Source organism: Amblyomma mixtum, chromosome 3, assembly GCF_055824585.1.
Source record: "Amblyomma mixtum isolate Tamu chromosome 3, ASM5582458v1, whole genome shotgun sequence".
Lineage (NCBI taxonomy): Eukaryota > Metazoa > Arthropoda > Arachnida > Ixodida > Ixodidae > Amblyomma > Amblyomma mixtum.
In genome coordinates this window covers 162,797,051-162,869,139 of record NC_143014.1, presented here as the reverse complement: position 1 = coordinate 162,869,139, position 72,089 = coordinate 162,797,051, and the positions used below count along the sequence as shown (strand labels likewise).

The following is a 72,089-nucleotide window of genomic DNA, read 5'->3' as shown; positions in this document are numbered from 1 at the left end:
TAATTTCACTAAAACTGAAACCTAGAGCGTCGCTTTCATCTCCATAACAATTACCCAGAGTTTGCAAATCTTCTGGCTGTCTGCTGACACTACAATATCGTCCGCGTACATTAAACCTGGGAGCCATTGCTCAGCAACTTTACTGCCTAATCTGTAGGACATATTATAACCTAGATTGCTTTCTTGCAGCCTTCTTTCCATATTTATCACATAAAGCATGAGCAGCAGCGGTAATAGAGGACAACCTTGCCTTAATCTTTTGTGTACCTTTACAGTTGTCGTACTTTTTATCCGTTCCCATGTAATTTCCACTTTATTAGCTGGGTAAATTTCCTGTAGGAAATCAGTTACCTCTGACCGATACTATCATCTTTTAGTATGTTCCATGGGAGTTCCCTGTTCACATTGTAATATGCATTGCTTATGTCCAGGAAGGGTAAATACAGAGGTCTGTTTTCCGCCTTAGCTATTTCTATGCGTTGGGTAAGCACGAACAGCCTATCATCTAAGCGCCTACCCCTTTTGAACTCATTCCGAAGTTCTCCGAGTGTCCTATTACTTTCCACCAATGGCTGCAGTTTTCATTTCGCCGCTTTCATTGCCAGCCTGTATATCACAGACCTTACCGTAATCGGTCTGAAGGATTTTATGTGCATCTTATCTCCTTTCCTTTTACTAATCAAGTTCATTTTACTCCGTGCGGAATTTGCTTATTTGTTATGATTGTCTCCCATGCTTTTAACAACGTTTCCTTGTTTCCTGGACCACGTTCATTAAGCAGCTTGATTGTAATTTCTCTTATCCCTGATGATGTCCATTTAGGCAAATTTGCTTGTGCCTTTTTCCAGCTAAGACTGGTCAGTTCTAAGCTGCTTTCTATTATGCTGTCTTGTGTTGGTCCCTCTTTTGGGGAAATCACCCTAATGTCGCTCCTAAATAACTCACCTATAACTGTTGTAATGTAGTTCAAGGCGTCGTCTGCCTCTAAACATTTTCCCTCTGCATCTTCAATTTGCTCCTGCTTTCTTTGATTCCTTTTACCCGGCCAGCTTATTTGGTGCCAAAATTTTCTTGGCCTCCCTTTAGTTGCATCGCGAACTTCAGCCAGCCAGTGATCAGTGCACGGTTTTATTTTAGCCTGGACGAGGACTTGCACTTGCTGTTTCTTTTGACGTAAGATTCCCATTTTGTGCCTATTTCCTCTTGACATAACTGCGCCCTCTTTGCTTCTCTGTGTTCTCTTGAAGCCACCTGTCGTTGTTCGATAGCCTCCTTAATGTCCTTATTCCACCAGCTTCGTGGCTTCCTCTTTCCTCTCCTGCTGTTCACCCTTTTTGATTGCTTCATTTTTGTACTGATGAGTAGTTCTAACTTATTATGACAAAACTTTTCCATGGGTAGTTCCTCTGTTGCTTCCTCCATGTCGACTGCTATTAGCGCTATTGGTGCATATTTTAATTTTGCGTTTTCTTTCTTATTTATCTGCATTTCTCTTTTGATCAGTGCTCCTAAATGAAGGCTACTACGCTTATGATCAATTCCCAGACTGTACTCCCCCTCTGCCTCTATTTTCATTTTTTTCGTGCTTGCTATAGATTCCCTGCGACATTAGGCAGTACTCAACGGTCGTCTGTCTGTTCGTCTGGTCGCCTGCTCCTGCGTCCGCCAGCGCCTCCTATGTGTGTAATCACAGTGTTAGTCGTCTGCTGCTGCGCTCGGTTCGTTTATTGTGCTGTTGTTTAGAACTGTCTTTAATGTAAACCTATCTAGGGTGTCTAATCTGAACGGCAGTACTTGCAACGAAACGTAGCCCACGAGGCAGCATGTCGGACTACACGAGAAGCTTGCGCGATTCATGAAAACACCCAGCGTATTGAGCGCTTTTTGGGGTATGTCCGGCTTCACAAAGCACATTTATCGTGGCGTTTTACAAAGATTGCTACAAAATGACATACCATGCTTTGTCACACTCTTCTTAATAAAAGCACTCGCCAACTGTTAAGAAACAGCCGCCTTCATGAGTACTCTGTCAAACGAGAAAAATGTTTCTGCAAGTTTTGTTCTCCCGTTCCGTACCCCCAGCCGGAAGTCACTCTCATGCCGAGGTGTTTCAAATATACATCGCCTTCGAAATGACGCTACATACTTTCATAACCTGTTCTAGGATGAGTTTGGATGTTCTTCACGAAAGGATGACATCACAGGTGCACTGTGAAATCTGAAAACTGCTTTGGAATCTTTTCCTTACATTTATTCCTATGGGCGCTAAGGCTACTTTTCACCCCTAGCCGGAACCGCCAGCCGCGAACTCCTCGCTTTGTTTGTAAACACGGTGTTCGCCTATACTCTCTGTGGAACGCCATAGACTGTCGAGCCACGACGAAAACGGCGACGGCCGCACGCCCAAGTTTCCCCACGATGAAGTTAACGCATCTGCCACTATGCCATCAAAGTACGAACTGGTGGCGTCCGTACTATCTGTAGGAGCCGTGGCTATGTCGCTAGCAATGAGTCTGAAGAAAGAGTCTGGATGACGAGAGCGCAAAACGCCCACTGGCCTTACACCACTGAGCAACGAGCCGTGCTAACGTCCGCTTTATTTAGCAGCTATTCGAGCGCAAGGCAGCGCTCACTGCAACGACCTATTCTAAACAGCGTTTTGCAAACCTTGCGAAAATTCGATCACTCATGTGGTGTGCCCGGTAGCATAGCTCCAAACATATGCTCGCATTTGTGAGCAAACAACTTTCCGAAGTACACATTAAGCATGAAATGCATTTAGTTCCCATTCTAACTAAATTTAAGTGCACGCTGTAGTCTGAAAAATGCGGCGAGATTAAGGCCGAACATAAAGCGTAATCTGATGCCGAACCTCAGGTCGAACATGAAGCGGAACTTATCCGATTACGTCCGGACTTTTCTGTCAGAATGACAGCCAGCAAGTAAAGCTTCAGCCCAAAACATGATTCGAACCAGAGCCAGCGCCAACACAGCAGCTTGGTTTTCTGATGCCACCGAAGCGGTGGCTTTGTGGTTAAGCATCCGCCTCGCATTCGGGAGGTGCTGGGTTCGATCCGCTGTGCCACCGGGTATCTCACCGTTTTATAATGGGCACAAGATTCCCCCTGGCCTGTTGCTCAACTCTTCTGGGGCGAAATGCCTAAAAAATGGTACATGGTCAACCTAACCCCTTCTTCGATGGGAAATCTATCCGCGAGAGACCAAAATCTATCTTCTGCGGTAAAACCGATTTTGGTCCTTATTACACAAGAAGGAGTCAGAAATCCATTTTTCAAGAAGGTTGCTGATACCTTTGATTTCGTGACTGTTCGCATCTTGTTGCAATATTTATTTGACCTGTCAATGAGGCAGATTACAAAAATACTAATAGTATCTCTATTCCCTGTGCCCTTGTATCGGCAGCCTTACCTTGGTTTTATGAATTTTAGTGTATTGAAGCGAGTTCAGTGAATGTATGCTACAAAACTGCACACTTCGACTCTATCCGTCAAGACTGGCTTCGCACCAAGGAAACTTCAAGTCAAATTAAATCAAATCACATTTATTTTTCAACAAGTGGATGGTCGCCTGGGCTAAAAGCTGTACAAACAGCTTGACAAAGGCCCAGGAAACCAGTACACAACATAGCAGGAGCAAACAGTGTTATAAAAAAGTGTTATTATAATGCATACGTCACTGTAGCACGAGATGAAAACAAAACAAAAAGTTGATCAATAATAAAATCAATGGAAAAAGCTCCACAAGGCAGAATGTTTGTAAATTCGAGAATAAAATTTAAAGTAAGAACACCTGTATGGATAAATTATATTTGCACGAAGTAGGTTCTCAATTGCTTAGGACTAAACCTAACACTGTCTTTATATTTGTTGAGAAAAACGGGAAGATTATGAGCCAAGGATTGTAATTTTTAGTCTGTTCTAAAATGTGGTAGGGACCATGTGTCAGTAGTGCATCTAGTGTTTACTATTGCAGTGCGGTGTTCAAGAGATGCAAGTTTTACCAAGAAATTGTCCATACCTGCCGAACCGAAATAAGTTAATTGTAACAAGCGATATTCATAAATATTATTCACACGGATCATATTAAGTGATGTTATTATGGGTTGAATATTTGGCCTCGGTTCTAAGTTTAGGGTGAGACGAACATTTTTTCTTTGCACGACAAGAAGGTTGTTCATATTTGTTTTAGTTGTTGTTGCCCATACTAGAGTACAGTAGTTAACGTGAGAAAGGAACAGAGCATAGTAAATTTGCAGTTTAGCACTTATGGGGAGCAATGTGCGACAGCGTGAGATTACACCAGTAACAGTGGATATCTTTTTAGAAATATGGTTTATATGAGCGTCCCATTTAAGATGTGAAGAGAAGTATACACCTAGAACCTTATGCTCGTGAACTATCTCTATGTGCTGGTCCTGGAAAATGAGTGGATCTAGGGAAGAAACTTCTTTATTATAAGCTCGAAATATAATGGCGTTTGATTTAATTGGGTTTACCTTGATTTTATTTGCTTTCGTCCAGGCTGAGAGTTTAGTAAGGGCATCATTGGATCTTAACACTAGTTGGCTGATATTATTCGCAGAAATAAGTAGGGTACTATCATCGGCACAGATTACAAATCGAACTGAGGTGTCAATGTTGACAATATCATTTATATATGCCTTAAATAAAAGGGGGCCCGAAACACTTCCTTGTGGTACGCCAAATACTATTGGTAACAGAGATGACCTTTTGTTACTGATGCATACACTCTGGTGCCTATTTTCCAGCTAAGATTGCAGTAGAGCCAAAGCTGTTCCACGAATTCCATCAGATGAAAGTTTATTAATGAGAATACTGTGATCGATGGAGCCAAACGCTTTGCTGAAATCAATAAATATTCCGGCTGTCAGTAATTATTATCCATATTTTCCAAAATTATTTCCTTCAGGCTTAGCAAAGCAGCCTCAGTCGAGCGACCCTTCCTGAAACCATACTGTGAGTCTTAAAATTTTTTTCTTATGAAAAAACTTTGTAATACGAGAAAAATAAGCTTTTCTAATCCCTTTGAAAACACTGGGAGTACTGAAATTGGCCTGTTATTGGATACCAGATTGTGATCACCTCCTTTATATAACACCGACACCCTTGCACATTTCATAGCAGTAACTTTTGTGCCATGGTCGGCGAACTGTCGCCTCTGCGGCCAACCAGAGAAGATCGTTCATTGTTTTGTGTGGTGTCATGATGCAGTTTTTCTGGGACATACTTCAGCGAACAATAAAGAAACGCTTGAGATCACTGCGGCACCCGCGTTGGAGAAATGCATGAGCATGACGTCACACTTTATGACGTCACATCTTATGAAGTCGCACCAAAACGTCGACGTAACACTTCTACACTTTTTACGCCAACTGAGACTCGTGACCGGAAGTGAGACCCTCATACCGGAAGTCGATCACTTATTGATCAGCCGCCGCGGTGGCTCAGTGGTTATGGTGCTCGGCTGCTGACCCGAAAGACGCGGGTTCGATCCTGGCCGCGGCGGGTGAATTTCTTTGGAGGAGAAATTCTGGAGGCCCGTGTACTTTGCGATGTCAGTGCACGTTAAAGAACCCGAGGTGGTCGAAAATTCCGGAGCCCTCCACTACGGCGTCTCTCATAGCCTTAGTCGCTTTGGGACGTTAAACCCCATAAACCAACCAACCAACTTATTGATCAGGTACTGATCACTTATCGATACCTTATCGATACCACAATTATTTGTCTTACTTAATCAAGTTCCATCAATTGCCCACCTGAGTTTTCAAACTTCGCTCCACGCTTCGCTTTCAAATTTGGCGCCACGCGTTGGTTCCGCCCACACTTTTGGTCACGTGGTGCCACACTTCCGGCGATTTCAAATTTGGCGCCATTTTTGCTCCTGCCCCGTTCACTTTTTGGACATTTTTGGCTGTAATTAATTAACTAATGAACCCACCTCAACCCCCGATTTCCTGTACGAGATTTTTTGATCCCGATGGTACCATTCTTTTTCGCATAAACCCATTCGTTCCGACGTAATCGTGCGGACAAGCTCGTGATGACACGAAACCGCCCACTTTTTAGACATTTTGGGCTCTAATTAATTAACTAATTAGCCCACCTCAACCCCCCCATTTCCCGTACGAGATGTTTTGATGATCTATCTGATGGTAACATTCTTTTTCATATAGACCCATTTTTTCGGACGTAATCATGCGGAAAAGCTCGTGCAAACATAGCCATACAATGCTTATGCATAAAAAGGACACTGAAATCTCTCCTTGCAGTACAAGGTTCTGGCCTGCCCTGAAAGACTCCAAAATTCCTTGCGATCTGTTAATGCTGATTGGGCTTTCTGGCCTGTGGATGAGCCGCGTGATGGATCAACACGCAGAGTCACCTCGTTCATCGAAGTCTCTGTTGAGTGAACAGTGCACCTTGGTGCGGGGGGTTATGCTGCGCAGGGCCGGCCGTCTGAATGGTTGCCGATTCTTGACGCATGTGTATGTCTCCCGCAATTTTGATGTGCAGGTGGAGCGCAGTGCACCAAGACATGAGAATGTGCGTCTGCCTCGCGGAATATTATGGGTGTACGTAAAGTATGTGGTGGCTCAGCGGATGTGATTTCCATGCAATAAAGAAAAAAACTTGGCCTATAGGCTGTTGGTCTCACGCAGCATCCTGTGAAGCTGATCTGTTCGCGCCGTCGCGGGTTCGACTCGCAGTCGAGGGTGTGGTTTCTTTTCAGCGTCTTTATTCCATCTAGACACATTTTGACCTTGGCTAGACTGAAGGTCAAGTTCATACAAGCGACAGGTCACGTGGTGTTGAGTGGGGTTGGGGCTTCGAGTAGAGCAATCGCTATAAAATATAGGCGGCTGAACGCGGCGGCCTATAAAACACCAAAAGTGACGTCCCGTCCAGCAGCCAAAACTGACCAGCACCAGAGTGCGGTCACCGCCATCTATGAGGCGTTCTAGAATGTGCAACGCCTTTCATGCGTTGCATTCCGTGCTCACACCTACTCTCAACTACGAGGCAGAGTAAGAATTTTTACGGATTAAGAAACCTCCAGTCCCTTCGCCCTTCCTCGCAGCCAAGAAGTGGCGTCCACGTAGGCGTTCTTCAGCTACTCCGCATATATTGATCGCGTGACAACAGATGCTACACTCACTTGTCGTCGGACTAAACGATAACGCTTTGTTCGCATCAGTCTGGAGGTTATCAGGAGGCGACGGGTTGCTGCGGGCTGCTACTATACTGTGACCCGTAAACACCGCGCAAAACTCCCTTGTTATAGCCAGCGCTGTAAATTGGCGAGAGTGGAGGGTATGTACTCGTCGTGCTGAAGAATTGCAATTCTTCCAGGCAAGTACTGGACCTTCACCAAGCAGAGATCTGGATCCTTCCATGGTGCATGGTTACGTGCTTCCCAGCTCATCAAAGAGAGAATTACAGCCTCCATACTGGATGTTTCGCTTACGGCTGTCAGCAATTTTTTAAATTTAGGAGTGATATCTGTTGTGCTGATGCGAAGAAAATCATTCTTTCATTTACCAATATACTCCAATATTGATTCTATTACAATTCTGAGTCCATTGTTTTTCACTGCCTAATCTCACATCCAACAATTCTGGACGAAAGCATTTTGAACGGGAAATAGTTTACGAACGCAATTTTTTCATAAATTGCAAGATTTCATACAAAAATTCATATATCCGGAGATCTCCCGTCGGCGGGCTTGAATTTTTTTCTCTATTAACGTTGTTTTACTATCGTCAGAACAGTTCTCCTTTGGTTTGCTATGAAAGTCTTAACTTATGAATGCGAGCGATGGAAGCCCTTGAAAAGCAACATTTTGAGACACATCGGAAGAATGAACCATTTCCTTTAATATTTCCATAGCAGTACCTTACAGTTTTCCAATACTCAAAATTTTTGTCCAAGAATGTTGGACATGATTCCGGTTCCGGCTACGCAAAGCGCGTCACGTTGTTAAATCCCGACGAGTTATCATACCATTACCGCCGCAGTGGCGCAGCGGTTAAGCGATGTACCACACTGAAGCCATACTGACAGGTGGCTGTATCAAACACAGTCACCGATGGGGCTTGTTAGACCCAGGTTTGCCCTTCCCGGGCAATGCGAGAAAAAATAGTTCCCGCAAGCCTGATTTCCGCACAGGTGGCTTTAAGGAACTGCTTGTAGCTGGGCGTGTTGGTGCATATTCAGGAAAGACAGAGGAGAGTAAAAATACGGACGTGGACGTAGTGAGGGACAACGCTCGTGCCCTTCCCTCACTTCGTCCATGTCCGTATTTTTGCGCTCCTATAGGAGCCTCCCGTAGAGCTATAGCTCCACGGGAGGCTGTCTATTTTGCACGTGGGCCTGCTGTTGTCCGGATCATTTTCTTCTTAGTCATCTTCATTTTCGATTAGTAATTCTTCCTCTGGCATCTCCCTCCTCTCCTCTACAAGTGGAGAGGGTTAAGGAGAGCGGGGTCGGTTGACAGGTGGCAGGCGGAAAGAGGCAAATTCTCCTAAACACCACCTGGCAGATGGAGGTTTCACACAGACGCTGACGGCGCCGGACATTTTTCGCAATCATGGCCCTCCTGATGCTACCACATTAAAATGACCTTTTAAAATTAGAAGACGGCTTTTTTCGGCACAGCATTGCTGGGCCCTTTAGTTATTCAGAGGCTTGCAGCCCACCGTAAGTAATATCCACATCAGGTTTTAGAGTTTCGAAAATGCCATTCCCGTCGCCGCTGCAGCGCAATGAACTCTGGGGCCGCACACGGGCGAAAGCGAAACTGCGCAGCAAGAAAGAGCGCTGGCCGCGCTTACCAGTGAGCGTCACACATCGGAGCGTCTGCCACGGGCTCATTTCGCAGCGCCCAACTGGGAGCGGCGAGGGGTCAGACAGCCCGTGACAGGCACTCTGATGTGCCACACGGAATTTTAGAAATTCTAAAAGCTGATATAGATATTACTTACGGTGGGCTATAAGCCTCTCAATAAATGAAGAGATTAAAAGTAATGGTTATAAAGTTAAATATTCAATATTAGTTAACCAGCCTGCTAGTTAGCACGTCTAATCTGTACGTATTCTGGTGCACCACATCGCTGACAATGACATGCCGAAAAAAGCGCTTGTCTAATTCAAAAAGACTATTTTTAAAAATTGCTGGCTGTGTTTTGTGAGATACCCTCTTTAGAAGGTCAAATAAATATAGGAAATACAAATAAATAAAAAGTAAAATAAGTTCTAAATTTGTTCTTCCTTCTTTGTTGATCATGAACAGGCAATGAAGGCATCATATGCACACTACAGCGCATACCTGTTCCCATGATCCGATAATACTGTATGTCACTTTACTACTAGATGTATGATGACGAGTGATTCATTTTAATGCTTATACGTGCATAATTTTCAAGTGTAATATCTTTCATGCAGAACAAATGGTACAGTTCTTTGTTCCCTCATAATTTGCATTTATAAGCGCATCTTTGTTCTCGTCAGCAACACATATTTGCTTTTGCGTTTTGTTTTCTCTTTTTTGCAATCAAAAACTGCGTGCACGTTTATGCAAATTTATACTATTCACTGCAACTGCCGCTGGCTGCTTGCTTCTGCTGCTGCCGGCAAAAATGCAGCTGGCAGCGTGGTCTTTGTCAACAGCCTCGTCGGCTTTTTGATCGCGCTCCCAGCTACACTTTCTTTGACGCAGATTGGTTGATTGATTGGTTGACTGACTGACTGACTGACTGACTGACTGACTGACTGACTGACCGACTGACCGACTGACCGACTGACCGACTGACTGACTGACTGACTGACTGACTGACTGACTGACTGACTGACTGACTGACTGACTGACTGACTGACTGACTGACTGACTGACTGACTGACCGACTGACCGACTGACCGACTGACCGACTGACCGACTGACCGACTGACTGACTGACACTGACTGACACTGACTGATAAAGTAACGCAACTTCTAATAGAAGAAAATATGCTTCTCAAGCAAACTTGCGGAGTAATTGCCTGGGCGCTAATAAAATATTTCTCCTTACGTTGTTCCGACACGATATAAACTAAAAATGTGAATATGGGAAGTACCAATGCTCACTGCAACCTAACAGAGTTTCATTGTTGATCTTTACCATTCAGTGATCTCCACCCTAACGAACGTCCTGTATAAGGCGCACGCTTGAGAAAAATATTTCAACCTGTTCCATAACCACTGTCAATGGCACAAGTCCAAGCATCGTTTTAAAGGGGCGCCGAAGGAAAACATCAAACTAAGCAAGACGGAGAGATTATTCTTCTAGAACACTACTGACTTTTTCCTTTTTTTTTACGAGGAAAGGTGGCTGCATTGCTCAGAAAACAGCAGATGAAAGTCCCTAAGGAGGAGGAGGAGGTAGAAGAGGAAAGGCAGGGTGGTTAACCGGAAGAATAACCGGTTTGCTACCCTACACGGGAGGAAAGGAGTGAGGGGATAAAAAAAAAGAAAGAGAAAGGAGAGTAACAGAAAATTGAAGGCACTCTAAAAAGTCAGTGTTCGTTGAAGTCACAGCCTATCGTGCATGCCAGAAGTTCTCAAGAAGCGGAGCAGTGCCTTGGAGGCCTTCTCCGCCGACGACCGCCGCGGCCAGTGGCCGAGAATCTTCATTTCCGTCAGTGGGCGTGGATCTAGGCGCTCCAGTTCCTGAATCATTCCACATTAGAAGTGCCTGCGAAAAATCAACTGCCACGACGTCATCTCTATGACGTGTTTCTAATCCGACCAATCAGAGGCGCAGCTTCCAAAGAGCGGAAAAGCGACCGGAAACTTAGTCAACAGATCAGTGGTCACGGCGGCAGTGATCAGTGGTCACGGACTCTCAGCTGCAACGCGCGCGTGCGGTCGAAATAGGCTTCTCGGGTGCGGAAGAAACTACGGGAAGTTATCGAGGGCAGCCTCAGACTGTAGAACAAACTGCTAATTGCGCTCACGCATGTATACATCAGCGATGATAACGTGAGCGTGTGGCATTGGGTGCGTTGGGTGCTCTCGTTAAGTCTACTCGTAAGCTTCGAGGGATCCTCAAAAGCATGTGAGCAGCAGTCATGCTCTAACGTATTCATCACGCCTGAGTGAAAAAGTGCACGCACATTCCTCTTCAAACGGCGCACTGCGCTGTCTATTATTGCGTGTTTACTAACTATGCAGTAGGTATGATAGCAGACAACCCTTGCGACTGACTGCGCTGTGGTCGTTGCGATTTCTACGCTCGTGAATTGCTTCCTGTGGGCTGTAAGCGGAAACGAATCACTGTGCGTTTCGCCCAACTGCCACCTGCCAGCTATAGCTGTCGACAGGGGATGCACGCATAATCTTGACGAACACGCATCAGCTGTTTGGTCGTTTTTCTCGCGGAAAACCCTGCCTTATATGCCCGTGGCTCAACGTGGATGACCCCGGATTGGAAACCTTTTTTCTTTAATCATCTAAATGAGTGCTGTGGCTGCATGCTTAGGTACTTCAGATGTTTTAGAGTGCTGTTCTTAAGCCCCCGTTCGTGGTTTGAGCCGCGTCGCCTCCGTCACTGTAACTGAGCCAAACCATAAATAAATATAAATAAGCTTTGCCTCGACTGGGATTCGAAACCGCGGCGCCGCGAACAGATTAGCTTCGCCGGCCACTGTACGAGAGCACAAGGCTACCACAGAACAGCAGCTTGGATGTTGGTTTTCTATCCTGATGTTAACAGCAGAGTACCTAGACAGGACACGAGAAGAGAAACACATACAACGAGCACACAGTGTTCGCTGCGCGTGCTTTTCTTCTCGTGTCCCGTCTACGTACTGCGCTGTGTACGTTCTGGCTTATAAAAGCGATGTTCGCCGTAAAAATGACGTATTTGCTATCATGATAGCCTGACTTAGTATTCTCCTTTCAAGCCTGTCTACGCCCATTGCAGGGTTAAGGACTCTTCCATGTCTCTCATATTAACCCTTTTGCTCCACAGCCGCTGGGCACGTGAGGGCTTAGCCTTGATTGGTGTATTAAATATGGGAGGTTGTGGCCAAGTACTACACCAGGGTGGCCAAATCCTCTAGTGATCGGAGTCCATTGTCGGTTCTGCTCACCGAAATCAGGTCGCACCCCAGGCCTGGTTACGCAATTCCATCGACACGCAATTTCTTTTTTTTTTTTTAATCCGGTGTAGAATTGCGCGGCACCGGGATCTGTATTCGAGCCCCGGTTCTCTTGTATGCGAGGTGGTGGCTCTACCTCTACGCCATCCTACCTTCTCGGTATTCCTCTTTAGTGTCCTTCTAATATCCAAATTCCATTTGTCCGCGAATCCAGTCATTATTGGTGGCCACCCATACGCCAACAGGGAGACAGTCAAGTTCCAGCCATTCTTCACAGACACTTCCGCAAAACTTTATGACAAAGGCATCAATGTGCGCATGTTAGATTCGTAACTGGGCAATACTTTGCGAGCTTGTCGTCGGTCTTGTTGACATTCAGCGCCTGTACGCTGGCCGCATCAAGGAGTTAGTTTAGATAAGAAAAAAATTGGCTGTGGTTTGACCAATGGCCATCCAGAGTAGAATTGCGGAAGCAACAGCGCGGCAATCGCAGCGGCGGCGGCATCTCAGGGGGCACTTTGACTGTCTAAAGTGCGTAGAGGCGAAAGCGTTTTCCGCACCACTTTGACTGCCTCTGTGGCACTGTTGACGTCTCCACTGGATGACGTCACACATAATCAAGTGCTAATTGCTAAGCAATGACAAATTACTAATTAAGGGCTAATTACGGATTAACGACAGACTACTAATTAACTGCTAATTAATGACGCTTAAGCTTCGCCTTTAGGAGTGGAACGCGACAGTGTGTTGTAGCGCTGCCAGGAAGTCCACGGAACGCCACCACCCGTTCAGCGCGATGACTTGCCCTTTGAACGGAACGCTTTTTGAGGAAAGGAAATGGCGCAGTAATTCTCTGTCCTCTCGGTGGACACCTGAACCGCACCGTACAGGAAGGGAGGAAGTTGGAGTGAAAGAAGAAGGAGGAAGAAGGGCCGTAATGAAGAAAACGAAAATTATATTTGAGGAAAGGAAATTACGCAGTAACTGTCTTACACTCGCTCCTCGCGCATGCGCAGTTGGGGCTCTCCATGGCTCCGCGAAATCGCTCACACCTAGCGTAGTGTTGCTTCCGCAACAAAAGTGGGGCTCAAGGCTGTATGCATTCGCAGAACCTCTTTCGCCTAGGAATGCTGAGCGATTGGTCAGCCTTCGCGGGCAGTGCCAATCCCTATTACCGAATAATGCGACAGCAACCTCACGATAGCCAACAAGAGAGGCTTTGGCCCCAGGTTCCTGATAATTAAAAGCGCCACAGTAGATTTCAGAGTTTCAATGTCAGAGAATGCGTTTAACGGCTACATTTTCACTTCTCTTTGTCCGCAAATTTTTTCTATCCGTGCGTCCACACCACGGGAAAATGATAATTTTCAACTGCGACACTAGCAGTGCCACGTGCAGACAGAAGGGAGTTGGTAGAAGTAGCTATAAAATAGAAAAAGATTTCAAAATCATCGCGTCATAGCAACCACATCCGCCTAAACGATTGCTGCAGCAACAGGGACCTCCAATTCCTCCCTGTCATGTAGATGCCATGGAAGCTTGTGCACGGGGACACTTGCTCATGTACTAGTAAGCTTGCAATAAGCGCGACAATAACGACAGCGTTGATAAAAACCTCCCTGTACAGGACTCTGCTCGTACGTAGCAAAGCAAAAGGAGGAAAGCTTAGAGTTATATAAAAGAGTGCACCGTAGGAGGGACAAATTTTATAGGCTTATGATTGAATAATATCTTCGCGAGATGACCAAATACAGGCGACTTTATTTTGTCCTTCTCGAACACGTACAGTGTCTTTATTTGTGTTGCCTCTGTTGCGTTCGAGCACGCGTTCGTAACCTCTCTCGCATACGCTCCTGTGCGCTTTCGCACTTGTTTATAATATTCACGTTTCCCTTTTCGAGTGTGATGAAATTGTGTGTCTGGCTGGCTCGTCGTGTAAATGCCTATAAATAAGCTTGCGGCAACGCGATTCTTCGTTCCTTGCAAATTCTTGCGCTGCTACGCCGATAACTGGCGATCATTCTAAGGAGACGCCTCGTACAAGCTGCTTCATGGCTGGGTGCTTACAAGTGACGTAACGAAACTAGTGCGTGAAGTTTTCTTTGCAGACAACCATTCTTGTGTTGCGCCTGGTGTGTCCGCGAGGTAAACATACTGAACAGCACGCATGCGTTCGTGCAGTGGGGTAGCCTGGACGTAGCACGGATTAAACCGCCACTTTTTTATTGGAGTTGATATGAGTTCGTTAAATGCCGGTGCCTTGTACGGCATGTGGTTTTCGACAGAAATACTTCATGTATCTCAGCCGTGTTTCTTTCCCTAGGAAAGTAACTTGCAGAACCAAGTTTGTCTACGCTACGTCAGGCAGCTAAAATCCAGTGCCAGCAGCGCACCCTTGCCATACACAAGAACTGGCAGCCTCAGTGTTCCAGAGAGTCTCTCCTCTGGCGTCACGGAAGCGCGAAAAATTGTTCATGGACAAAGGGACGATAGAGACGGACGAGGGCTACTTCCAACTCCGTCTGTGTCTGTCGTTTCTGTGTCCGGGTCATACTTTACGCTCCCGTAATATTAACCGAGTACAAACTAGTCCGACCAACCACCCCTGGGAAGTCCCTCCTCGGGTTCCGGAAGTCTCAGCTCCTTAGCAAAATCACATTCCCGCACTAATCAATGCCGCGTAAGCTCAGATTGCATGAATGGGGTCCCAAAAGGTATAATAAAATATTCCACGAAGCAAGTTTCTGCAAAGCCGAAGATCTAACATGTTGGAGCAGAGCTTCTGCTTTACTCGTGTTCTCGGCCTTTTTCAAGGCATTCGATAAATGACAGATGATAACCTATGACCAGCTGTCATGCCGGAACTTGCGCCGTAGACTTTTGTCTTTCCTGTGCGCGTCCAAGTTAATAACTCCTTCGCTATGTTTGCCAACGACAGCGTCAAGCATAGCGTGCTGCTTGACGCTGGCTGCGCATGCTGCGTATCCACAGTGGGAAGAGAACGAAGTTTACGCAGCATTCGGTGCGGGGTGACTTTTGAAACCGCATTTTTTCTTCTAACTTGACAGCGCTAGAAAATTGGCGCGTCATGTGGCTTATTTCAGACGACAAATGAGGCAGTTTTTTTTTTATAAAAAAGGTTATTTATTTACATATCTTATACACAAGCAGTCTTCTGTAAATTTTGACACTGCTGAATATCCATGCATGGCCGCGGTCGGAGCGTTTAAGTGAAGCGCGCCGAATATCCGCTTCCGTGCTGGAAATAAAGAGCAGAAATTGTGATTATTATTTCTTTTTCCAAAGAAACTAACGTGTATTTACTGATTAAGCGCAGTAATGCGCTGTATTGCTTTTGGTGATAATTGTGTTGGAAGAAAGTCCACTCTACTAACGTTTGCAGCTAACGAGACTGCAAAGGTGTATTCAAAGAGCGCTTTCTCTCTTCTACCTGAACATGTATTCTAATATTGAGATTGGTTCCCGCAGCCTCCAAAACAACTTGAAATTTCTTGTTTTTCGAACGGCTAATAGCGTATATTTACCACTTGGACTGGCGGAAATGTAGAAGTGAACTTGCGAATTTGGCGGAAAGCTGACAGATGACTATTGATTCAAAAAAGTTCACAAGCGTCCTATTTGGAGCAGTTGTAATACAGTGTTTCCTCGTAAACATTGTGATGTTCGTTGCTCTCTGTACCTGCCATTGAACAAGCAGTGCACAAATTCTGCTGCCTGGCAGCTTGCAGAGAGAAAGAACGCAGGCTGCAATCTTGTACCAGTAGAAACATCTTGGGCGTAAGCGAATGCGCTGTGACATTCGCTTGCGCCTTTGCTACATTGCGATATTCCAGCCTCTTCCTACCCGCCTGTTCCAATACGTGTCGTGAATTGGCGGTTGAAAGCGTGTGAGGAAATATAGAACAATTCTGTACCTCATATCTGCCTGGAGCTTATCCCTTGAGGGCGTATTTCACCCCGACTCCGTATCCTCCGAGGCCACCTCCGTAGCCCAGACCACCGCCGTATCCAAGGCCGCCACCGTATCCGAGGCCTCCGCCGTAGCCGAGGCCTCCGTAGCCGAGTCCTCCGCCGACTCCTCCGAGGCCGGAGTGGGCCACGATGGCGCCGCCGCCGTGGACCTTGTTCACATGGTGCACGGTGCGCACGAGGAAGGCGGGCCCGGCAACCGCCTTGGAGAAGCCGGGACCTCCGCTGAGGAGAGCAACGCTGCTGCCGACGCCTACACCGCCGACGCCCACGCCACCGTAGCCGAGACCACCGAGCCCTCCACCGTAGCCGAGTCCTCCGTAGCCGAGGCCGCCGCCGTAGCCAAGGCCTCCGCCGTAGCCGAGACCTCCGCCATAGCCAAGGCCTCCGCCAGCAATTACGCCAGCCATGGCGCCCACCGCCAGAGCGGAGCCGACAAGGAGGATAGCCTGAGCAATACGGAAGCAGCGAAGCGAGCTCGTGGTCACCTTACAGATGTTATTTCTTTAGCAGCTTTTGCTCCTTTCGAGATATATGGTATTTAATGCCTTGTTTTAGGATAGATAAATAATTTTCGTCAACACTGAATAGAGAAGTCTCACGAAGAGATGATTTCAAAACCTTTTTGCTTGCGTTCTGAGACCTTAGCTTAGCTGATTTTATTTCCCTTCTGTCACATGGTACTTCTCTGAACATATACGCTAAATATTTAGCCCTGCTTTTCCGCTTCTTTACACACTTGTAAAAAAGCGCAACAGAGGGGCAGAGTAGGGAGAATGTTGTAGCGGGCGGTGTAAAAAGTAAGGGGCGCTATTTGGTATTCACTCTCAGCATAAGCAAGAATTCGCAGTGATTTGAACTGAAAGACGGGAGGAAATAACGTTCTGCCAATCTCGCGAACCAATTCATATTCCGAGTTTTTTTTTTCCCTGCGAGGTAAGAACTTTTTAAGTTTCACTTCTGTGAGCACGAGAGAAACGCTGTAACGAAAGAAGCGACGCGATCATATGTGTTTACATTCCTCTAAGCGCTCTGAGAGAACGGACTGATACTAAAGGTCACTTTGTGTGCGCGTCGTGACTAGCGCACCCTACAGATACTGGCTTTCGTTCTGGCGGAGACAGAATATCGGAAAGAGATGAAACAAGCCATACCAGGGAGTTCATTGTGCGGCTGTTCGGGGCTGCAGTCCGAAGAAGCTGTGTTGTCGGTGCGTCCGCCGCCCGCTTTTATACTGGCCACCACTCCCGGGTTTCTAGCTCTTGTTACGCGCACAGTGACGTGTCCGCTAACAAGGTCAGGACTCTCTTTCCCCTCGCGCTTGTTTAATTTCTTGCTGAAAGCGAAACCAGAGCCCGCCCTTTCTCTCACGTAACGCGGGGCAACCACGTGCGCGTCCGTCCTGCTGGGAGGGTGGACGATTGTGGGAAGATAGCGTAACTGGAGCTGCCAAGCGTGTAACCTCTCGCGCTCGAAATGACGAGCTTTACCGGCGCCGCTTCTGCCCGTGGTGCTTTGCATCCGGGTTTGATTGTACGCAGTCAGAATTCTTCTCGCACCGCACTGAGATGCTATCGAGAAAGCGGAACTGCTTCCTCGGAGGGCGCGCAGTGGGAGTTCGGCCGGGAAGCTTTCGACGCATGCTTTGTCGCTCCCTGTGACGTCGTTGTCTTTTCCCCGTTTTTATTCTTCGCGTGGGGGCGAACCCCTCCTGTTGCGTTTTCGACGGTGAACAATTCCTGCTCTCTGCGCGCGTCTTTCTTTCTTCGAGGGGCGAGTCGGGGAGGAAGACGAAGCGGAGGAGCCTGGTTTGCAATACGGGCACGAGCCGAACGGAAAGGGGAGTTCGTCCGGAACTAAGCCGTCGCGTCTCTGCTGTGATCCTTGTCGCAACATTATATGGCCGCGGAAATTAATGGCTGTGTGCACAGTGGGGTAAGAAGCCACTTGCCCAGACATGATTCGACAGTGCAAATCTCCGGAGAATGCAGTAATCGCGCAAAAGTTTTCCCCAAACGTTTTCTACCCACAGCGAAGTACAGAAACAGTAGATTCTTATCTGTGTAACTCGTGTCGCCGGCAAACAGGCAAGGGGCGTTTTTATTTTTCCGACGCTGTCGAAATTTACAGTCCTACCAACAAGTATAACCGCCCAGAATAGAGTGCGGTAACCTGGACTTGCTTTACCGAATATGCCGTTCCAAGCGTAACGGCCGATTCACTTAACCTATACCATTTCTCTTATAAGCAGCGCGCAGAAGCCCACAATACTGACAAAATTATGGCGTTACAAGAGAAAAAGCATGCGCTTAAAAATTATACTTTTATCTTGATATACCGCGGCGCAAGTAAAAATGTTTTTTTTTTAGTTGTAGCCACCATTAAACGGCGCCAGATGATGGTTGTGGGAAGATTTTCGTAAATAATATAAAAAGAAGTGTACACCGCCACCTACAGCCTTCTATAAAATGCACCCTGGGATAGCTTACTTCGTCGCAGAACCCTTTCACACAAACCCCGTTCTTTAGGTAAGCTCGCGCAGAGGTAACATAAAAAAATAGCGCGAAACGCAGGACGAAAAGGATAGAAATGACAGACACAGCGCCTCAATTACAACTGCTTGCATTTCATGTGATGTCACAATAGATACGTATGCTTACAGGAAAAAAAGAGAAGAAAAGAAACGAAAATGAAGGCACCATCACTCCAACTTCTCCATAACAACAAAGGCTATTTCCTTCTTGGATAAGCGAACAAGGTACGTGTCGCCGCTTTGCTCCTTTTGTGTGAGTAACGAATATGCTTTGTTAAATTCTCGTTGTCGCTGATCGCTGTACGTCCAAAGCCCTTTGCATTTTTCAAACTTTGCAGTGCAGTCGCAACCTTTCACATGAGTGGCAACCGTGCTCCCTGTGCCCCCTTCGACAGCATTAACGTGCTCCCTTATTCTGTCATTCAAGTAGCGGCCTGTGTGGCTGACATATGTCGAACCACTTGACAGCGAAATTTCGCGCACCATCTTGCTTCTGCAATCAACATAACGTGTCTCATGTTTTTCGTTACACTCGTCTCGTTTTCGTTTTGGCACTTCTCCGTTCACTTTACCGCACATCTTGTGCAATCTTTTGGAAGCAGGAAAGACCAGACGCATGCCGCAGCTTTCCGCTACCTCCTACAATGGGCGACTAACACTGCCGCTGTCTTGGCAGAACTTCCTTCAGGACATTTGGACGCGGCTTCCCGACGGAACTCTCTCAAAAACTCATGGCCTATATCGCTGCTGGTGAGGGTGTCCGGATATCCAGCTGCGCTTAGCCTTTTTTTTTTTACGTCTCGACAGTTGCGAAGGTGTGGCGGTGGCGCGACCGGTTGAGGACGCTTCTTAAAACATTTACCGCTGCTTCAAGTTTAACTAATTTAGAGTGCACATAAGAATAGAACAAGAAGCTCTGATGCTACCGTGAGACGTATTTCCAACAGAGGTGCTCTTCTTGCAAGAATAGCTAAGTATCAAGAAACTGGAGTTGTTTCCCGTCAGGTGCTTCCTTGGTAGCGATAAAATCCCTGACGATGGCAGTGAATAAAGCGCGAACGCCCTGAACATCCATTGAGAAGCCACTGCTCTAAATCCTTAAGATTCTGAAGTAATCATCGATTAATCGGAAAACGCGCTCGGCACTGCTGTCCTGCCTCATTCATTCTTCCCTCGGAGCGCTGCTGATCCAGCAAAAGGTCACTACGGTCAAAAGGTGACTACGGCAGGGTCAAAACGAGAACCTACGCAAACTTCTTTTCGCTAGGCGTACGAAAATTCGAAAGAGGTAGAGTGCAAGTGTAAGGACAAGCGAACGGCACCGTTTTCTTCAGTGCGTTCTGTTAGCACTTCTCACTAGGAATTGCGTGTCAATGAGTGATAGAGGTCCTTTAGGTGAATCTGAGAAACTCTCACTCTTGAAAGGGACATTGCTTTGAAAAAAAAAAAAAATGCGACATATTGTGCTCTCAAACAAGAAGTGTGTCATCCACCGCCAGTACGGATAGCGACCGTTGTAAGAACGGGTCCACGGAATGCTGCCATTTAGTGCGCTCAATTACTATCCCTCTGAAAAGCCAAGCGGTTCTGCGGTGTCTGGCGGAAAAGGAAACACTTAGGACGGGGCCCTTGATTCTCTTAAGTGATGCAGCCAGCTTTCACAATCTGAATGTGTTGTACCACTTCTCAGCGTCTTTCTTGACCTTTTCGGCTTTAGAGAAACCACCTTCTATGCCTCAAAAGAGAGGCCGGAGCCGCGCTTTTTTAAGAGAAGCGATCGTTTTACCAGTTCGAACTTCAGGTTTCTTCAGGGATGCTGCTCGCAGGATATCAAGGGCTTCGCTGACGTCGTGGCCAAGCTTCTCTGCATCCAACTTTGCAGCGCTAACCTTCCCTATAGCGAGAGAAACTGAGGGTGTAAGCTTAACTTTGGTCCAAGACAGTTACTTGAGGGCTTCCACAAGTATGCATGCGAAGTTTAAGTCATGAATCTACCGGCGCAGTAGTCTCCCTCATCCCTCAGAGCTCACATATCGCAGCCTTCGTGATAGTGACCACCACAGCTCTCAAAGAAACTTCGGCAGCGCTGCTTTTATGTTCATATACACCCATCTACAAAACAAAATTGGATGATTTTTTTTATAAATTAGTGATTTGCTTCACTTATTACTGCGTATCACGGTGCAACACAAATGACGCAGTACTAGTGAACTTAAGCCGGGTTTGATTTCTTATGGTTAGCCAGGGTGAAAATGTGCTGGAGGTACAGGACTCCATTGAAGAGATGGCAGAAAGAGGTGGTGCCACATAGGTGTGAGTCACGAAGAAACGATCATGGGAGTGAGTTCTCGTCTATTCAGAAAGCACTCACACCTTTTTCCTCGTTCGAGTGTTTCAAATACCGAAACTATTAAGACCATATGTGCATGAGCACAGCTGTATAATTTACAAATTGAACGTCGGTACCAAACCGCAGGCTTTCTCGGCTCAGTCGCTAATAAAAAGGAGGGAGCATTGAGGTGTCTAGAAGGTATTTTGGGCGCTGCGCACGTCTTCGCTCATCTCCAGTACAGCATCGTCTCTTTGCCAGTTGTGGCACAGCAGGTTGATTCTAGATTCAATTCCTCAAGCATGTTAAAGAAAACCTTTTCCCGCTTTACTGTTTCGATTGCTCTCGAAAGTTTCGAACAATACAGTATACACTGTATACATAACATAATGATTTTCAGTCCACCCGAGACATATGCTATGTGTTTCATGAGGTAACAAGTTTCGTTTATCTTTTCTCCTTAGCTGTAAAGAATGCACACAGATGCACTGGCTCAGCTTTACTGAAAATACTTCGAACCACTTATCACAGCCTAATATTGTCATAACTGATTCGAAGTATTTTGAAATAATCAGTCCTAAAACTGGCTTTTGTTAATCGCTCAAATTAAGCTCAAGCGAGTGAAGTCCGCAAGAATGGAGTTGGTCCTGATTGAGGTGGCGGTCTTAAATATATTAGTACCTTAGGAGCACCTGGGGGAATGCTATCGGGCGCACTAAGCGCACACTACTCAAATGGCGCACCGTTAACAAATGCTTTCTTGTCTGGAATCGGAGCATAACTGCCGCTGGCCCTTCCTCTGATGAACAGGAAGCAGCCCCAGAAATAACGCTCTCTATTTTTGACCCGGTAGTTGCAGCTTTTCATGCATCCCCAAACATTATCGTGTGTCAAAATTATTTCGTCGCGTTCGTAAGTCCAGTGATGACCGCAAATACTTCAGCAGTGAAAGATGAGGAGTAACCAGATGCATGAGACAGGCTGTATAGTCACCACATAGGAAAGACAATGACTGCAATACAAACAAACCTCTTGGTCCGAGCGCGTGGGAAACAAAGAAGCTGCGGCCGCTGACGCCATGAAACGTGACGTGAAGTACTTCCCATGCATGCGCTCCGCTGCTCCCACGGACACTTCCCCACCAAGAACGTTCAGTTGTAACAGAGCGCTGCGCTAGCTCGGTTATCGCAACGGCACTGCGCCACATTTGTTCGCAACCTCAAAAACTGCCGTTTAACTTTTTCAGCACGTCATAGCCTCCGCCCCATACCCGTTTTCACTACCTTAGCGGAACTGGACACATTTCTTTAATTACGTTTTTTGCAGAGGATACCCTGCTCTTTGGTAGGCAGGCTGTACTGGACTACCGCAAACAACAGCGTTGGGCTGTATTTACAGTAGAGTTTTTGCCCTCATAACTTCGCTAAAAAGTAGCTCGTTAATTGGCATTCATTGTGTCACCCGCGAGTAATGTATTTTTTGCGGCTGTAGTGCAAACGAAGCCCTATACGTTTCGACGCCTGTCTAAATCCCTGACCATCCCTGTGTCTATTACACAACTATACGGGATACGGGGCTCATCTGAGAAGCAGCGAAGTATCCCGCGCTCGACACTGAAGAAAACTCGTCGGGAGAATGTCAGAGGAAGCGAAGAATTAGGCTGCGTTTCCAAACGGCGCCTCACCTAGTTTGCCATTACTGAGCCAAAGCTCTTGGGATTGGAAGCGTCATCACTTTGACCACCGACGGTTGTGGAAACTTAATTAACGAAAGCGAGCAATTAATTGAGGCTAAGAAGGAGAAGAAAAATGGGAGAGAGAGATAGAGCCGGCAGTAGTATAAGGCTTCTGTTTTCGGCAACTAATGCAGCATGGCCACCACCACAGAAGTAAAGTCCAGTAAAGCCATACTCCTTTACTCCCATACTCCTAACGGTGAGGCTATCCTGACCGCAAGCCTCACCGTTACGTTTCTTCATCGATCTTGTTTTGGCAATGCGCGCTCAAACCACTTCCTTAGCTACTTCAAACGAACGTTGTTCGCGAGGTGTTATAGCAACTGACATGCATGTCTTCTATGTGCCTCTAAAGTGCCTCGAACACACTTTACAGATGTAGGGTCTTGAATAAAAGGCGTGTTCAGTCGCGCCAGACCTTGTTGCCAACATAGTTGTTAGAACTGCGCCACCGCATATCGAAAGCCGCGCGCATGTCCAAGTACTTTCCCCAGAAAAAAATAAACTTGTTCGGTCTGTAGCACTAGAGTGCCGCGTACCAAAGATATAGTTTACTTTTCTTGAACGTTTTGGTGACACTATGCTTCGGAGAAAAACAATTGGCTTCGGCGTGATTTTGTCATTTCCGACAAAGAACGCACTGCGTTTATTTTATTGTAGTTAAATACATTGCCACTTTGTTCCACGTGAAGCCACGTTTGAGAAGCTATAGTTTATCAACACAATTCTTTCACTTATCTGTGGAGTGATGGGCTCGTTCTAACCAGTTTAGTGTTTCGTTAATCAGTGTGCGTTTCATTATACTATAAGTATGCGTGCGCACATATATGCACATGCAATTAATTTTATTTTAGCATTGCTTCTGTTGATCTGTTCTAAATTTTATTCGTGTTTATTGTCAAAATTCTTTGATCGCAATTTCTTTCTTAATTTTATGATCACAAGCACAAAGAAAGTCTGGTATGTGTTTCTATTTTAGTAATGGAACGAGCTTATTTCAAATGCTGCGTCGCTGGTATTGCATGAGGAAATTGTACACTAATTGATTTCCAGGCAGCTGAGAATATTTACGTGCAGTTTTTTTTTCGTCCACTTTCTTTCCTCAAAGCAACTGCAAAAATTTGTATTGCATTTGTATATTTAATGAGTTCGTCTGAGTAGCTTTTGGCATCGGCATTAAAGGCGCACTGAGGACAAGTAGCAGTTGGCCTATATCGGTTGCGTACCGCGCTTTCAAATCGAAACCGCCACTCTCACCGAAAAGGAAGCTTTTATCAACTACAAAATGCCAGGAAACGAAATACACGAGTCGTCGTTATCGGACGATTTCTCAAGTAAAATGCGTGCCGACACTAATTTTTGGGAGCGGATCCCAGATGCCACGCTACACAGTTACTCACTCTAAAACGGTGGCAACCCGTCCTTTTCGGTAAGGACGTCGCGAGTTTGAATCGATTGGCGGGAAGATTTAGAAGCCCAAATTCCTTGGCGATAAACGCGTATTTTGCTGCCGGGCAAACGTCAACGCACCCAGAAATAGACAAAAAATAAATTTTCACTTAGAATAATAACTGAATGGTGTTGTCATCGATGTCCTTTAAAGCGGAGCTGATGCCTACTTCACCCTTTCAGGCAGCGCTGGCCATTTCGCTTCCTAATTTTATTCTTCCATCTAAATAGTCTATGCAGGCATGAAACAAGTCAAGTTTGCAAAATTCTCTTGTTTTACAGGTATGTACAAAATTTAATATATAGTCTCACAATGGGTGGAAATTGTCGCATCGTAGCTCGACAGTATGTCAGAGGAGTACGCCAGGGATCAGAGAATCACATTTTGTTTTTCGAAGGTGCGCATGATGATACACGTCACGGAATGATATTATTATGTGACAAAAATCTGTCTGCACCAGTACGTCAAAGGGCGTGCTGCCAAACTCACGGTTTCGAGTTTTGTTGTGTTGTGTTTATGGCACATAAGCAACTAAGGCTAAGATACGCTAAATGAAAGGTTTTCTGAAAAACTGCACTGGGAAACAGTTCTGGCAAACAGTTTTGAGAAACATTATTTATTGTGTTCTCTAGCGGAAGTAGAAAAGCATCCCGGTTGCGATATGAAGAGTGCTAAAGGTGCGAATTCCCAATGTACACTGTTGAGCACATAGCGCCTGATATTATTGCTATGAAAAGAGTGCTGTCTTGCGATTCCTACAAAGGTTTCTAAGAAATCAGCAGCATGACATTATTTTTGCATCACAGCGACTTTTTACACATTCAGAGTTGTTTCCTCCGAGAAAGCCCGTGGCGTGAAAAACTGAGAGACGCGATATTTATCGTTGCAGTAAAATCTTTACATCTGCATACGAGTCTTTGAAATGCTCATTCGAAGTAGGGATCAGCGCGTAAGTTATAAGCTAAATATGGCTATTCTTTTGTTTCGTTTAATGTTTATTTTTTATCCCACCTTTTTCTATGGTGCTAGTGGTCATGTAAAGCTCCACAAAAATGTGCATATGCAAATCTACCGCTCATATGCATATCCTCAAGCGAAGGGATTATGATACGAATCCCGCCTTCGACATTGTGCACATGGGGCGTGCCGCTTTTATTCTGTATAGTGTTCCATCTAGTCAGCTTTCAAATACACAGCCGTCATAAAAACAGCCGCAAGTTTTGCTCTGAGCGCATTACCCTTTCAACCGTGTTTTTTGCGTGTTCCTTCTACGTGTGTTTGTGCTTCTTCGCTGCAATATGAATCAAGAATGTTACCAACTTGCCCAAAAACGTGTTTTACTCAAGCGACAAAATATGGCATTCCGCCAAATTGACAGCCCGCAGCTTCTTATTCACACTATAGCGTCCAAAAACCCCTGAATAAACAACTGATTCGTTTTAGTTATTTAAAACCGGACTCTAAACTTTGGAACCCACTTCCAATGGCGCATCTCGAATAAAGTGCACTATAATGTACGCATGCCGAGCCCTAAGATTAGAGCAGGTTAGGTTTTCTTATTCGTCCGTCATCCTGTTTTCGCGCGGTATTCATTTTCTATAAGGTATATGTACCAACACGTGCGATTCGCCCCATTAGCTATTTAATGTTTCCGAAATTTCGAAAATATTTCGAAAATATTTCGAAATTTCGAAATACCTGAGGGTGCAGGTAGAAAGGAATTCAATTATTTTCGCGTCAGAACGCAGTTAGAACGTTGTAGGTTATGCTGCAATGCATTATTTTGAACATTTGCGAATAAACCTACGGACAAAAACCATAAATAACGTTGTAAACAGCCTTCTTTACCTCGCTTAGTTCCGGGAAACAAAAATGCGTCATTTATCGAGCGTTACACTAGTATAACAACGCAACTTTGCCGAATAGCTACAACGTTTGAAAAAGTAAAGAACAAAACTTCACATGCAGTGTTGTCCGCCTTGTGAGATACTGCAGTATAAAATAGGCAACAGCCGGCACCTCCTATCTTCTGTTTCTTAAAATGACGCATTGCTTCTTTGCGCATTAGTGTCACACACAAAGTAACAGCCGAATTGATGCCAAGCATAGTATTGCTTGCAGCTGTAGGTCCCTTGCTCATACCATCTCGAAGGTGGTTGTGAAGTTTCTGTACTAGAGAAAGGTGACTGCATGGCGGCTGACCTCAAAGGTGTACCAAAGCATTATAGATAAATTTGTGTCGTCGCAACTGTCACCTGTTCTGGAAAGGGAAGCTCACCGCTGTGGCCTCAATTCTCTTGGTTATGCTTTTCCGAACAATGCAATGCTTGTAACTGATCTATTTAAATGGCATTGCAGTCAGAGCAGTAGCTGACACTGTTTCCCAATGCCAACTCTCACAATATGCTTATATGAGCTCTTCTCATAAAAAGCGGGCTGCTAAGAGACTGTGAGGAATCAGAGCGGACAAAGGGCATTTTCTGTGGAATCTTGGCCAAGTTATGCATCGCTGCATAATCTGTTTTGTTTTTTTTTCGCACTGCACGTTCGTTCCTTTTTTATTAACTAGTGTGCCTTCTTTCCCTGTTGTTACTGTTAACTTTACGTGAAAATGCCATTTTCTCCTGTTGTCGTGTAAGCGAAATAATTTTTATCCATAGGGTATTATACTAAATATGGCTAAGTTTTATACATGGGCGCAGGCATTTCGTCAAGCTATTCAACAGGCTTTCTGGCTGCGCTCCTGGCATCTTTGTGCTGTTAAGTAAGGATGACTTGACTATATCTGTGTAAGCACGAACTCGAACAAGGGGGTTGAGTGAAGCCTCACACTACTGACCAACGCGTCGAAAAGCGGACTTGTCTTCGTCTAAGTTCCCCTTACACCTAATGCCCGCTCGGTTCAATAATGGCACTTTCAATAAAGAATTCCGGCATCCTTCACAAATTTTAAAGCGCTAGCTATAAAGAGATTTCCGGCCTCTGTATTGCAGCAGCGATCATCGTCGTCAGCATCTGACGTCCACGACCACGTGACCACAACCGATAGAGACAGCTAGGGGCATGTTAATAGTACTTTTCGCAATCGATTCCAATGCGAATAGTGTGGCGTCGGCACCGAATTGTTTACAAACAGTTCAGCCACAGGCCGAATGGAATATGAATCGAGTAATGCCCTGAGGCAATCAACATTGCATCAAAAAAAATTACAGGACCGAATGAAATACGAATCGAATATTCGTACAAAACGAATATTCATGCGAAATGGCGAACCTCTAGCGGTAGCACTGTAACTCACAGAGTTAAAGTTGTGGCTGTAGAAAGACGCAACAGTCATCTCTATTGCGAGACACGCAGCACGAAGTCAGTGCATTAACTCCGTGAATGTCGTATCATAAGCTTCGGAAAATTGCTGTTTGCTTTTATGAAATTATGAGAGGGGCGAGAGTTATGAGCCATGGCCTCCGGTGTCAGGCATGAAGGCAGGGTATGCTCGACGTGGCTAAACCCTGCCGCGTCGCCCAGTCTTGAAGGCCGTACGCTGGAGCATCATGAAGGCCACCCCACGAATGGACCGCGTTGCTGCGCACGCTGCGCGACGTCGGAGTGGGCCCTGTTTTTGAAACAGCCGTCGAAGTACAGAGTGCGGGATTCGAACTGTATGTCTGTTATTCGAAAGCTATTTGAACACTTGGATCACATTCGATTCGTTTCAAATATTTTTGAACATGCACTATTTTGTTTCTTCAGCGAATTTAATAAAAGCATATTCGATTCGAAATTCAAGAATTTCGAATATTCTCGCATCCCTGCGTATACCCGTTGCCGCGCGCCACATGTTAACTTCGTCAAGAGGTGGGGTGCGCGGTCCCAACTAGACGTCGCCAAACGCCTTGAAATGCACCTCATGAAAACATCCCGAAATTACTGCATGGCGCGGCATCATGCATGCCTGCGCAGTAGCAGCCGCAGCAGTTGTGATAAAGCCTCCAGTGGGAACGTGGCACATAAGTAACGTTGTGGGAGGGCCATATATGCAGCCGAGGCGGACAGTCGTGCTCTCAACGCTTGACATATGCGGGAGGCCAGAGCCGCAAACTTGCGGCGGGTCGAAAATATTACGAACGCCCTCGAGACGCTGCACGCTAGATGCTCAAGTCAGCCAAAGCATTTCTCACACCATACATCATAGTTGCTACCGTGCAAAAACCAGACGACAGTCGTTACCCACTCATGCATGACAGCAGCATTCAAAGCAAATGCAACCACTTCTAGAGCACAAGGTGGGCAAGCTAGAGCTCTTGTTGTCGTCTCTCTTTTCGTCCCTCTTTGTGTGCTAAATTCTTGGCAAGCTAGCGCTGATCACCCACATTACCGCGGGTGTGATGAACACTTTCCTGGGTTTATGGTGTCGTCCGTTATCAATATCACCCGTGGTTATAGTATGTCGTAACTGAAAACTTCAGCTTTAGGGTCGTGTGACCCTGGTGTGTCTGGAACAGATACATGGGGTCGTACTTCAGTGTTCGCGCAGTCCAGGGAAGGGGGGGGGGGGGGGGGGGGGGGGGGGGGGGGGGGGGGCTCGGGAGAAGGGTGTTAGTGCACAACTATCACCGTCACATTTTTGTCCCAAGAAGAGCGAATAGTAATGTCATTGATTTATTGTTCGCTAGACAGTTTCAAGATACCACGTGCAACTTGCCTTTTGTCTCATCCTGCTCCTTTCGTTTTGCCAGTTGATCCTGCAGCAAGGTTATCACATATTTGGGATAGTAGTAGCTGGCTTCAATGGGAGAAGCCGCGTTTTTTTAGCGCGAAAGCAATCATACTCTCAACAACACCGCTAAACACACGCTTTCGCACGTCTACTCGGTTTAACTACGTTGCAACTCCGCCAATTTTTCGAAAAGCTAATCGTATAGATAACGGACTGGATTCTCCTGCATTAATTAGGCTCTAGGTGATCTGCCGCACACATCAGAGGCAGCGGCACCTCGATGCATCACTTAACCTTCCTTCCAAAACCAATGAAATTTTAAACGATTTTATCAACCATTTCGGGAGACAAAAAGCCGGTTTTTAAAGGCTGTACACCTCCAATTGCCTTTTTTTTTTCTAGCGGTTTCAAAGGAAGCAGGGACTGGGCTTTTCTTTGTTAATGCCATGGTCGTCGAAACAAGCAGGAAAATTGTCAGAGCTACATATTCAGAACATGGTTACTGCATCTCACGCTGTAGAGCCGTATGCCAATGCGTCCGCAGTGCTTACGCGTCGCGCTGTGGCCGCGTATTCTTACACTGATCGAACCTCAGAAAAAAAAATACAGCCATTAGTTTCTCGTCATGCGCCACATAGTGTGAAAACAAGAGAACTAGACCGTTCTCCAGAATTCCTGCTAACGAAGCATCCTGCTATCTGGGTCATACGCGGTGAATGTGGGACAATCTTGGTTGAGGGCTTTGTGGCTAGGAACGATGCTCAAAATGCACTTTCACAAATGGTTCGCCGTTGGCACGCAAATATGAGTCCGTGAATAGGAGAAAAATAATTGTTAACCGCGCTATCTGTACACATGCATATTTGTATTGCCCAGGAACGCTCTTTTATGTATCCTAAAATCCCTACTCTCGTAGGAGAAGTGCGCTTCCATTTCCTGTTTATCGTTTGTTCTTGTTTGCTCTAGAAGCTTTCAGGGATACTCACGTATAGAGACGCTGCTGTGTTACAAGTGGACGTTGCAGGCTTGAGAAATATCTGTTGCTGTATACAATTGTATCACAGGTATATCGACCTGAATGTCTTCTATTTACTATACACTATTAGAAAAAAAAATTAAGGTCCAATGTTAAGAGGAATGCTACAAGGTTTAGTAGATTTATAGTGAAGGAGTAAATAGTCATTAGCATCCATCCAAGCGCAGCCATACGAAGCTTCTGTGAAAGAAGTATAGCTTTGCTTTGTTGCTGTATGGTTTTGTTTGGGTGAATACGAATGAGTAATTACTCCCTCATTATATAATATTTATATATTTTTTCTTATTATTCTGTTTACACTTCTTAAAGTTTAAGAAAGTAGAATAGCCTAAGATTGAGCACCCTTTAAAGCGGGGTGGGGAGAGACTGTTTTGTCAAAGCAAGAATGACTTTTAGGTTTTTCGAGACCACCTGATAGAGCATTTCTTTAGCTTTTAGAGTATACCGGGTGTTCCAGCGAACACTTTCAAAAATTTTGGGCGTAAAAGTTTTGAGGTAAAATTATGGTTTTTGCAGCATAGTATTACCAGTTTTGGCGGACACTAGAAAACCGGTGAATCGTCTTAAGTAGTAAACTTGTTAACTAATTTTTAATAACTTTTTAACTAGTGAGTTAGGCGCCTAGTTGCAATTAGAGATTTGTAGCCAGTGGTTAGTAACAGCCATATCAGTTTTTAGAATTTCGAAAACGCGATTACCGGTGGCGCTCTGGCTGGACAAATTTTGGCTTTTTCGACTAGTTACGTGCACTGGAGGGGTTGCTTTGCCTACATGCTTTTGAAAGCGCCTGTATTTTCGCCCGACGCAGCCAGATTTTGTAGAGCTATAGGGACGAGGGTAAATCGCGTTTTCGAAGATCTAAAAACTGATATGGCTTTTGCTAACAACCGGCTACAAATCCCTAATTGCAACTAGTCGCCCAACTCCATTAGTTAAATTATTAATAATTATCTAACCAGCTTACTACTTGAGATGATTCGCCGGTTTTCGGGTTTCCGCCAACATGGGTAATACTATGCTGTGCCCCAAAACCCATATTTTTACCCCAAAAAGCTTATTCTTGAAAATTTTTGAAAGTGTTCGCTGACACACCCGGTGTATTACTTTTTGGGTAATCGCACTTTAAAAATCATTTTTTAAGCAATTTGTGTTGTCACGCTAAGCGGAAAGGTGAGTTTTGAAAATTTTTAATTGAATTTTTCTCAAAACAGCATTTTTGGAGGTTTACGTACTTTTTCTCACGAACTATAAGTCGTAAGCAAATAAGCTTTTCCACATATTTCAACCACTGCATTTTACATGACTGGAACTAGAAACAATACCATAAGTCAATTTGTGATCCTATGGCTATAAAACAATCATTCATGGGTGGCAATTTCACTGCACCGAAATAGAAAAACATAACAAAACCATATCTTGCTCAAGGCGCATAATTTTAATCCCACTTGAGTTGAAGAAGTATTTCTACTCTTATATAAAATTTCAGGGCTCTGCATCCAGATGTCAAGAAAGAGGTGCGTTAGTTGAAAAATAAAAACAAAAATAAATAATTCTCGGCAAAATTTTGATCTAGTTTTGCGCTGTAATGAAATCTGCATCCATATAGAATATAGCCATAGCTTTTATTACAGCTAATCTACAGCCATCTTTGGAAAACCATCTTTGAAGTGTCAGCACATCTTAAGTACCCTGCAAAAGAGTACCTCTAAGTGTGAAGATACTCTGACTGCTGACTGCGATGCACAAGTAGTCAGCAGTGATTACCTGCCACCATTGTTGCTTTCATATTGAATTCAGGGCTCGAGAAAAACAGAGTTACATTTCAAATATACTCACTTCAGCGCAGTTTATACCTGCAGAGCTCCGCCTGGTGTCATAAGAATACGAAAACCATTTTTTTTTTGCATCAGTTGCGCTCATGAGATAGCAAGTAACATCATAAACCGCATTTATAAGCTACGTGTTCGTGAGCACCCCTTTCTGAAAACAGTTTTTGGCATAGCGATGATGTGATGTTTATTTACACTCGCATACATTGGAGATCGATGCCTGGTGACCCATGGTGAACGAGGTCGTGAAAGGTGTTGAAAATTGCGCAGCTGTTGTCACTTTACTCGGATCCGTCTAGTGCACACGAGCCCTGGTAGAAGGAACACAAATTAGAGATCAGGTGTGAGAAAAGCAAGGAAGGTGCAAGGAAAAAATCGATAGCCGCTACATTTCTTACTATGCACGTCAAAAAAGTTCACTGACGTAATGTTCGCAATTGTTACGTGTTAGTGTGTTTTCTTCGAAGCATTTGAAAGAAAGGGACACTTTTTTGGCTGGATGCCGGTTCTCGCACAGAATTTTAATGTCGGCGTGCAGCACTGATGTAGGTAGTCGTTTTGCTAAAAATCTGCATTTCACTGTAAATTTAGACGTCAAATAACTCATGAATGGGGCCCGAAGGGACGTTGCGCCATGTTTAATTGATAATCCGAAGTACATAACCTTTTTTTTGCTTTTTGATTAAGTGGATATCAGATTAGACTCTGAAGCAGAAAACACTGTTAAGCATGCAAAACTTGGTGCACGCTTCGGGCTGCAGCATCTCTGCAGATCGTTCATCCGTCGAACACGTTGAAGTTATTCCTGATTCCATTTGTTATGGCTTGCGAAAAAAATGCGCAGTCATTCCTAGAGCGAACTGGGTGTTTCTTTAGTTTTTGCCACGGAAGAAGAAAATGGTTTGCGCTGTATTCTGGCATGCTTTCAGTGCGTATGACAAGATTGCATCCGCTTTTGCAGTTAGCGCGATAGATGGGCTAACGTCAAGGATTCGTACGCTCAGGTAAAATACAATGTTTCCTTTACAACCTAAAACCCAGTCAGCTTTCTCTCATGCAATAGCGGTCATGATCACAGCAGAGTGAATATCGCGTAGCCTAGCGGCTGCAATCTGCTCAAGAACACAAATCTCGCCTTATACACTCGCAGTTAGAGGGGACGAAGGACGAACCTTTCAAGTCTAGCCTTTGTAACCGTAGCCACGCAGACCTCCGTAGCCTCCGCCATATCCACCTCCGAATCCACCGCCGAAGCCGCCACCAAAGCCACCTCCAAAGCCACCTCCGTAGCCGCCACCGCCATAGCCACCACCATATCCGCCATCAAAGCATCCTCCGTAGCCACCGTAGCCTCCTCCGTACCCGCCGCCGAAGCCACCTCCGTATCCGCCACCGAAACCTCCGCCGTATCCGCCGCCGAAGCCGCCTCCGTATCCACCGCCGAAGCCACCTCCGTAGCCGCCGCCAAAGCCTCTTCCGTAGCCGCCACCGTGGCCACGACCATAGCCACCACCGTAGCCTCCGCCAAAGCCACCGCCGTACCCTCCGCCGTAGCCACCGCCGTAGCCGCCGCCGAAGCCTCCGCCGCCGCCGCCGAAGCTTACTGCTCCACCTGGTGTCACGAATGCACCCCCGCCATCTATTCTGTGCAGATGGTCTATGCTTTTCACCACATAGGATGGGCCAGGAAGAGACTTTACGACTCCAACTCCCCTTCCTGAGTTGATGAGCACCACACTGCCTCCTACCCCGGCGCCCGCTAGTCCGTCGCCGAGGCCGCCAACCGTTACGCCTCCAAAGGCGGTCGCCGCAAGGCCAGCAAGTACCGTTAGTGATGCCTAAAAGCAGAAGAGAACAAATACGGCACAACCTTTTGAGATACTTGTCAATGAACAACATGACTAAGGCAGCATGAGCTCAAGAGTAAAAGGCTTGCGTTCAAGGTCTCTTTTTTCATGCATTGTATGATTTCTAGGGACTAGTATTTGTCCGCACATTCCAACCTGGTCAGGGTTAGTCAGGGCGCGGTGCGCCAACGTTTCCACATGCCATCTACAGCTAACAATGTAATTCATTCATCATCTTGTACATTGAACAACATCCGTGACGAACGAGGGATGGACCCATGTTACCGTAGCCTGGATAGCACAGGCTTCCAGGCTTCGGTATATGTTCTCAATCAAAACATACGGTTGTATATTTTGATCAAGTTAAAGCTCCTCACTTTGTGTTTACAGCTAAAACAAGAGTGACAAATGCATTGAGACAGATGGTTGCTATATGCTCCATGGTGCTCAGGCTTGCTAAATTGTAGGTCACGAAGAAGGATGAACAAAAATGGCGCATCGGCATCATGGCATGTCCAGTATGCTCCAATGCAGGATCTGTTCTTTTCTCATGCAAATTAATCCTCGATTGGAGCGAGCTCGTGCGGCGAAGTGAATAACGACGAGCTTCTCGACAAGAAGAACCAGGCACCTTACCAAGCTACGCATTCTCGGAGGGCTGTCGAAGAACTGGTCCTTCCCCGGACTGTCGCTGGTCTTTTTATACACACACACGCACCTTGGTGATAGGAGTGGCACGTACCGCACCGAAACGCGTATTATCTCGCGTCGTCTTTGCGCGCATCTTGAATTTATCTCGGGGAAACTAAACACGGACAGGGAAGCTGGGAGAAGGAAGCTGGAGAAAAGAAGGGGCCAGGGGGGGTTCCATCTTTACTTCTCCGCATGCGAAATCGGGAAAGCCAACACACTGCCGAATGAGACGAAAAAAGTGCGTGACAGGTAAAACAAGGCACGTATTTCCTTTCTCCTTTTAAAGGCACTTTGCCTGCGCCTGCGGTTTCTCAGCGCAGCGCCAGAGGCGGGGTCCGAATTTACGGGCAGCCCTCTTGAAGCATCCTCAAAAGAAGCAAGTACATAGGAAATGTTCTAGCACCCTCTAAGAAAAAGCCAAAGAGCAATAAAGCCAGCCTGTCTCCAATAATTTGCGACAAAGTGCCATGAATTGCCCGGACATGGTTCTGAAATGTTCGGTGGATCTGCTGCGTATGTTCCTGTGCGAAAGTGCTGAAAAAAAATTATTTATAGCAGCCTGTGAGAAGCCAACTGAATTACAGAACCATATTTGGTGCTCGTCAGGTAAGAGCCAGGATGAACGTCGGACATAAACCGACTGATGTGAATTTTCTATGCTCGCTACCCGTCTGCACTTCTGTATTCACTGTTAGGGACAAAAGTAACTGACCACCCCGTCCACGTTGCGAACCCTGCCGCACTGCATGCGGGCGCCACCTTACGATGCACTCCTGTTGTGGCGCCAGCATTCAGTGAGGCAGGGTTCGCAACGTGAACGGGGGTTCAGTTACTTTTGTCCCATATAGTAAGTGCTGCACACCTACCATGCGACCTTAAGCGCTCTAGGAACACAAAAGGCAATTTTATTTTCATGTGTTTGTCCGTGTACATGGTGCGTAGGGGGGGGGGGGGGGGGGAAGGAAGGAGTGAACGTGGCTTTTAATTACGAAACAATGTACATGAACACCGAGCAAAGGCCGTAAGTTCTAATTGAAGCACCAAAATTCTCAAATCGTATTATGATTCCCACCCAGCACATAATCGTACCGGCCAAGGAGATCAGCCTCTCTTGGGTGGTTGCCATTGGGAAGGCAATGAACATTTCAGTGATTTATCATGGGATTCCTGCGAAGAATATTTCGTAAAAAATTTTCCACACGCAGCCGGCTGAGGCGGCCCCAATCAACATAATCAACAGATCTGAAATTGCAGAATGATTTTGCAACACATTTTCTTTCCGCATACTGGATCAAATACTGTCACTTAATTTCGGCAACGAGGCATGAAAACCGCAGAAAAACAAGTTCAGAAAAACTCGAAAAAAAAAAGCAAACAAAATACCACTTTCAGATTTTCTTTTTTAAATAAACGATCACTATCACACAGGAAAGCTGTTTCTGCACGAAGGTGGTAGGGATGAATATGTTTATTGGCTAACAATGTGGACTTGAAGTAAGAGGATAACCGTCCTCAACTTCGAATTTACTAAAATCGATTTTGTTTTACTTCAGTCATTGTAATGGATGTACCTGACAAGACTAGAATTTTAATGAGGTCGGATTTCTATACTACAAGTTCAGTATAATTTTCGTAGAACGCCTGTGGTCCGAGATATTAGCCTCCAAATTCGCAGCACAGTCCGCGTAATAACGCGTGCAAAACAGTGATGATTGAAGCGAAACGCCTGACTGGTGTGGCGCAGCTGTTTCCTACACCCTCTATTCGATTTCTCTAGCCGAAAGTGAAACAGCAGACGTCAGCTGCAGCTATTCCTCTCAACGCCGGTGGGAGTTTATCGCCGACTGCCACCGCCTTGCATGCATAATTACGCTATCTGGGTTGGAAATTTGGAGGCAAGTGCCTCGAAACACGAATACTGCACGGCCGCTCTTCCTCTCAATTACTTTTGAAAGTTATCTTAGTAGCTTTTATAGCCACACTCGAACTTTACCTTCTGCAAGTAAGGCGCATTCAGGTTGTTTCGTTGAGGTTGCCCTTGCATGCCTGCTGCGCATCAAATGCGAATTGTAAATCGTGGTCTCTGTTAATACGAAATACTTTTGCATCGGTTCTGTTGCATCACTTCCTGCTCGCCGACTAAACTTGATCTCGCACATAATGCTGGTATGGATGGGTTAATAGGGTTACAGTAAAGCTAAAAGGACAGCATACTGTCGGAGGCGAGAATAAAAATATTGTCTGTGATGGCAATAGCGAAGGCAGAGCTTAGGTTATGGCAGATACTTAGAATTCAACTTAGCAAAGAAATCCGACCAGAACCGATTGTGACGCGTGGTTTGTTCAAACTTAGTAGCTCTCTCTGCAGTCGGGCTACGTCGCCTAAAATTGTTTTTTTACACTTTAGGCATAGGAGTGAGCACAATGCAGAGGGTTATTTTTTGTGGACGAAATTTACGAAGTCTTATTTTCATTCTTGTAACTAGTCACCGTTTCTAGCATGGTTCAATTATGCTTTTTCATCACCTCTTAAAAATGTTTTTAAATGGCAGATTGTTACTATGCTGACAATGGCGCTGCAAAAAATTTTTGCCAATGACAAAAAAAAACGGTTGATGATATCTGTGACAGATATCACCAGCCTTATTTTGTTGACAGTTTTTTTGAAACCAGCTTAGTGCTTTAAACTATAGCTTTAATAACCCCTAGGCACCTCACTTGTAACGCGCAGTACGCGCAGTACTTGGAGGGGGCACTTAAACTCCGCCTTAGGGGTGTTTGGTTTGGTTTATGGGGGTTTTACGTCCCAAAGAGACTAAGGCTATGAGAGACGCCGTAGTGCAGGGCTCCGGAAATTTCGACCACCTGGGGTTCTTTAACGTGCACTGACATCGCACAGTACACGGGCCTCTAGAATTTCTCCTCCAAAGAAATTCCAGCCGCCGCGGCCGGTATCGAACCCGCGTCTTTCGGGTCAGCAGCCGAGCACCATAACCACTGAGCCACCGCGGCGGCTCCTTAGGGGTGTGGCATTATATCTTTAGTGGGTTAATGCCCATGTATGCTGAATTGACAATTCCTACTTAAGATTCACAGATGGCGGCGAGTCCTTATATACCACTACCAGCGCAGTGGCGCCGCGGTTAAACGATGCGCCATTGCACTGGCAGGTGGCAGGTGGCACTGGCAGGTTGCGACCCATGTTGCTGTTCCCGAGCAACCTCTCGCGGAGATCGCACGACGCTCGTCCGAACTTACCGGAGCTTACCCGAGTAACTCGCGTAAGCTCGGGTAGTAACTCAGGTTGCTAGGCAACGGCACATCGTTTGGTAGCCGCACCACCACGAGCATACGCGACCAGCCGAGCTGGGCTCCAGTAATGTTGCTTTCGCAACAAAGGCTTTGAGAATATCGTACAAGTTCAGCTACGTGCATCTAGCAGTCATTACAGCATTGCGCGATCAAAACAACCACGATTAGCGAACAAACAATAACTTGCAGTGCACGTAAGACGTGCAAGTCAGCCAACAGCCTTAATTATAGTGCGTAGGGGAGTGATCGCAGTGTAAAAAAGCGTTTTCATGCATTTTTTTTCCTCAAGACAGTGTGTTGTGTTTACAAGAGGCAGACCGGCGTCAGTACAAAATTTTCCACGCGTCTTCCAGGAGCTACCTTCCTCGTGATCTGCGTGGGAAATGGAACGTGCATCAAGATCACCTCTATTCACTCCGCAGTGTATACACTACTTGCCTACTGTGCAGGGTAATGGAATGCAACGTAGTCGTGAGCCTCAGTGACGCTGTCTAGTTTGCTATATATCCACGCGGAATTTAGATCGGCACTTTGAATGGATTCCGTATACTCCTCGAGGAGAGATGCCAGACGATCCGGGGCTCTAAAAGTAAAGTCCACGGTGGGGTGTGGTTTCTTTGGAAAGGGATTATGTATTCGCCTTAAGTGGCAGTGGGCTGTTTTAACCATTTCAAAGCAACAAGTCCTAAGCCGTAACGCTCGCGTATTGAGTTCGCGTATTGACAGATCGGCTAGTTTTTATCACGTCACGGCTTGTAGTCATCGTCATCTTTCTGCATGACACACAACCAAGAGTTATTTATCGTAAGGCCTTACAGCGTTTCGCAGTCTCTCGAGAGGCGAGCTGCTGATTCGTGACATCGGATAAAATGATGCCCAGATATGGTTCCTGTCAGCTCTTTGTCTTCAAGTTGCTGCTTCAAAAAGAGAGACCACGTCAGTGGTACAGCAACCAAATGCGGGTCCACGGCAAAGTTTCCAGTAAAAGAATGACATACTAAACCATGGTGATACCACGATACATTCAGTTTCAACGCTGTTTTTACCGACGCCACAAAAGGTATACAGAAAAGATCCGATCCGTAGAAACGACAGCACAGAACCCGGTTGCAGGCGAGATTAAACAATAAACTAAAATTCCGCTTATTGCGCAACAGTTGGTAGGTGTAAAATAAGAAAAGGTGGCAGGAAGTGCAGTTCCCAGAGGGGAATCGGGCCGCGCCCTCGTACCTTGTACCAGCAAGACCGGCGACCAACGCCTACGTTAAGCCTGGCCTGGAACTGTCCTCTGCCACAGATGTTTCGTGCTCACCGCACACAACGACAGCGCGGCCGCACAGTCGGCTCAGCGCGCCCGGCAGCTGAAATTTGCATGCCGTACGCGCACCATGATCGATACGACTTGGCCCTTCCCAGCGTAAGAAGTCCAGCCGCCGCCCGACAACCTGCCAGGAGCAGTCACAGCAGCTCTGCTCGCCCGGTAACCTAACTACTCCCTCCTTTCTTTTTTTTTTCTCTCTCTGAGTGAATTGGAACGAGAGAATCTGAACAGAGCGTTGCGCACTTCCTTTGCAAAGCGCTATAAGCCGCCCAAACCGCCCGGATTCGAAGCCGGAAAGAGTCGCAGGACCAGAGCAGTCAGCATGGCGAGCGGAGTGAACATTTTTCAGCCTCGCCTGACATTTCCCCTTCGGCGCCAGTGGCCGTCGAAGCATCGAGACGCAGTCTTCCGGGTTCTTCGCGTGCTCTCAAAGAGCGCACTGGGCCGTTGGACGCACGCGCTCGATGACAGCGCGCTGCGTGCCCACGACACTCATGCTCGAGGCTCAACAATTTATCGCGGCTTTATCGAAGACCCAGTTAATACCGTGGACGACATTTCCCCCTCAGTGAGCATCGTTGCTCGCATAGCGAGATCTGTCCCATCGGCGGCGCTCTTTCGATTGCCTGAACAGCGCTCTGCGCTGCTGCGTTAACCTTTCGCTTCGTTTCACGAGGCCACCAACGATGCCTACTGTCACTGGTAATCGGGCAGAGCACTTTTATTTTGCTTTCTTTTTGAAGCCCTTTCTAACATATGTCACTGGTAATCCAACTCGTTTATGACGCGCTGTTGGAGGAGTGATAGGAACATGGCTGGAGCTGCGCGGTCTATGCTTTGAAAATACATTTCTCCCTTTCTTTTTTGTTTTCCACGCTTTCCAAACGATAGCATTAAAAAAAACAGAATGCGTCAATTTATTTCTATGCCGTTCAACCTTGAAAACTGCCTTCTTTCACCTCTCAAGTTGAATATAAAAAAAAATTGCATGAAGTTAATCAGCAAAACGTTTCATGTTGAATACAATGTGTTACACGCAGATTAACGACGATGCTTTTAATACGTTTACTGGGGGTAATGCTCGTCACAAGAAAGGATGTTCTTTTGCTGTTGAGCCCGCTTCTTTGCTGATTACGTAGTAGATAGAAGCCGTAAAAATAAAAAAAAAATACAATAAATAATGGGCACTCACAAGCGCCCTCAAATACTACTATACTGAAACGCGGCCCTGCAAATACTATATGATGGTGGTCATGGTATGCACGAAGCCAATTCTGATAGTAGATGCTGTGGAGATGACAATGGTGGAAATTTGGGCGAGATGGTATCGATGATTCATAACAAAAGAAGCGCGAAAACAAGACGATAGACGAAGAAACAACAAACACTACGGGCGCTCGCAGTGTGTGTTCTGTCTTCGTTCATCTTCTTGTTTTCGCACTCCATTTGTCGTCGTTGTGGAGATGATTTGCAAGATGTTAAGCACGGAATACCTTATCCACCGAACCGCGTCATCCCATACATTCGGTTTAAATTTCACCATTGAGCTTCCTGAAAATTTTTGGTTTGCAGTTTTTACATTTTTAATGACCCGGACCACCTCTGTACATGCCTAGGTCTAAGCTGGAACTTCTTCCCTTTGATTCATGCCACTCGAAGATAGTTGGGAGGGGGATTGCGTCTTGATGTTTTAGGCCTACACTGTTCGCATAAGTAGCTATACATGACACAGAAATTTGATTACCCTGATCGTTTCTTATTTAACTTTATCACTAAATATCCAGCGGATGCGCGTTTCCTTCGATTATTTTCACAAGAGGCTAACGCGAGCAATATAATTGTACAAAAAATTCAGCCACTGTTGACCAAGTCCTTTTCATCTGGAACAGAGCGTAACATAAAACTTGAATTCGCTACCGTGCCTTTCGTACTGCATCACACTACAAGATATCATCCCCATCTTCGACGTTTCTCGAAGCGATGCGTACGACGAAGTCATTTAGCGCGGTTGGCCTCGTCGCGCACTGCGCAGTGCTTAATTTACGAGTCCACTTTATCTCATAAGCAACGCTAGCGCCGCTGCTGCTGCGAGGCGTCTTTATGTAGTCCACTGCCTGATCGCCGATCAGTGCCCTGATAGCACATATCGCTCGAGTCCAACCTGCTCCACAGCCTGCGATGGAAAAAGCTTAGGGAAATTATGCCACTGGACTGCATCGCTTTTCCTCCGGGAATAATGGATGAAGATGGGGTGCCAGAATCGTTTACAGCGTCGTAAAAAAGCGGAGGCTGGGAATAAAGAGATCACAGGCCTGCTTGGAAGCATTATGAAACAAGGAAGTGTCCTCGAGGGGAGGAAGAGAAGGAGCACTGGCTACCGTTCGCGGAGCTTCCTGACACGACTTAAAAATGACTCAACGCCGCATTGCATTTGCTCTGGCCCCTATTTCCAAAAATAAAAACTTACCGTTCCTCTGGAGGGCGCATATGTGACTCGATCTCCGCCAAGCGGTAGCAAAAAATAAATTACTCATTTCTCTCCCCCTGTATCTTTTCGACCCAGCCTTCTTGGTGTCTTACTGAATCAATGCATCGCTCGGGTCAGCTGAACTGAAACCTGCATTGAAATAAGTACGCCGAACTTGCGGGACCAAACTTCCTTCAAGTACGGTAGGCACATTCGGTTCACTTTTTATTGGCATATTTCGCTGCGAACCGTTAATACTGTACGCAGCTTTAGCGCATTTATCTCCAGTTCAGCGCAATAAAGAAACACCAATATTTATGTGTAGTAACTTCGTCTTATGCACCTTCTTTACTACAAGCCTATATCTTAATTTGTGATCGAGTACAAAACAAACGCTTTTCGGGATTCTGGCACGTAAATTTCGTCACAATAAGCGCCCGCTGCGTCTATTAAAGGACAGAAAACTTCCGCGTACTCCCTCCGCTCGCATCATAAAACTAAACCTGTTGCTACCGGAGATTAGAACGACTTCCGTCCAATTCACTGCTCATTTCACATGGGTTTCATTATGAAATTCATTGCTGACTAGTGTAAGGGACGTCCCATCAAACAATTTTAATTTGGCTTACACTCATTTCGACTGAAGTCACGTTTATTATGTTTTTGTGTTTGCCTATGTTTACTGTCTGTTTACTCTTTATTATGTTTACTACGAAAAATGTACGCTCCCTTTTGCTTTTCCATTGCTGCTTTAATCACCTAGTTTCGATACGCAACGTTTAAGGTTAATTATGTGTCTGGCCTCTTTTCTGTGTACTTTAAAATTTCATATTCTGAGCTTGCAAAATATAACGATTCTTTTCATTCGATTCCGCGCCATTGTTATTGTCCACCCCGCTGACCATCTGATCCCGGCGATAACGGAGGCTTGGTGCCTTTTGAACGATTCAAGAAGAGCGAAAAGGTTATAGAATTGGAATAAAATGCTGATATTATATCGGCCATAATTTTAGCCCATAGTGTACTGTGAAGCACCCTTTCTTGAAATGAGCTATGTAGTCATGGTGCTCAGTAATCATGGTGCTCGTCTGCTAACCCGAAAGACGCGGGTTCTATCCCTGCCGTGGCGGTCGCATTTCGATGGAGGCGGAATGTTCGTGTCATAGAGTTTCTTACTATTACCTAGAGGGAAAGCTGGCGGCGCTGCATTTCAGCCACCATGGACGCCCAAAGCATCATGGGGCGGTGAGCTACTTGTTGCGGAACAGTTGTATTTTTTTGGGAACACGGAGTGGCTTTACTAAGATGTTTCATTCCGAAAACGTAGTTCGTGTGTGCGCAGACGACTTTCGCGCGAGCGCAGTGTGCAAAAGCCATAGTAGTGAAAACTCGACGACACACGACGCCAATAAAAGGTTTTACTCTTCCGAAATGCCATTAAAAAACCTCTTAAAGTATCTAAACAACAACATTTTTTTTGAAAACATATTTACTTTTAAAAGTGCGCCTGTTAAGTACGAAATATTAGTTTTTTTAGTGTTCATCACTTGGCCAATAGGAAAGCTAGTCATCTCTTATTTTAGGCAAACTTTGCACTTAAATGCTTTTCTGCTCGTTTGTTGCAATCATTAGACAAGATATTGAATGTTAGGACGTTTGTAGTTATCAAACAGCTTTATTCTTTTATTATTTTTTGGCCAAAAGTTGCAGTTCCGCAACAAGTAGCTCACCGCCCCATGATGCTTTGAGCGCCCATGGTGGCTGAGGTGGTCACGTGGGGTCTCCATGCAAACTCCCATAGACGGCTTGCCAGCTTTCCCTCTAGGTAATAGTAAGAAACTCTATGGTTCGTGTAGTGCTCGATGTCAGTGCACGTTAAAAATTCCATGCGGTCAAAATTATTTGCAGCCTTCCACTATTGCGTCTCTCATAAGCTGAATCGCTTTGGGACGTTGAACACTATAAACCAACCAACCTGCGTGCACCTCGACTCCGAACCAGAAAAACCCCAACCGCATGTTCCACTGCTACGTGTGGTGTCTCTTCGTAAATTACAGTATATCATATAAGTTTCGTCAACATTTACTGCGCAGAGCTGAGTCTTTCAATCAGCAAAGCCTTCACGCAGCGCGAATATGTGTTCCGTTTTTCTGCTCCCGGCCAAACACTTTTTTGTTGCATTGGGGCAAATGTAAACGGCGTCTTTCAAGTTATACATTTCACGGTCTCAGTGAAGGCGCAGTAGAAAAAAAGAAAAGAGCCACTTTGGGCCGTGGGACAAAGCTCAGCCAACTTCTTCGAAATATCTACTGTAAACGTTAAACTTATTACTGCGAAATCACTATTCCAATGGGTAAACCCCGAGTAAGATCTAGGGATATTTGTATTTGCGATGTTCGTTAGTTTTTGCCAAGTGAAAAAAATAACCGCGACTGCGATTCGAACCCGCGTCCGCGCGAACAAATCAGTTTCGCTGGCCACTGCGAGATAGCACTAGGCTATCGCCACAGCAGAGCAAGCCTCGAGTTAAATTGCAACACATTCTCGCGCTGTGCATAGCACATCGTCTTCAGAACGGAATAGGCTTGGGCAGGTTGGTAATTCATTGTAACACAGTAATGATAGCGCGGGAAGAACGCAGGACATAGACGGGACAAGCGCTAACTTTCAACTCAGCGGATTTATTGCAGACCAGGAGCATATATACACAACTGATACAGCCTATAGAAAGATGAAAAGACATAACAAAATGCCGCATGCCGTCATGCCATGAAATCCAGCTCTTCCCTTCATAATGCCACAGAAGGCCTGCTGACGCATTGTTCTCCTGCCCGTGCTCTCTCACACGCTTCCTTGATTTCTCTAGTCAAGTCGTTATGGTGCCGTTATGGTGCTTGTCTTGTCTCGTCTTTTTCTTGCGTTCTTCCCGCGCTATGATTACTGTACTACTATCAAAATAAGCTTCGCGCTTTGAGCCACGTGACGGAGAGATGTGCGCTGCATGCGTTGGCGTGCACACCGTTGTGGCAGAAACACGGCACTGGAGCGGAGGCCGCCGGCCTACGTTGGATAAATTGGCCCTGACTATGAAAATGTTGAAGTCGCGCATAATTGACTTCCTCAATCGCGCTTCCAGGTACGGGGCGGCGGTGTCCACCAGCAAAAAACTGCTTTCGCACAATAATTCGTGCTTAGCAATGCTAAACCGCCAGTCATTTTTATGCAAATTTTCAAATCATGAAGTTATACCTGCATAATTCAATTACCAATAAACGATGTGAGACAGGCATATTCAGCGTCATGCCACAAATAAAGTAATGAACTCAGCGACTTAATGTCTGTGGCCACGTGTTCTTCAGTGTTGACATCTTCGACCCAGAGTTTGCGTGTACACTACCTTGTAAACGGCGTTGTGCACTCAACTATCTCTGTGCGCGGGAAGTGTGGGAAATATATTAGCTCCTTCTCCAAAACATGGCACTGCTGTATAGCTATTACTTCCCGCAGATAGTCGCAGCCCGCATTCTCAGAGCGGTTCGTGCTCCGAAACGTTCCGTGACTGGCCGGAAGCCTTGACTGGATTTCGTATTGTCGTGGCATCGGCTATGACCATTCTTCCAGTGATCACTTTTGGGAATGCAGGCGCTGTTTAGTTTCTTCTGAAGCAAAATCTTCGCTACGTGACCTCGTGCTTCGATCGCCGGGTGCCTAGTTTTGACCTTCAGCTTAGTTAGAGGTCGAACCATGAAAAAGAGAAAAAGAAATTCAACCAATATCCATGACTGGGAGTCGAACTCGCGGCTGTGCGAACAGATCTGCCCGCTCAGCGAGACCACTAGGCTAGCGTCGCTTTTTTTTCTTCCTTTCCCCTTCTTTCAGGGTATTTATTCTGCATGGCAGCCAACACGCCTCTTGTCAAACTGCACCACACTCTCGCGCTGTGCATTCGAGTGCGTCGTCTTCATCATCTTACATCTGCTCCGTCCCGCGGCACTGCCTGCTCACCGTCGTCTTCAACGTAGCACAAATCCGTGCTTTCGCTCCGATTCGAATGTAATGAACATTCTCTGTAGATTTTTTTTTTTTTACATTGACGTCGACTGTATCTTCCACAACGTAGAACACATTTCAGGTACGAAAAATATCGGCCGTGACGCGATGTCCGCCGAAATCATACTGTGACGAGACGATTTGTTCGTGATTGCAGAAACGTCAGCAAGTATTCGCTCCCATTAGCCTACTCATCCAGAGATGCAATGTGGCGACATGGTTCGAGAGATTGTGGGACGTTTTGCGAAACCCTGCGCTCAGTGTGAACATCGCTCCAATTTGCGTGTTTTTCAGCTCTTGGCGTACGGCTGCTGAGCAAGACTCCGGCCGCGGCCGCGGCGGCCGCGTTTCGATGGAGGCTGGAGACGCCCCTATGCTGTGAGTTGTAAGTGCACGTTAAGAAGGCGCAGGTAGTCAAAATCAGTCCGGAACCCTCCACTACGACTCATCTTTCCTTCTTTCAATCCTTCCATCAAGGCGCTGCAGAGAAATGAGACAGTTACCGCGCCTTTCCTTTTCTCGTAGCCAATTTTTTGTTGTTGACGTTTTGCTATAGGTGGCGTTGAGTGTGCTCGGCTCCACAGCGTCTACTCCGTTTGAAGAAGCGCTATCCTGAGTCTTTCTCGGCATTTTGGTTTGCGTGTCTTTTTGCGCTGTTTTTCTTCAAAAAGCTATGCACCACCTTGCGCATCTGCACGTTTCGTTAAATCAAGAATGGAATGGGCGGCACGAACTTTCACCCAACTGCAAAGCGCGCGATAATAGAGCGACGGAAACTGAAAAACAAAACAATACCTGGTGCGCGGGGTGATAAACGCTGTCATGCATTGTCATAAATCATTCGACTGCAAGCACATCGAACGAATTGTAAATAATTCCGCTAGGTACTTTTTTATCCCCTCATTCCCTTCCCCTGTGCAGGGTAGCCAACCAGAAATCTTTCTGGTTAACATCCCTGCCTTTCCCCCTCTCTGTATCTCTCTCTCTCTCCACTAGGTAAGACGATGCATAAGCGCCCAGGCATACAACCTGGGCGGTTATGCGTCCGTCCATCATATTACAAAAAATTGCTGAGGCTCAGCTTGGCTAAGCCTGGGGAATGCGAAGCATATTAGTGGCTAGGCTTGGTAATACATGGCTTTCCTTGGTTGAATACTTGGTCATTTTAATACAACCACTAGAAGCCTTCGTCGTGGGGGAAGACAACGGCATGGCTACAGCGGAACGCCGACTAACCCCGAGACGCGCGTTGGGTGAGCGCCTGGATTGCCACGGAAGACGCGTCTGCCTGCCCGGTGGAGCGAGCGTTTCACCTACACCGAGTGTGAACGCGCGTTCGAAATGCGCGGGAATGCGCGGGTGTGACGGCTAGGGGTCCCACGGAGACGGCGCGAGGTGGAGGCCGGCTCTCTCATCCGATGTCACGTGGTGTGACGTCACGGTGTCACGTGGTGTGACGTCAAGGTGTCACGTGGGGGTCCCACGGTGACGGCGTGAGTGATAGCTCTAGCAATATGCTTCGCATAAAACTCCGGTATTTGCGAACCGGTGAGTGCTGGCGGGAGAAGAGCACGTGAATGCATATTGACTTCAGTGAATTGCCTTGTGCCGCTCGTAGTGTGAACGCGAGCGGTAAGAGGGGGTGGATTTAGTTTCATCGCACGTACCGCCGCAAACAAATATTGCAACGATCACATGTAGATTCATTGCGGTCACGCACCTTGCTCATTTTAAACGAAATATACAGCGCGAACAGAGACGACGTACATACGTGCACTTCCTCTTCGTCCGTCGTATATGTTAGCGCTGTATATTTCTTTCAAAATGAACGTGACCCAACTAGCACAACTTGCCATCCTACTAAGGGTCTTAAGGTTGTCTCCTGAATGTTCATTTAACGAACGGGGTGTCTCCATCGTGTATAAGCTGTGCAGCCTAAATTGTCGCAGTCGCCATGGCCAAGCCGACAGCGAAAGCGTTCTAAACCTTAGCTGTTCGGTCGCACTCATCAGATTTGAGTTCTTGCAAAGTGTCACATTTACCCTGAAGGCGATTGGCGACAAAAAATACATACGTGAATCGTGAACTGGTCAATCACCAATACTGAACATTCGCGACGCCGAAGCATGCATGGTCGCCTGCTCTCAGTATATTGCTGTAGGCGTGGATGGCTTAGAACACATGCGAACGAGTTCGACACGGGGCGAACCCCTATGCAAAAAACCTAGACTTTGCAGGAATGCAGCGAGCGGATAGCTCTACCAGAGAGCACACGCTGCTCCGTCAGCAGCCCAAGATGGCGTCAGTGGTAGGCGGCAGTCAAATAAAGCGAACCTGGCGGCGCCCACCTATCGAAACCCGTAAACGTGTTTCTAAGCAGGCTGTACCACTTTGTCCTCCCCCTCCCCCTGCCCTCAGGTATGTGAATTAGAATTGATTCGATTACTGCTGGTACCACTGTCTCTCGGCACCGCATTTTTTCTTTTACGTCTCTTCAATGGCTTGAATTTCATAATGAGAAAATGAGTAGCCAGCTTCAGGGAGGGAGGGTATCTTCTCGTGACTCATGAGTGCATTCAAGGGATCCGTCATCGGTCTCCAAAGGTAAGACAATGCGCGGGGGAACTAACGCAAGGCGTGAAAATTACAAAACGCATTTGAGCGTGCCTTCTTTCGCAGTCTTCATATTGCATGAATTTAAGGCCCTTCGTTTTCGGGTTGTATTTTTTGGAAATTTCGGGAGGTAAAAATTGCGTAGTATTTTTTGTTTTTCAAATTCGGGCGCAAACTGTGTTGTTCAGCAAAAAATTTCACATTGCGTACTTTTTCGGGCCACTTTCTCAGCCCGAGAATTTACTATGGGCGCTCGTTTTCTTTCAGGACATAAAATAAAGCTGAGATGTAGGCATAGTCAGGAAGCATGCCTTGCTTGGCTTCTTTTGCGTCACCTCGGGGACACATCGCATCAGTACGGAAAAATAAATGCTGTTCTGCACTGCTCTGTTTTGTACTTCTCGGTTCTGTGTCGTCATTTTTGCTGATTATTTAAAAAAATGGAAACTGTGGGTTGCACTAAACACGCTTGAGCAAGACAGGTATTTCTTTTTTTCATTAGTATTACAATTACTTTGTCGCGCGCATTGCCATCACTTTCGCGTCCGCGCGAGATCTACCTGCTTCGCGTTGTATATAGTACACCCTGAGCAGCGCCTCCTTGAGTACAGCGCCCGCAGCGGTGGCGGTCTGACTGACCGCCTGATCATCTCCTGTTCCCTTTACCAAATGGGGCAATAGCGTAGCGCCGCCTCGCGTCCACGACGCCAAACTATCCTCTGACAGACGCTATTTCCTGTTTTAGAGAGTTCTGGCATTTTCTATCCGCGGAAATATTTTCAACAATTATGAAAACTATCTATTCATAAATAACAATGCAAAATAACCAAGCTTACGGGATGGGGTAACAGGCTCTCGCCACCACACGGTACCTTAGTGAAACAAATGTACAGTCGCAGTACTGGGGTGCCGCGGTGGCTCAGTGTTTATGGTGTTCGGCTGCTGACCTGAAAGACACGGGTTCGATCCCGACGGCTGCGGCCGCATTTCGGTGGAGGAGAAATGCTAGAGGCCCGTGTGCTGTGCGATGTCAGTGCACGTTAAAGCACCCCAGGTGGTCGGAATTATCCGGGGGCTGTTGAACCGTTAAACCTCATAAAACCTAAACAATCGCAATACTTCGGGAACGGGCGCCACGCTTTGGGAACTGTACTAGGATGCACTTTCCTGAGTGTTCACTAATTGAGCGGCAAGCAGTGACAAAAATGCGCTATGTTTTGAGAGCACACTGGCCTTATGGGACAGGGTTAGAGACAGTTTTCATTTTACTGAGTGACAGGGGCGGTGTAATTAACGACAGGATTAAGTATAATCCTGCGTGCAATTAAACCCAACCAACCACAATACCGCCACCACCTGTCCTGTCCGCCTTTGTGCGCTGCGAAAACGCATTCAACATCACAGCGATTGTTTTAAACGCACAGCAAGCACCCTTGGAGAAATTTTTTCTTTTTTTCTCTCGACCTCTTTAACAGCTTTATGGCAAAGTGTAGTTAGAGCTTGATACATTGACGCCAATATGACGTCTGGCCGTTATACCCTGTTTTGGCTATCGCTTCTAAAACTACTTTCCGAACTTATCCTTTAATTAGCGGTGGCATGAATAACAACTAAGCGTTAAAAGTGCTTTAACACCTTTCGTTAACTGAAAAAACTCGGTCTGGAATAAGTAAAAGTTATCCGTTAATTTTCGTGCGGTGTCTTCAGCTTTATACACTGTAAGAGTACGTTCTCTAGAAAATGCATTTTCGGGCAGCAAACAGGCTTCACCCGATTTCACAATATTTGGTCGGGGTGCAAGGTAACGGTAAAGCCGGATTTTGCCCGACAACGAAGGGCCCTATTTGTGATTCGGTAGGTGGCAGTTAGAATCAAAATCTTCCACGAGAAGGCAGCTGTATGGATTAATGGTATCCCACGATACTCAAATTCAGATCGCATTCGTGCTTCGAGTTATCATTTCGGTCTGTCTCTGCAATCTGCGACTAGACATAGTTGGCTTGTTCCATAAAGTGACGGCCTTGCTCTTAAGACTGCTGTTTGGATTTCTGTCATCTCTCCATGTCATCATGCCCAAAGATGAATGTTAAATACTCACATTTATTCGACAGTGTTCTGACACTCATGGCGTACAGTCCGCATTCACGATATCTTCAGAGGTCCTATGCCCTCCGAGCCGGCTGCGCGTCTTCTTGACACCTCTGTAGACTATCTCAGGCTACAATCCAGAGACTCTTGACGTTTATTTTACTTGCCGTTTGCATTACTGAAGCGTATGCAGAAGCGATGCAGAAACTTGTCACTATCCTTGTGTGCGCGTTTGTGCCTGTAATAACACTTAAAGGTGCAGAAACCTTAGCGATTAGTTGGGGCTCCCCAAAAGGTATTTGCAAAACCGCAAAAAGCGTTTAATTCAAAGTGGAGCGAATAACGCATGCATATATGCGGGACCACTTGACTTCAGTTGAATTTTTGTGCTTAAAAGATATAGTGTTGTGAATATCTGCTACATTTGTGCAGCGGCCCATTATCTTTCGCGTTTATACAAAAACTGCGAATGTTGAGTGTCATATTTCGTCTTGTTCAACTAAGGAGAACGCGCAAATAAGCATAGAATCTTGGCGTGATTTCAGGAATTCAGGTGAGGGGAAACGATCTCCCCAGATGATTTTTATTTACACCTGCCGAAAATACAGTTTGCATTGCTTCTGTCTTCCATTTGACTCGGATGACGGGCGGAAGGCACTGAAGCTCTCACACACGAGACGACGCTGCAGAACCTTCACCGCGCGCCTCTTCACTCTCAACTGGAATGAAAATGATTTCACATTTACGTACTCAGAGGGAGCGATGCAAAAAACATCTACGTGTCTGTTCAGAGATGCGCTCCGAAATGCTAGTCTAGTGCATGTAAGGATATAAACCTTCACCTTTGTCCCACAAACCAAAACTAGAAGTCTGAAGTTATGTACTATCGTAGGATATTTCATATGGCTGCAAATAGACAGCGATAACAACGCCAAGAACTGTGCGTATGATTCACTGTTCTCTAACCTGAGGCGGTAATGCGCGGTGGAAACCATGCGTTTAAGCAAGCACTGTTCACTCCTCCTCCGATAAAGCTAAAGAGACTAAAAGCGCAGCAAATTATACTCATAGGTTTAAGTTTGATTTACACCTTTTTTCCAGCTCCTCTGCCAAACTGGTGTATTTATGCTCATGTATTTCTGACAGGAGGTCCCCTAGACAGTTTTACTTTGGGACCTCCTACTGTATTAGCTTTTTATGAACTTTTGATTAATTTGTATTTCGTTTTAATAAACCTATACCTAAACCATGCAGCCCTAATAGTACAGCTGATGGAGTGGTTTGTTGATAAATTGTCATATTTTACAATTTTCCTCAGTAGCCCTAGGTTATGTGTATGCAGCTAGCAGCTACGTCCTCTTCCAGGAGAACTGCACCTTCCTGTCTCATAACAGTTTTTTTTTTTTCAGAACTCAGCTGCTAATTAAAGGTGAATATACCGGTGGTATCGTACCTAGATGTAAAGCCGCTTATTTGTGGTATCCACCCTTGACAAGCAGCACCTTGCCGCCGTAGCCTCCACCGAGTCCGGCACCACCCAGGCCACCCCCTCCGAGCAGGACGCCTCCTCCGAGACCTCCAGCACCGAGGCCGCCGAGGCCGCCGAGGCCATAGCCTCCTCCGACGCCTCCAAGGCCGGAGTGGGCTACAATGGCGCCTCCGCCGTGCACCTTGGACACGTGGTGCACCGTGTTGACGAGGAACGAGGGTCCGGCCACGGCCTTGCTAAAGCCGGGGCCTCCGCCGCCCAGGAGCACGACGCTGCTGCCGACGCCCACTCCGGCACCGCCGCCCAGGCCCGCTCCCCCGAGGCCCAGGCCGCCGAGGCCGAGACCGCCGCCGAGGCCGAGACCGCCGCCGAGACCGCCGCCGAGTCCTCCGTACCCACCACCCAGGACGCCACACACAGCACTGCCCACCAGGGCGCTCAGGACAACGGTGAATACCTGCGACCGTGCGCGCCGCATCACTCACTGATCAGCCGCCGAGCATTATTCAAGTCAGTACGTCTCCCTTCATCGTCTTTCACATCTCTTCCCCAGCGCCTCCGTTCTCCCTCACACCCCATCATCGCCTGCCCCATCGCCCACCTTCCCAGGGGGAAAAAGGAAGAGATCTGTCACTTTAGGGAGAGCCTTGAGGGAGCCATTGTCGCCATTTGTCTAAGGTGTAGCTAGCTGTGCGTAACCAGGTAAGGAGTGAGCTTCTGATGTATTTGCTTCCCATAATGGTATGTGTCCCAAGTTAGGCTTAGTAATTAGAAGAGAAAAAGAGGTGTGCATCCAAAAAGTTGCGCAGGCTAAATTCCAACAGTTCGGTATAAAAAAGCAGCAGGACTTGTCCCCGCTTTGATTTTTCTACTAGAACCCTGTTCACGGAATGGGCCAAGGATCACGATCATTTAAATAAGCCTATCCACAAAGTCTACCAATGACTGGGCACAAAAGCTCAACGTTTTGTTGACTACTTGAGCAATGAGTATGACCGATTACGTGATTGCAAGGCATTCATTTTCTGAGGAGAAGTTACTCGCTTTTCGTCACGTATAGCAGCGCATTTTAACAAGCTCGAAGCATAACGAAAGCCCATTTCCCAGAAATGCTACTGGCGGGTCATATGAAAGGAATTTTTGCAATATTTTCTTTGAGGCTAGTTGGCTCACGGTTCTGTACTTCTTTGTGGTGTCCCGTGCGTTGCGCTGAAAAACAATCCGTCATATGAAAATATTACGTTCCTCTATTTTATCCGCATGCGTGTAGATTTATAGTCGCCAATCACATTTTATATGGCCTCTAGGAAATGCCGGAGGAATGAGACGGAGGCTTTTATGGTACTCATTTGATGTTTAGTTCCAAAGGCTTGCAAAATTTAACTTGAGGAGCGGCCTCTTTCTCGGCCTTCAACGCAAAGGATACCGTCATCTCTTTGGACCCTTACATGATCACGGGTAAGTCGCTGTACCCAAGGCGCACGCATTCACCAATACAGACATTCAAACGCGCCAGGAAGCCGAAGAGAGGCAGTGCGTGAGGCGCGCCCACTTCCGCTCTCCAGTCTCCTGTGGACGCTGCACATTCAGACGTCGGAAATCCTGTTCGCAGGGGAGGCGCGGCGATTAAGTCAAAAGTATCGGCCAGATGACAGCGTAATATCCCAGAGCTACGGGGAACGGGAGCCGTACGTTCGCATGAGAAGCCTTACCAGGGCGTTCATGGCTGCTGGTTGGTTGTTGCTGGCACAAGCAAGCCTAGGAAGGTCTGTGTCTTCCAGGTGCCAGCGAACAGTCTTATATACTTGTACCCCTGCGTCTTCTGGCTACGTCAGCGCTCGAGGTGTGAGGCCGGCGCAGCTCCAGCGCTATCGCGCCACTTCCGACCATCCCGTCTTCCTGCACACACGCACACACGACGCGCGAGGAGCAGAAAGCCACCCGCTGAGACCCTCCAGAGCTTCCTCACGCTACGACGGTGCACGCTCACGCACGCGACACACGAACTCTGCTTATCGAAACCTAATATTCTAGTCCCTCTAGGCCCTCGAGAAAGTGTAACAGCGAAAAGGCGGCGGCCACCGCAAAGCCGCCGTCACAATATCGAAAAGCTCCGGGTGCTGTGTCCTGCATCGGAAGCGCGCGCGCTCGCCTTCGTTTTCGCGCTTTCGCCGCCAACTGGGTGTTATTTCTCTCGGAGGGTTTTTTTTTTTTTTCCTCCAGTCACGTGCTCTCACGCAGCAGCGTCTTGGGTCGCAAACATGGTCCGCTATCGCGGGCGCGCATCTCTCCCCTCTCGCGGCGTCTGCCCTGGCCCGGCCAATTGAAAACCGAGCCCGCGGCGGCGGCGCCCACTGCCACGCGCGCCACATGCTGGAACGAGAATGATGAGTCCACGCTCGCGATTGTGGTTGATGTGTATTCTCATCGTGGCTTCGTGGATACGGCTCGAGGAAGAATTCCGCCTGTGCGAGCCGCCCGGTTCCGGCGGCCCACATCGCTCAGCTGAGCGGCTGCGCCGTGCGAACAGCCGCGGATCCGCGAACAGGGCTCGGCGGGCACCGCTGCTTAATTCGCACCGACGGCGCGCAGCTGGCGCCGATGTTCATGTCGCGCATTGCTATCGGCCACCCTCGCCCGAGCCGCTGATGAGATTCGGGAGGAAAACAAAAAATGCTACCTCCCCCCTCTCCCCTCGCCTCCCTCATCTCTCTGAAGAAGGAGGAACGTATCAAGCTGCAGAAATACAGAAACGGTTCCTTCCTTAAATGCTTTTTTTTTTACAGACGACACGCGCAGGAGCGTAAGCCTGCACTTTCATTGATTTGACACTATAGTTCTAGGATGTGTTCAGCACGCAGTGGAAAAAAGCGAAAGAAGAGTGGCGGGCAGTCTTCAGCCGGATAATTCCACGGACTGGCCCATCGAAGACGCTTTGTGAGTCCTGTGGAAGCATTTCTTGAGGAAAATGTTTATGAAGCGCCAAAGCACGATGACAACTTGAAAGCAGCAGAGAAAAAAATTGGAGCTGACAGGAGCCGGTTGCGCATAATCGAAGATAAAGATATCAATGTCAACAGCAAAGTTTGTTAATAATTTTGGTGGCGCAGAAGTTTGATTCTGGATACTGTAATACCAGAGCGCCTTTCCTAGAAACAGTAGCACCGCATAATTGAAGAACCCTATAGCGGCTGAAGACGAAGTAATTACAAATAATTAAGAAGGGAAAGGTAAGAGGTGAGCTGCTTGCGAGTATGGATGGTCTAATAGATGACGAGCTGCCAGATTTTCTTTATTGGGCAACAACTCCCGCGCTCAAAGTACATCGAAATTCCTTTTTGCGAGAGGCCCAAGGACATCAATTTAAATGCAGCAAAATAAAGATCAGCGCAAGAGTACAAGGAAAGTGAACACACAAGCAAACGCTGAAAGGCGAGCTCTGCAAGTTGCGTCGAAAGTAAAGCTGACAAAGTAGAGTACTGAAAAACACAGAAACGAAAAGAGGCCGATCAACTAGAAATGCTAAGACAGGTTAGTTTATTTTTTAATTTGAACGGGGTCTGAGTGCATGGTGGTTCAACTAGCTCACCTTAGAACTCTGAAACTTCGCCTGTCAAAACCCAGCTATTACGTGCTGTATAAATTTCTGGTGTGTAAAGTCTTCCTCTCATAACTTTCAAAAAACTTGTCCATAAACTTTCAACTTCCGCTACTGCACACCGCCTCGTGACATTGTTTGGTTTGTTTTTCACCCTTCCTTCACCCCCAAAGATTGCATAACGAGAGAAAAATTTTCCATGTCTGGATTCAGAGATGGAGAGTCCTACAAAGGGTTGCCCTTCCAAAACGGCAGTGCACAATGAAAGAGTATGTGCCGTTTGCTTACCTTGCAGTAATATACCTGGGGAACATGCTCGTCACCGTGTGTACAGACAACCATTTGCTATGATTTGCAACGTCTTTATGTAAGAAAAAACCTCCTTTCTCTCGGTTCTTTAGAAAGCTCAGGCCAGTTGTGAGATACTAACCCGTTTAAGCATACACTGCATTGTTCCACATTCCTGTAATTTTGGTGTGCGCATGAAAAAGCATTGCATCTCCCACAGGTTCGTATAGTTTTTATCTGCTACACGGGCGATAGCCAGCACAATGCTTACGTCTAGGACAATTTTTCGAGAGTTGCCAATGGGCACTTTAAGCTCGGAAAGGGGTGTACCGTGAGGTATGCCTTAAGGAAATGTTCTCTGTCCAAAACTTCTTATCGAGTAAATGGATGGTCTTCCCACAGCATGGAATCGCAGGTCAGTCCGCGTGTATCAGCGAGCTTACCTTAGAACTCTGAAACTTCGGCTGTCAAAACCCAGCTCTTACTTGCTGTATATTTCTTGCGTAATTGTTCCTGTCCTCCACGACATTTGCATTTGGTGTACTGGCTACCAATCTAACGACTGGCGTTGATAGCTCGGTAGACCCCTATTATGGTGCAAGATTGTCTTCGAAGCTGCCACCGAGGCGGCCTTACAAAAACTTAGGTTTTTTTTTTTACCCGGTTCACCTGTGGTAATCCTGACAGATTCCAAATCTACATTTCAAAAGTCAAGACACGGCTTCCCCTCTGAAAGGTAGTGCCTTAGTCCACTGCACTTGCTGCAGCAACTGCACAGCAGGAAATTTTCTAATTTTCAGTACGTTTTCTGTGGGTACCTTCGGATGTAAGCGTCCTGGGAAACAAGGTGGGTCACAGCGTCGCCAATAAAGCGCTGTCTGCTGAACCATCAAGAAAACTCTGTCGAGATACTAAGTGCATTATTTTTCTAAGATACAACGATAATCCATTTCAGGTTCCTACGGTGTCCGCCCAAGAAACCCTGTGTTAAAGAGGGCTGAAGGCACTCTACTGCACCGCATTCGCACGGGTCCTGGTCGTACTCAAGCCTAGATGTATACGACAGGTCTGGCATCACCTACGCTGCGTCCTTCAAGTGGCGTTTGCGATTATTTATGCCATTTTCTTATGCGCTACACAGATAACAACACCAAGAAGCGAGTCCCGCGCTTCTCTAAAGAAGGCAAGGGTGCCCCACATTTCTATGCAAGACCCCCGTTTACCTACGTGAGGACCGGCCATTTAGGAGAGAGGTTTCCCGTCTTGTCCTAAAATTTCTTCAGGGCCCTGAACTGGACTAACTTCAAATGGTGACAGTGGCAGGAAACACTTGCGGTTGCTTGTACGCGTGGTGACAGAGGTTTGATAGGTGACAGAACTGTGCCCCATGCTCTCGTCTTTATTTATTATACAAGAGTCACTACGATGGAGCAACTGCTGGCAGATTAACGCAACGTTAATCCCGCCTGTAGCTCACAACAACCTCAGCCAATGAAACATGGGTGATGGCTGCTCTGCGCTCTCGGCGCCCTCAGTCCTTGGCCGCTTTGGTTGCTTTTCGACGAGCGTCGAATTTAGCTGGTGGGCAGCTGCTGGAACCTAGCTGCTTGATCGGCGCGGAGCAGGGACGTCTCCACTGCGAAAGCGTACTATGGGCTGCGACACCATGGACCCAAGCACAAGTAGCTCGGATCTAGAAAGCACCCGTAGTAACACTGCTGCCCGCTAGAAGAGAGCGTTATCAACGCAGAATTGCCGGGGTAAACTCGCATTTATGGTACCCAGACCTCAAGTGAGAACTCGGACACTCTGGCAGGAGGGCACGCTTAGTGTTGCGAGAAGGAATAGCAGGTTCTGATTAAATAAAGGCCACCGTAAATTACACGCTACGCTCTCTCTCCCACTGCACTTTTCTCTCTCCACTCTTTCACTTTCCTCATCGCTTCCCTCACGACGAAGCTTAGGTGTCTATTCAAATACTCCACAGTGTCGTCCCTTTCCTCACAGCCTCCTCCTCCTTGAGCGACATGGAGCCGTTCTTTCGGCTCGTCTAACTCAGCACACGGTTCGCAATCTGAGTTCACGGTACTGTACAGCACACAGGCTTGCAGGCAACGTAGTGCCTAGTTTTCTTCGTGAGTAGCCCAGACTGTAGTCGGACGAAACTCAAGAGTGAAGCGGCAGATGCCCCTCAAAGAAGGCGCTCCAGCCAATGGCGTCTATCGATTGTCATGACGTCGAAGTTAATCCCCTTTCACGGAGGCGCTCGCCATTCACCTGCGATGTCACGCTAAGGGATTAACCGCGATGTCATGACAAGCAATCGACGCCGTTGACTGGAGCGCCTCCTTTGAGGGGCGTTTGCAGCTTCTTTCTTGAGTTGTATCCGATTATAGACACTAAACGTTTACAGACTACAGTATTCAAGCTAACGACGTTTAGTGTTGCGTACAGGACGTCCGAGCGGCAAGCGAAGATATAACGTCTCACCGTAGCAGCACCATCACTTTTCAATATTTGCCGGCTTATCTGGGTTTCTGGCTGCAAACATATCCAATATTTTTGCTGCTGATTCAATGATCTTTTACGCGTATGTCAAACATTCTCATAGAAAGAAATTTTGAAAATTGAAAAATTGTAAGATAGTGTGGGGAAATATTGAAGGAAATGGTCCATTATTCTGATATGTAGCAAAATCTTTCTTTTAAAGCGTTTCCATCGATCGCATCGAACAGTTAAGACTCTCATAGAAAACCAATGGGGAAAGCTGTGACAATAACAAATGCGGTTTACGGGGGTTTAACGTCCTAAAACGACTCAATCTATGAGGGACGCCGTAGTGAAGGTCTCCGGAAATTTCGACCACCTGGGGTTTTTCAGCGTGCACTGACATCGCACAGTACACGGGCCTCTAGAATTTCACCTCCATCGAAATTCGACCGCCGCGGCCGTAGACGCACCCGCGTCTTTCGGGTCAGCAGCAGAGCGCCATTACCACTGGGCCACCGCGGCGGGTTATAACAAATACGTTGCCGAGGTGATCTGCGGATATATTTATTCTTATAGTAAAATCTTCCATTATATGAAAAACATTGCGTTCCTAAACGGTTTTCCCTTCAATAATGCTTTTGTCCAGAATTGTTTGGTACGATACGCTTCGGGGTAGCTTTAGAAAGCTTTTCATGAAAAGCAGGGCTCAGCCAGTGAAAAAGTACTACACCTATAAGCTACTTGTACTCTGTCCGAACACGCCAGCGCGCTGTGCGACGTCAGTGAACGTTAAATAACCACAGGTGGTCGAAATTAATCCAGGACGCTCCACTACCGCATCCCTCATTGCCAATATGCAGACTCTGGACGTTAAACCCCACATACAATGCCATACTTACTGTTTTGAATGCAAGCTCATGTCTATTTTGGAGGGTGAGCATCTTCAGGCAAAATTAATTCTTCAACAGGTGATCACGAACGTTCACGCCGCGTGTAAAGGAATGTTAAACGGAAGCGTTATACCATAGCAGGACTATTTGTATCTGTTCACATCCCCAGCCTAAAAACAAGTGCACATGATGATTATATTTGAGCATGTGCACTCGGCATATGAGTCTTATGTGTTTGCAAGAGGTCAACTCCTGCATGTTTACCGTGAGACAGGCACCTAAAGGAGTGTGCTGTAGAGGTCTGTGATGTGAACGCAGGGGACGCTTTATCCATCCACAAAGCATCATAATCTGCCTTAACATACAAAACTTTCATGGTAGAGCAAACGAATATGCGCTCAAATAGAGAACTGCTGGCACAGCTACCGAACTTACAACTGAAAAAAAAAAACTGATTTTTTACATTCTGTCCAGCCATGAGTGAGCTCGCTGCCAGTCTCGCCTAGGCACATATTATCGAAAGCGCCAAATTCTTCACAGCTTTGTCCCCTTTTTTTTTAGTCGATTCTTCTGATCAGCCCTCTCCCCTTTATAGTATTGTTAGACCATTGCCTCTTAAATTTTATCGCTCTTAGAACCTCCTCCACATTGTCTTGTTACCTCTTCCTAGGTCGTCCTCTGTGTCTCTTACCACAAACTTCAAGCTTCAACATCTTGTTTCCAATGTGTTCGTCGTCCCTCGTCATTACTTTATCAAACTATCGCGGCCTTGCTTACTGATTTTTTCTTTCAGCATCCGCGGTAGCGACCGCCCTTCGTGTGTGGTCGTTTGAGACTATCCTTTCTTGTCACTCCACACACACATCACCGAAACCTCATTTCTGCTGCTTCCATCGTTTGCGCGCTGGCCACCTTTACGGCTATCGCTTCGGTTTCATGCAGCACTGCTAGCCTCACCACTGCTCTGTCGATTTGGCCATTCAACTTTTGCTTTTGCTTTTTCTAATCTATATTAATGATTTACCTGCCTGTGTAACATCTAGAGTGCGCCTTTTCGCTGATGACTGCGTAATTTACCGTAACATTACTACAGACAGTGACCGCCAATCCCTACAATCTGACCTGAACGCAGTAAGCTCTTGGTGCTCATCATGGTTAATGACATTAAACGTTTCTAAAACTAAACTAATATCTTTCACTCGCCGTACAGCTCGTATTCCAACCACTTATATTCTAAATGGCAATACTGTGGAACTAACATCAACATACAAGTACCTTGGGGTGCACCTTCAGTTTGAGCTAACATGGCATCACCATATCGACTTCACCCTAGCATCTGCTAACCGCTTACTTGGTTCTCTTAAACGTAAGCTCAGATACGCCCCTATACACGTTAAAAAACTTGCTTATATAACTCTAATACGCCCTAAAATCAAATATGCTGCGGCCATTTGGGACCCTATTCAAGCCTACGTTATCACTAACATTGAATCCTTGGAAAACCGTGCTGTTCGTTACATATTTTCAGACTACTCACCCTTCACAAGCGTTTCAGCATTAAAAAAACGTGCCGAACTGGAAGATTTGTCATATCGCCGTAAACTTGCTCGCTTAACCCTTTTCCATAAGCTTTATCACCACCCATCCCTTCGCAGTGATTTGTTTCAGTCACCTGATGCTCTCTTTCCACGCCGTGATCATTCTTCCAAAGTTAAACGCGTAAACTGTAATTCATCGTCTTATGCCAATTCATTCATTCCCCTTACTATCACTGAATGGAATAGTTTGCCATCAGTCATCGCCACAGAAATTGACAATAAACAATTCCAAGACCTTCTTCGCTGTGACGGAAATGTGTAAAAGTTTGCTGTTTTTGTTAGTGTTCATTTTTTCTTTGTGTGATGCCTTATGTTTTAATTAACGTTTTTTGTTACACTTCGTTGTTAAAATATATCGCGATTACTTATGATTGTACCCCCCCCCCCCCCTATGTAATACCTTCTTCTGGAGGGCCTTTAGGGGTAAATAGAATAAATAAATAAATAAATAAACTTGACAGGGACCTTCTTACCACAGGTACACCTGAAACAGCCTTCCATTTTTCATCCTCCTTGGATTCTACGGGGGACTCCCCTTGCCGTTGCTCCCTCTTCATTAAGTGTTGTGCCAAGGCACTTGAAATGTATTGTTCTCTTGGCTGCAGTCATATTTTGCCTTAGTGATCCAAACGAAACATCTACAGCTCATACGCTTCTTAAGGTTGACACCAACTTCGACAGCATTATTCCTTGGCAGCTGGTTACGGTGCACTACTACGACGACACAGTTTAGCCCGGGTAAAGTTCCACATGCAACTTCTGAGCAAAAAAGGGGTCACGAAGCAGCAGAGGGCACGGCAGGCATTTCACAACCGCAATGGTCAGTTGTTATACAATAGCAGAAAGATGGAGAACCTTTATTTGACATCATGGTACATTATGTCAGGACCAACAGCTGAAAAAATGGGGCTTGACAAGGCCCATGTTCCCTATGAATGCAGACTGCATGCGAGTATGTTTTTGCAGGCTAGTTGGTGCCTAAGCATTCTGGGTTTTTTTTGCGCAAAAGACACGACACAAAAGAAACGAGGTAGACAGGAAAAGCGCTTACTAACAACTCAGGTGTTTATTGACGGAACATTTGCTTAAATACAGCAGCTGCTCTTATCAAACACGAAGAGGGAAAGAAGAGACTTCGCATACATATATATCAGATCAGCACAGATCCCATCATCGCACGAGTGAATGCATGTTTTGAGCTCTAATTTTGCGCTAGATAACTGATTTCTTTTTTTGAGAGCAAAATTGAAGGATTGCTGACGCACGAGTTACCCGATTTTCCTATCTCATTAGCCTCAATTATCTCTCTTCCAAGTTGTGTCTTGCACCGGCGCAGTACTGACGTTTTTTCGAGCGCGGGAATGCAGTTGCGGCAATTCCGAATATGGTCAATCATTTTGCTACCTGACTTGTTCTTGACATCTCTTGCGTGCTCCCTCAGCCTTTCATTAAGGCACCTGCCAGTTTGGCCAATGTACTGCTTACCACAGGCAAGTGGTATCGAGTACACAACGCTCTTTTTACAGGCCACGAATCGCTGCTGGTGCCGCTTCGAACAAGCGACGGCTGCATCCTCCGCATTCACTCTCTTGCATATCCTGGAGAGTTTTTCAGGAGCGTTAAAAACCACTCTAACACCAGCCCTAGCACCGATCTTCTTAATATTATGCGAGATTCCGTGAATGTACGGAATAACCGCCACTTTCTTCCGGTCAATTTGATCGGGTATGCTGGCTGGTTTCTTCAGCAGGTTCTCGGCAGTTGATGCCAGCAAGGCCGGCTGGCAGCCTGCGCTCGAAAGGCGCTGCAACTGGTTGTCAAAGCTGCGTCCTACCAAATGCAAGCAGTACTTGCTCAGAGCGTTGGAAAGGCACGATTTCACAATGCCTCGTTTTACGGCTTTGGAATGTGCCGAGCTGAAGGGAAGCAGGGGCTTGTTGCCTCTGGGCTCAAAGGCCTCTGGGCTCAAAGGTATGTTGGGCCTCTGAGCCCAGAGGCAACAAGCCCCTGCTTCCCTTCAGCTCGGCACACTCCAAAGCCGTAAAACGAGGCATTGTGAAATCGTGCCTTTCCAACGCTCTGAGCAAGTCCTGCCTGCATTTGGTAGGACGCAGCTTTGACAACCAGTTGCAGCGCCTTTCGAGCGCAGGCTGCCAGCCGGCCTTGCTGGCATCAACTGCCGAGAACCTGCTGAAGAAACCAGCCAGCATACCCGATCAAATTGACCGGAAGAAAGTGGCGGTTATTCCGTACATTCACGGAATCTCGCATAATATTAAGAAGATCGGTGCTAGGGCTGGTGTTAGAGTGGTTTTTAACGCTCCTGAAAAACTCTCCAGGGCAGTCAAATTGCAGGTTGGTCGCCTGAGGTTGCTTGGGAAGAGCAACCTGCGCCTCACAAGCCCCACCGGTGGCTGCGTTTGAAACAGCCACCTGCCGGCGCAGTGGCGCATCGCTTAACCGCTGCCCCTCTGCGCCAGTAGTGGTACGAGGACTCCCAGCGATCTGTGAATGTAAAGAGAATGATCAATTCCGCATACATGGCCATGTAGACACAACCTATAGGCGACAGAGAAGGAGTGCATGCGAGGGAGGGATCTCAAAAGCTATCGCACTGTACTAGCAAGGGTAGGTTAATCGTTGTGTGGTGGTGAAAGAAAGAACAGTATCTATGCCTGCGAAGTTACGTATACGCAAAACGTACCTCAGGCCGTTGAGAGAGCCGTTGAACCTCGTCATACCCTTAAGGCGGGGCTCAAATTTCCTTTAAGTTTTTTCTTGTTTGAAATGATGCGCTGAATATTAGAATACCTGGTTCACCATATGGTATTCACGAAGTTACGGCCACTTAATTATTTATAATGGAATTTCATCATGATGCTGTTTCACCTTCAGTTCCATCAGCCGAACGATGGTGCAATGCGTTGGGAGTGTTTTTACAAGGAAACAGAATGGCGCCTCGTTCATACGAATTAAAGCACCACATAGACACCAAATTTTAGTTACCTGTTTTCTTCTTTCATAAGATACGTCCGACGTTTTGATAGATGGTCGCCCCTACAGATCGATGAATAATTTATAATTCAATCTGTGATGCTGTTTCGGTTACTCAATCGAACGATGTCTGTGACGCGTAAGGAGTGTTTAGGGCACGAAAAACTACAACACAATCGCGTATCCGTAGCTTTAATGCACTGCAACCCTTAGGCCAGCCTGCTTCATGAGCTCGACTGACAACATATCAGCGGTTATATTGCAGTTTTTGTTTTTGTGCCTCCAGTCACCTAAACACACCCAAGGCGTCACACCAATCACTCCGTTGATGAAACCGAAACCGCAGCAGCATTAATAAGAAATTTGTTTGTGAATTATTTAGTGGTCGCAGGTAAAATACCACGTGGTCAGCCATGCATTCCAATGTTTCATTCATTATTTGAAAGAAGAAAACTTGCGGGTAAAATCAGGCGTCTATGGTCCTTTCATTCTATTCCAAAGAATGTCGCTACGTTTTACCACTATTATGTTGAAAATATCGTGAAGGTAATTCCCTCTTGTTTGCAAAAGCTGCAGTCACTTTGTTTCTGAGCGCCTTAAACGTCCATAAGTCATACAGTTCTCGTGATTGCAAGAAATGCCTGCAAAGTGCATCTTTCCGCATATCTATTTTAAAATGCCCTTAGTAATCTAGGGGTTCCTCAGTTTCGTGGTATGAGCCACTGTGTTTTCAAAGAAATTATTATTAATGTTAAAAACGCTGTAAATGCATCATGAGGATCTGGCTTTTTGTAAACTGCTTCCCAATTAGTTTTCAGCAGTTCCTTTTGAAATTGTTCAAACGCTAACGTGTTTTGAATTTGAATTACTACGGACTGCCGGTATTTGAAAGGTTTAGTTTCAATACTTGCTCAGATAAAAGGATAATTTTTAAGTGTTTGCTTATTTGGGTACCAATAACTCCTGGCATGGTATCATCAGGGCAAATATTAGCAATAAAAAAATCAAGCTAGCAATATACAAGAGCCATTATGTATCCGAATGGGTGCAATAATTATATTAGCACAGGCATTTAACTTCAACAGCGTTACGCACATACACTAGGCTACTAATTCATGCTACGTGTTAAATGTTTATATCGTTACCCAGTACTATATTGCACCTGTTTTCATTTTCCCAGCTTAAAAACTCATCTAGGAATTTCAAAAATGTCCTTGTACAGCCGGTTGGCGGACTATATACGAAACGATGGACAAGTTACTATTAGAGATGACAGTTAAGATTTCGAAATGACTGTTAGTTCGAGTGTAGGGTTGGCAGACCTCACCGTCAAACAATTCTTTCACCAGTAGCACACCACAACTTTTCTTTTCCGAGCGGTTCAGATAATAAGTACGATAACGGAAAATATTAAGTATATCGCATTTGTCCTGGCAGCAGATTTTAGTAAGAGTGATGACGCATTGTGAAACACTAAAACAAGAAATTAATGTGTGCAATTCATCATGCTTGCTTCTGGCAGTCTGGGTGTGCAGGTGAAAAATATAACATGTGTTTTTCCTTAAAAGAATGAGAACCGGTTCCTGCGGATGGTGCTGGCGCCGTGTTACACATATCCATGTCTTATGATAAGTGCTGCAGCTAGAATCAGGGAATTTAGATTGTTCAGTTTTATCTAAATTCTCAGGAGAAGTCATGCGGCTTTCCTATGATGCACACTTAAATTATTATCATTCCCCCAATACGAAGTAAATAATGCGTAATTATGTAGTTTCGGTTTCAACAGCCGAACGGTGGCTGTGACGCAAAACACGGGTTGAGGTCACGCGAGGCTTAGCAAAACTGCAGTATGGTCGTTGTTTCCTTCGTTTCCATTCACCCTGAACTCTTGCGCAAGCCTGCCCAACAGCTGGAATGAAAAAAAAAAGAACAAGCAGAGATTATATCGCAGTTTTTGTGTGCCTCGTGGGACCTGAATTCGTCTTTTACGGCACAGCCACCGTTCGGCTGTTGAAACTGAAAACGAAAGGAAACACAAAATAATTCAATTATAAATTATTCATCTGACATAGGCGAATGCGCGTCATTATTCATGTATTATAATGTATTGCGCACCATTCCAAAGAAAAGAAACACAAAAAAAATTTGGCACCTCAAGGCATTTAACTCCCTACAACACAATGCAGCCTACAAAAATGTTTACAGTTCAAGGATAACATGACATTTATGACTTTCAAGCTACTCTTTTTAAATACGAACTGTTGGCTCGAGTATGAAGCAGCATAACAATGAATTCGAGAAGCAAACCTCTTCTCTCGCCTTGAAATAAAAGAGACGAAAAATCAAAGTAGGAGTCACGAATTGTAACTCAGTACGACAAAAAAATGTACTGGGTTGTTATAACATAACGATTAATTCCCACTCCACTCCGTTTAGCCGTTCGTCATTGGGTGCGGAGCCGCCACGCCCCTGTTATCTCGAGGATCAGTCAGTCAGCACGACAGATATGATGAGAACCGAATAGAATCGAACGAAATGTGTTGATATATTTTACCGGCCCTGTTTACAGTCTTTATGCTATTATTCTTCCCGGCAGCGGCGGTTGAACTTCTATGAAGGCGAAATTCTAGAGGCCCGCGTGTGCTGTGCGATGTCAGTGCACGTTAAAGAACCCCAGTTGGTAGAAATTTCCGGAACCTTTCACTACGGCGTCCCTCATAGCCTAAGTCGCTTTTGGACGTCAAACTCTCATAAACCATAAACCAAAATCTTTTCTTTTGATATCTCGCTTATACGGCTGCTTTTATTTTCTCCTATTTGTGTTGACAACATAAGGTTTCTGTGAATTATTTTCCGCGTTATATTGCCCTCTTGTACTCAAAGCTAGAGACTCAGAGCAATACAGAATATGAGAGTGATTTGCCCAGATCCCACTGCGAGCCAAAGCGGCATACAGTGTGCATTGCCTTAATTTTCCACGTGACACACATCGAGTGGACAATGCGTCGCTTCGTGCACGTCGCAGCCGCGCCCACCATCTGGGTCATTGGATGAGATACGGATCGAACCTTCGGGCGCATCCAGGCCAGCGTTGTGCAAGGCGCACATTTAAACGGCGAAACACATAAAGATACATTGCAAATGCACCTAGCCGCAGTGAGGTAACTTCACGATCACGTTCCATTAGCTCCGACAAAAATCTTGCTCGATGGGACGCGTGGGAAGGAACTGATCAGCGTAGAGTTTTGTGTCGCCTAAACCGCTGGTCACAAACTGGCTTCCGGAGCACGCTTCAGACGCTCGTAACTAAACATCAAATCTTGATGAAGCGAAGGCAGATTTTAGTGTAAAGTTGACTCATTAGCATGCCAAAAGACAAAGCATCACTATGCGGACGAAGGTGAAAAATTAGGTCACGTATGCCCGCAGGCTAGGCTTACAACCACGTACACTCAAAGTGCACAAAGCATCGTCGACTCATGTGATATTTAAGAAAATGTGCGTGTCCTATTGGTTCGTTGCTCTTTATTCACTCTCTATAGGCTACTCATTCCTTGCGCTTCCCGCACAATTTCAAATACAGTCTCTTGTTATAGTTCTCGCGAGCTGAGACTTGTTCCAATCCCCGGCTCGAGAATATCCGAGCGCTCGAAAACTTCCCCCGCCGAAACAGCCGCTTCATTCACGCCTGAGCGTCTCCATTTTCCTGCCGTGCACGCCCGCCCGCCGCTTTCTTTCACGTGTGCCGGGCCGAGTTTATAGACAAAGGAACGTGCTCGAGATGCCGCCGAGTCTTTTCTCGGGGAAGTTCGCGCACGGGCGGCGGCGCGGCCGTTCCGCGAGCCGTCGGAAATCGGCGGCCCTCCGCGATATGCTCCGCGGCACAGCGGCGCATACAGATCGCGCTCCCGCTGGACACCGCCCGGAGGAACGGCACCGGGGGAAGTGGCGGCTTTAATCTTCGCGACTTTTGCCGACACAGCCGCATACAAGATGCGAGACGTGCCTGAAATTCGCACCTCCCAGGCGCTTTCGCAAGGCGCCCTGTCTCGTCCGCGGGGGCTCACAGAGCGGCAAATCAGTACACGCGCCGTGAGAATGCAGATACGTTTGGTGGCGGATAAGAGAGCGCAGCTGTTGTGCATGAACAGACTATCTGTGTGTTTTTCTAGCACGTCATATGTGTATCGGCATGTAACAATCTAAAAGGAGCTGCGTGGTCTGCCTGCCAAAAGAGCGCAAGTGTCAGTGCGATTTTCCTCTGGGCACGCCTGTAACGAGTCTTTCGCTCCACTATTGCAGAGACATAACGGGACCGTATCCGGTGTACGTGCATACTTCACGAGCAGTTCCCATAGCATAAGTGACGCTTACTTCGTTGTGGCCGGTTCTGGTTGATCTGGCTCTCGCAGCCGAATTAGCCATCACTGACTCCAACTGCGTTTGTGCCTCATCCGTCGAAAATGTCGGTATAGCTGTCGTTCGGAATGATGTATGCAAATGTCCGCACCGTCACAGCAAAGCGAATACCTGCTACTTCAGCTAGCAGTCCGAACATGGCAGTTGATATCAAATCAAGTTTATTTCATATTTACAGTACATGGTTTAGGGTGTATATACATCAGGAGGCCCAAAAGTCGAGACTGCAAATAGGGCCTCCTGATAGGGCAAATAGACCGGGAACTGCACAGAACCTGACGCAAACATACACAGAAGTTGCAACAGAAGCTGCGACAGATGTGAAATCTAACGCTATCGCATTCCACTCTTGAGATGACCTAAGCATCCTCATAGTTTTTTTTTTTTTTTTTCTGTCTTTGTGACCTCGTATGCGTACTGATGTCTGTGTAGTCATCCCCCTTGTAGCCAAATCTTTAGCTGGCGTGCGTGACGGCAGCGTTTTCCGGGCTCCTGACTCTTCTGACGGAGCAACCTTGGTTTGGTTTGGTTTGGTTTGGTTTGGTTTGGTTTGGTTTGGTTTGGTTTGGTTTGGTTTGGTTTGGTTTGGTTTGGTTTGGTTTGGTTTGGTTTGGTTTGGTTTGGTTTGGTTTGGTTTGGTTTGGTTTGGTTTGGTTTGGTTTGGTTTGGTTTATTGGGGTTTAACGTCCCAAAGAAACTCAGGCTATGAGGGACGCCGTAGTGAAGGGCTCCGGAAATTTCGACCACCTGGGGTTCTTTAACGTGCACTGACATCGCGCAGTACACGGGCCTCCAGAATTTCGCCTCCATCGAAATTCGGCCGCCGCGGCCGGGATCGAACCCGCATCTTTCGGGTCAGCAGCCGAGCACCATAACCACTGAGCCACAGTGGCAGCGGAGCAACCTTGCGAAAATATCAAATCTAAGCACAGGCTCACTAAGCCCGTGCTTACTATTGAGCTTTCCGCAAGTTTGCTTCGTCGCAAAGCGCAGGAGAGCAGAAAATGCGGCCGCCCCGCACAGCAGCTGAAGATTTGGCCGCCTGTACCTAATAAAGCATTATTTGATTTGATAGCTTCTCCTACACAATAACCGATAACTCCAGTGTTTATCGTGACAACGTTCTGTAAGTACCAAATGCCATGGGCTCGCGCACGGTTGCCAACAGTTATGAGGCATATTATTAAACCGTCAGAGAGCTCATCAACAAATAATGACGAAGGTCAAATGACGACCAGTGAAGAAAGTTGCCTTAAGTCTAATCGTGCATTTGTTGCAAACTTCACAGCTGCTGTCATGCCTTCACTACGCAAGGGCAAATTCCTCCCCAAGAACCCTGTCGCAATATGGTCGGATGCGGTGAGAAATTTAATTAGAAACATTAAATTGTCCCACAGTATCAAGTTTTCCTGCAGTTGCAGTGTGCATAACATCCAGTAAAATGTGCTAAAAAACCCACAAGGTCACTCATCAATCTTCTTTATGAATTTTTTGCACAAAATTTTATTCCTGCCTTTTTTGCACAATCCCGCAACGCTGTCCATGGTACCAGGATTGGAAGACCAGGAAAGCGGTCTCGCTTTTCGAATTCAGTGATTTTCGTTTTTCTCTTAATTACAAGTCGGTCACGTTGATGCGCATTCCATTTAAAATTTTTATAACACAAAACATATTCTAATATTTTATTTTTCGTTTAATTTTAGTCGTTTTAACCCCTTCCAGCATGGTTTTCGTAAACACTGCTCGTGCCACCTGTCTTCGTTTACTCAAAATAACCATGAATTTAGCATAATATTGGACCGCGTATAGTTAAAAGTACTGAGTGCTTCTTCCGAAATCGCGTTCAGTTAATGACCACTAATCTATAAACCCTATTTCGCGTACTTGTTCCGCAAAAATTGGTGCCCAGCAAAGCTCCGTTGTAACACTTCTATCATTCCTAAAAAACTTTACAGAGATTTTTAAGAACATGAACTCATTCTTTTACAGATATATGTGTTGTGCGTGCGTCGCTAAGTAACCGTCGAAATAACTCGCTCCTTCAATACCTGACGCACAAATTGCCTTTCCACATATACCGGGTGTTTGATGAACACTAAAATATTCCTAAAAATCAGATGGTCGAAAGAAAAAAAATATTATCAGTAACGAACTGTCAGTTTTGGCGGACGCCAGTAATTTTTTTTTTTAAAATGCCAATTATCTAGCTCGCTTACTAAATTTTACTAATTAACTTGTAATTAGCACAGTGTGGTGGTTAGGGCCAATGGCAGTTTCATAGCCACGAACAAGACGATGTCATATCAGTATTTTTAACGAAGGAGGAAAGCTCGTGCTTTATTTAGCCCAAAACGAAACAGATGCATGAAGTGCGCAGGGGTGCGAACCCAACGAGTGCCGGTTACGTATTGCCATCAGTGTCTACGGCACTTAATTCGAATCTTATCTGCTATTTTATTCTGGCATGCACTTTTTGCTTCGTCGCTTGGCGTAAGAAAAGGATAGTCATCGCCAGCTACATGGCTGTCATTTTTAAAAGCGACGAAGCAAAAATAAAGTGCGCAACGGAATAAAAAATTGGCAGTGGTTTTACTCCGGTTAAACCTGGAGGATTGCGAAAGCAACGAGGAGAGAGAGAGGGGCGATGGAGAGCGCGCGGCAGCGGCCCCGGCACGCTAGCTGTGCACCGCTACTGCGCGTGCGCAACTGGCGAGCGCGGCGGCCGCACCTCTGAGTCACCCGCGCACCTCTGAGTGCGCCGTGTGACGTCACTGCTCCTCGCGCATGCGCAGTATGGCCTTGCCTCAGCTCCGCTAAATGGCTCGGCGACTCGCGTAGTGTTGAACAAAATAGCAAAGGGGTGCGAAATGGGCGTCGTATATACTCCATCCCATAGTTTCTCGCAGCACTACCAAAACTGCGATGAGCGCACAGGCCACGTTCTGACACTGCAGAATGTAGTACCAATATAAAATAAGCATACGAGCATATGGGGCAGCGTGCTCCACAGTGCGCATGCGCCAAACGCTATTTCATATCTAACCTTAACGTACGCTCGCGGTACTACGTAAGCTATTTCCCGAGTTTATTGTGCGCGACTCGTGCGTGCTCTAAAACATATTTTCCGAAATAGCGGGACAGCCCTACCCCTATCCTTTCGTACTATCTCTCCCCCCTTTCTTTCCTCCTCCCTGTCCTCTCCCTGTCCTTTTATCACCGCTAGCCGCAGCTCAGTTGCTTCAGGCTTCGATGGCAGATGCCGCGGCTAGCAACATCTTTTCCTTCTATTTGTATTTTTTAATAAATAGCCACTAACAACAAAATGGCGGCGCCCTTCGAAGCAGGACCCCTCGTCTTGAACTGAATTCGTCATTGTTACTGGCGTTTTCAATACGTTCAGGGGCCATAAATGAGGCTCAGGGCGTTCGCTTCGTCTCTTCTCACCTAAAACTAAACGCATGAGCGATAAATTTGCTTTCTTTTTTTATTTAAATTCACGATTCTGCCGCTTCTAGCCCCAAGGAGAAGCGTCGTTTGTTGACAAAAATGCTTCCCCTTCTAACAACCAGGTGGTGCGACTAGATCAAACTTATCGTTGCGTAGCCGTTTGCGTACGCTTGACTAAAAGTGCGAACGTGACAAATAGCGTAGCGCCCCGTAAAAAGCTTGCGTTTTGCATACGTTGGCGTGCATGCTCTTATGGTACGTAAACAGTGTCGATTTTTGCTTCTTCCTAACCATATCTGTGTACGCCGCGAGCAGAAGACACTCAGACGAGTAGGCGCGGATGAACACAACGTGCTCTCTTGATTGGCTGAGGAAGTCTCTGCCTTTGGTAGTGCTGAAAGTTATTTATTGGGATGGAGTGTAGGCTTTGCAGCACGTCACCAGCTAACGTTGCGTTAGCACTGAAATACTTTTGACCTAGTACGGCACCATCATATCAGTACCACCCTAGGAAGAGTTGTTGTCGGGCTAGCTGGTCAGATTCTTCGTTCGCCATAAGTTTTTTCCGCAAAAAAGACGACACATCGTCTCGTGCTCGTACTGTCGTCTTGTCTGTGTCGTCTTTTTTGCGCAAGAAACTAGTAATAGGGACTGAAGAATACTCACGGTCCACGCTGTCTACACAAGCGC

The 72,089-nt window shown here is 46.3% G+C and overlaps 3 protein-coding genes across 3 annotated transcripts; all 3 read right to left on the bottom strand.

The window, feature by feature from the left end:
- Window positions 1–16,129: 16,129 nt before the first annotated feature.
- Window positions 16,130–17,332, bottom strand: LOC149352566 (uncharacterized). Its single transcript, XM_089577203.1, has 2 exons — window positions 17,321–17,332; window positions 16,130–16,615 (listed from the first exon to the last, which is right to left on the bottom strand). Exons 1-2 carry the CDS (start codon window positions 17,330–17,332, stop codon window positions 16,130–16,132), a joined length of 498 nt encoding a protein of 165 aa, XP_089433329.1.
- Window positions 17,333–32,976: 15,644 nt separating this feature from the next.
- On the bottom strand, window positions 32,977–34,290 carry LOC149352565 (uncharacterized). Its single transcript, XM_089575704.1, has 2 exons — window positions 34,279–34,290; window positions 32,977–33,633 (listed from the first exon to the last, which is right to left on the bottom strand). The coding sequence occupies exons 1-2, from the start codon at window positions 34,288–34,290 to the stop codon at window positions 32,977–32,979; spliced, it is 669 nt and encodes a 222-aa protein (XP_089431830.1).
- A 16,477-nt stretch (window positions 34,291–50,767) lies between these two features.
- LOC149352564 (uncharacterized) lies at window positions 50,768–53,832 on the bottom strand. The gene is made up of 3 exons (XM_089577202.1): window positions 53,388–53,832; window positions 51,640–52,132; window positions 50,768–50,905 (listed from the first exon to the last, which is right to left on the bottom strand). The coding sequence occupies exons 1-2, from the start codon at window positions 53,397–53,399 to the stop codon at window positions 51,656–51,658; spliced, it is 489 nt and encodes a 162-aa protein (XP_089433328.1). The 5' UTR covers window positions 53,400–53,832; the 3' UTR covers window positions 50,768–50,905; window positions 51,640–51,655.
- Window positions 53,833–72,089: the final 18,257 nt, after the last annotated feature.